The 67808-nt window shown below is 40.5% G+C and overlaps 2 protein-coding genes across 3 annotated transcripts; one reads left to right on the top strand and one right to left on the bottom strand.

Moving 5' to 3' along the window:
• The first annotated feature begins 22567 nt into the window (after positions 1 to 22567).
• On the top strand, positions 22568 to 27204 carry fgf16 (fibroblast growth factor 16). Of its 2 annotated transcripts, none has more exons than XM_023959249.1 (3): positions 22568 to 23811; positions 24636 to 24739; positions 26102 to 27204. In XM_023959249.1, exons 1-3 carry the CDS (start codon positions 23508 to 23510, stop codon positions 26342 to 26344), a joined length of 651 nt encoding a protein of 216 aa, XP_023815017.1. In that variant the 5' UTR covers positions 22568 to 23507; the 3' UTR covers positions 26345 to 27204. The 2 variants fall into 2 exon arrangements, with proteins under 2 accessions (XP_023815017.1, XP_023815016.1); XM_023959248.1 differs by having other exon boundaries at positions 22757 to 23811; positions 26099 to 27204.
• Positions 27205 to 28187: 983 nt separating this feature from the next.
• atrx (ATRX, chromatin remodeler) lies at positions 28188 to 64887 on the bottom strand. The gene is made up of 34 exons (XM_011480285.3): positions 64685 to 64887; positions 63462 to 63523; positions 63320 to 63369; positions 60861 to 60982; positions 60699 to 60779; positions 60509 to 60618; positions 60339 to 60406; positions 57727 to 59909; positions 56872 to 56944; positions 55673 to 55815; positions 55406 to 55579; positions 55209 to 55323; positions 55007 to 55109; positions 54557 to 54739; positions 53657 to 53798; positions 53096 to 53205; positions 50910 to 51056; positions 50660 to 50837; positions 49995 to 50132; positions 47564 to 47739; positions 47360 to 47477; positions 45338 to 45468; positions 45017 to 45111; positions 44758 to 44897; positions 43596 to 43749; positions 43356 to 43462; positions 41798 to 41906; positions 41524 to 41701; positions 40828 to 41019; positions 34449 to 34598; positions 32456 to 32572; positions 31682 to 31777; positions 31420 to 31548; positions 28188 to 29957 (listed from the first exon to the last, which is right to left on the bottom strand). Exons 2-34 carry the CDS (start codon positions 63516 to 63518, stop codon positions 29739 to 29741), a joined length of 6288 nt encoding a protein of 2095 aa, XP_011478587.2. The 5' UTR covers positions 63519 to 63523; positions 64685 to 64887; the 3' UTR covers positions 28188 to 29738.
• Positions 64888 to 67808: the final 2921 nt, after the last annotated feature.

The raw sequence follows: 67808 nt of genomic DNA, 5'->3' as shown, positions 1-67808 counted from the left end.
TGCTGCCAAATGCAGATTCTGTTAGTTCACACCTTGCAGACCAACACACTTGTGTGAGTTTTACAGGTTTTGGCATGCAGGGTTCTGCATCCACTCTGACTGGTAAAATGCTCGGAGAACACAGTGGAAAGTCAAGGTAGTTGGCCCAAGTGTGCAATCAGACAAAGACAGTCAGGATGGGAGAGATGCAGGCCCTCCCAGTGCACAGAATAATGTCACAGAGTGGAGCAATGAATCCATGGAAAAGACACATAATCCTCATTACAAAGGGCTTGGCGTCTCTTTTTATGAGACTTGTGACTGACGAACAATTATGTATTCTCTAATCCCATCAACTAGCCAGCACTCTGCCTTCTGGAGGCTTAACCTTTGCGGTTCGAAGGCAGTCTGTCGATAAAAACAAGAACATATCAGGTTCCTCTGTCTTCTCACTGTTACATGACAAATTTGCGCTTGCATATCCCAGCATGCTCTGAATTCACTGGAACAGGATATTACTATAGCAGGAAAATGCTTTGCATGTGTCTGTCATTGCAGCTGCTTTTATTTTTAATCTTTTGTTGCCATGGTCACAGATTATTTGAGGCCTTTTTTTATGCCGTCAGGCTTTGTTTTAAAGTGACAACAATAGCTCAAGAGAGTTTCTGCTCTGACAACAGGTAGTTGGCAGCGTCGCACATGCATAGATCCATGTGAACGGATGGGGTTTGCCGTGTGATCTTTCTCAGAGCTCCTGAAAGGGGGGCCGGCGGCTCCCTTTCCCTCAGACCACAGGCTTTCTTATCCAACTTGCAGTCAAGCTTTTTAAAAATAAAGAGCCCCCGAGACCCATTTGCCTGAGCAGGCAAACCCTGCGCTGACAATGCGTCACAACTCCACACCGACACTTTCATGCCTGATTCCTTTTTCTTTGCTTTCCCTTTGTTCCTGTGTTTTTTTTTTCACATGTAATCCTGTGAATTCTTCAACCTATTGGTGGATTTTTGCTGTTTTTTCTTCTTAACTCTCTGTTTTCTCCTGCACATTTTCCCTTGATCTTCTTTTTCCTGTCTGTTGTGGTGTTTTTCTGTTTTTGATTTCTATGGTGACACTGCACTTCCCAGGAATAATGGAGGCTGAGGGATTAGGAGGCGTGAAAGCGGATGGATGGCTTTCTCATAAATAGGTAGGAGACTTCAGGAGCTGGGCGGATGGAATCAGCAGATGTTGGACATGAGCTCAGGGTCTGATTGGAGACTTTGAGGGACCCGGAGACAGTTTGTGCAGTTAAAAGACAAACACAAACTTCATTTAATCTAAACAGAGAGACTTTCTGACTCACAGCTTAATCTCTGTCATAATTAAAGGAATGCAGATCCCTGAAAAACACACTTGCTCGCATACAAAAAAGCAGCACTCTGCTCCTGCTAGACATGACATCATACGATGCACTTGCAGGTTTCATCTCGGCAAGGCTTCACGCTTGACATGACCCCGTCCAGCGCGGCTCTAAATGGCATGAAAACCCACCCACACAAACACACACCACAAAAGCCTCAAGTCAAAACACATCAAACCTCTCCAATACACACGAGGGCAGCAGAACAGGAGGTTAAGCAGAAACAAGCTCAAGTGTGTTTACAGTCTGATGTGAATTGTTTGGAACATGAGTGTGGGCTCTCGGTGAGTTCACAGCCATGTTTTCCCGCAGCGTACAGTCGCTCTCACACTGTGTAATTAGGGAGTTGGATTTCAGCGAGTGGTTTTGTCAAAGGAAAAGCCGTTCTCTGCGGTTCAGCATTCCTGGCCTTAGTGGAGTGAGAGATGGAGAGACTGCAATTCCTGGCTTTGAGTGAGAGCGTGTTTCGCTGAGAGCCTGAAACATCCACCCGCTGCTGCACTCCACACTTGCTTGACCGTGGTAACCACAGGAAAGCCACAGCTAAGCCTCCAAAGCCAATTAAAATGTTATAAAGTGCAGTTTGCTTTATTTATTTATTCCTATTGGCTGGAAACCGCCACTGTGTAACTCTAACTGCATAAACCGGGTGTCAAGCCTCCCCCTGCTGTTGATGATTGTAGAAAAGCCATGTGTTGAGGTCCCTGACAGGCCGGGAAGGAGCTTTTAGGCTTCTAGCAGTCAGTGATAAGTCAAAAGCAAAGAGAAAGCTGGTCACATGGCGCAGACGTCCAACAGGAGGTGCAGGAAAGGCTTCACCCAGTTGGGCATCCAGTCTGCACACTGAGCAGTGACGCATGCAGAACTGACCCCTCCATCACTGACCCCTCCATCATCCCAGCAAAAGCCTGTAAACACCTGCATGTGTTTGGATTGTGCTGGAGGCGATGCCTTCCTTATGAAAACATCCTGCAGCTCCAGCTGAAAAGCAGCTCCCCAGCGTCTCTTAGCTTTGCACGGTCTCAGAGGCAACCACCATCGTCCTTAGCTTTTCCGAGAGAATCACAGCAACGCTTTTTCCCAGGTGGCGTTCACCCTGTGAAGGTGTTAAAGTACAGAAACAGCAGCAAGGCTTCGGATATAGTCCTGCTGAACACTCGGTCACAGGCATGACAAAACATGCTTCACATCGCCGTGGAAACATGTTTATTTATTTGCTGTTTTTCCTTTTATACCAAGAAATTCTTGTGCAGTTCACTGGTGTGTTTAGTGCCTGTCACAGGGCCTCACCTTAGCTAATACCCAACACTTGATGTAATCTACCTGGCCGGGTTTTCCAGCACAAGAACGCCTCTGCTGTTTGCGTGCATCCATGTGAAAGAAAGAGTGATCGTACTGATGTTTTTGTTGCGCGCATGTTACACTGTGTCCTGCCTTTTGACAGGAAGGAAAACCTTCTCAGTCCACTTTGTACTTTTGGGACAGCTGCAGTGAATCATTTACTTTCTCCAGCTCACAAACATGAGCGCAAACTCAGTCAGGATACCTCCACCATGTGCTTGAAGAACGTTTTTTCCTTTCCCTATCAACATGAGGTCAAACTGTTTACGCATAAGTATTTGTCCATGCGCAAAAAGGAGGCTTTATGAAGTGGAAAAGCATTAAAAACCAAATCTAAAAGATTTTATTCATTTATTGTGCTGCAATTTTATTTTGACACCAGAAATGATTTTGTTCTTTATTGTCTTTTGATTCAGTTTTGCTCAGCGTTTATTCATCTTCAGAAAGTCAAATGTGAAGTTTTTTCCATAAAATAATCAATCATAATACGTTTTAATAGTCAAATAGTTAATTGTCAATAACATTTTAAAAATTCTGTTAAGGTAGTAGAATCACTTGCTGTTTTTACAGATGAATTTGTCCAGAACAGCCTCAGTAACTGAACCCTCCATCTAAGGTGTGTGGGATTCTGCAAATCTTTTCAAGTGCCATGTGTCTCTTAAGACTTTTAAAATCTGTAGCTGTGCTGTATATGTATATATTTTCGATTTTTGCACCCAAACTTTTCATTTTGTACCAACATTTATAGTTAACTCATTTGTTTTGTTTTTTTAACCTCATTATAACTACTTTATATCATTTCACACATGTATTTTATGTTGTTTCTATCTTACTTTGTATGGTCATTTTTGTAGAGTTTTGTGTCTATACAAAGTTTTTTCAAATTGTAATTTAATATTACAATTATGCAAGTTGTTAGTTTTACATTATTGCAAAAATATTGAAAATTTTACATTTTCTGTTATTAGCATTACATTGAATATTTTACACTTTTTTTCTATATTTTTAAACTTTTTCACCATTGTTTTAATCTATTCTCCTTCTTTTACACTTTAAAAAGTTTGCCTTTGTTGTACAATAAAGGCCTTAGATCTTCTTCAGTTCATCTATTATAATTTATCTTATTCCATAAAGTATAAAGGGAAATTACACTTTCTGTTTGCAAAAAGGAAAGTACCGTAATCCGTTTATGTAAAATGTTCTGTCCACTGATGGATGAGATATACAAATGTAAATAATTTTGCTTTGTTTGATGTTTAAACAGTCATGTTTATACAGGCTTTAAAAAAGAGTGTGCAGGACCTGCCTTGGTCCTGTCCTCCACTTTTGTTTCATCACCATCACTTCAGAGATTGGAACTCATTAGATGATAGAATTATGTTTTACACACGTTTTACATATTCATTCATTCATTCATTTTTTTGGGGTCTGAAAACTTTTTTCTTCAGAAACAAGTGCCCACCCAGATTGTGGTTCTGCTGAATGCAAAAATCTTTTGCTAATTTCACACACTCCTTGTATTTATTGCTTCTTTCCTCATTTTGACTCATTGGGCTCTCTTGATTTCGCTTTAGGAAATCTAATAATACCATCAGTCTGCAGCACTGCAGCTTCCAGACTTTGATTTTCCCGTGCAAAAGGAACAAAAAGACAGATATCCATGCAAAGTACACTGAACAGATGGTATTTCTTTGGCCATCAAAGGTTACACATTGTAACAGTGAAAAACAAGAGGTAATTTATTTTAAAGTGATGCATGCATACCATCCTATACTCCATAACCTCTTTGATGTTCTTCCGGAAGAAGGGAAGAATCTTTCTGCCTTTGCTAGAAAAAACAAATAGTTGCATTCTTTTTAATCATGTCTACTCTATGTTGCATATTTGTTCAGCCTCTTTTCTCCCTTTCTCCATCACAATCAGTTCATGATGCAGAATTATTCCACAGAAAGTGTCTAATGCAAGCAGGTGTTTCAGACTCTCCGACTGACAGAGCATGCTGGGCTGCAGCTGACTGAGTGTTGATGGGAAGCAGCGGGTTCTCTGCAGAGCAAAGGGGAAGAGGAGTCTTCTGCATTCCTGCAATCATCTAGTTAGTTAACCAAATCTGAAGAAAACCCTCAGATCCATCTTAAGTTGTTTTAAATTATTAACAGTAAAGTCTGAGTTGATTAAAACATGTCAATATTAGGGACTTTGATTAGGCATCCATCCTAGCAGGTGTTTAGAAAGCAGCCACATGCCATAAATCCAATTAAGACCATGTTCGCAGGCAAACAAAATGTCATCAATCCCACCAACTACCAGGTTTTTGATCGAAAACAGAAACCAGCAGGAATCTTGCTCACATCTGTTTCTTGTGATGCTGCCTGACAAAAGTCATGAAATCACTCACTGCAGTGAGGTGGGGAGGGCAACACAGAGGGAGGGAGTCGAAAGTCAATGTGGTTCCAATAAGAGAGCTATAGATAAACTTTCATTTATCTAAGCTTTGGCCTCATAGACCCAATGTTAAATTCACACCGCCGGTGAATATAGTCATCTTTAATGAAAGCAGATACTCTATCAACCCTGGACATCATCAGCTGCTGGCTGTTTTTAGCCACAATCCAGCCATGCTGACAGTATGAAGAGTAAACACCAGAGGAGGACGCACGCAAGGCCAGAACCTGTACTCCCAGGGCTGAACCTCTGACAGAAAAACTGAACAACTGCCATAGCAATCTGGACAGGGAACAGAGAGAAGGCCACATCTGTTAGGCTCATGACTGGACCGATCCACACGGAGTCTGAGCCGCGGCGCTGGAGCACAAAAGCAGAAGCCACCTTCAGACTCTATCCACACCTCACCCCCTCATCCCAGCTCACCCAGTTCAAATAAACCCACACTGGTTCCCAAAAACATGATACCCCCCAATAAAGAACATGCTGTATTTGAATATCATTTCCCACACAACAGTACCACATAATCTGCCACAGAGCAGTCTGCTGAAGGATGACAGCATTGCTCTATTTAACTTATTGTCTGGGTTTCAATATTGCAAGCTGCAGGACACAGGAGTGAAACCTTATGGGCCAGGTGCATCCGCAGAACAGACTCTGATTGAGACACAAAGAGCAGGGAGACAGAAGACTGGCTTTGTGAGAAGAATGATAAAACCATGTGTCTGAAGGAAGCTGCAGAGATGTACAGTTTGCCAAAAACCTGAACAAGTTCGTTGTTTCACTTTCTCTGCTCTCCACATTTCTCTAGAAATGTCTGAAATGCGCCTCTAGACCGTTGTTTACGTCAAATAGCCAGATCCTCCAACCCCTGTGACATCTTCCCTTCATGACTCACATCCTCCAAAAAAAACTGCCATTTTGGTTGTGTTCTGCTCATTATTCCAATATTAAATTCAACAGAAAGAAAAGCACTTACACCCACAAACTGAAACCACAAAGTCTTTAACCTCTGTTTCCTATGGCATGGTGAAATCACCCACTCACACTGAGTGCTTCAAGCACTGCAATCTGACTTTTCCATTAGCAACGATGGGTAAAACTTTGCTTCTTTTCCTGCCACTCTGTACTATAAAATAATCTAAAATCATCTAATAAAAAATTATTTTACAGCCTACAATTCAATCTAATTACCAGATAAAAATAAAAACTTGTAATTTGAAATATTTTGAGAAGTCTTGGAGAAGGTTTGCCAAAGATCTCTACAGCTTTCTGTTTTTTAGTCAAGCTGAACAAAACTGTCAGAAACTGTCCGAAAACGTTGAATAGAACTTCAGTCAGCAGTGGTATTGTCTTTTCCTTTGATTTGGACCAGAATAAAACAGAATGTCTGCAGGGCGGACAGAGTCTCTTACATCTGTGTCCTTCACTTACTTCCACCCGCTTTCTTTCTTCATGACCTGTTTCTAAGGCAAAATTTTCTTACAAAAAGATAGATATTAAAGGTCACTGTTTTTTTTAATTAAATAATTCACAGTGAGTGCAGGTCACGAGGTCCCATTAGGTCCCCAGTTTTTAACCAGCATATAAAGACTGCCTGCCTAGATGCACCACAGGCTGAAAATACCCATATGATTTATTTTACTTGATGTATTTAATTCACTAAAAATCTACTTCCTGTTTTATTTTTTTAAAAATCTGTTTTTTGCATTTTAAAGGCCCATTTTAATAAAAATGTTGTTTTTTGTGGTTTTAACATGTTATTGTAGCATTTTCTCATGATAGAGAGCCTTTATAAAGAAAATTGTGGGCATAAATTTACCTTTCTGAGTATTTCTTTGTTCAAATTGTTGTGAATCAGGAGCAGATGAAAAAATGCTGTTGGATAAAGCTTGTAGGAGTGTAATAAAAGCTACAATTGATGGGCCACAAGCTCCCTGCTCTGCTCCATTCTTGCAGACAAACAGATCAAAAACCTTTGTTTTCCCTGCCAAACTGGCACCTGGCTCAAAACTGTACAGCTGGAAAGCTCCAAACCCCAGTAATGTTGGTTTGGGGGGTGTAAGCTAGTGGGACAGCATGTTGAAGAGGCAAAATCAGGCTTTATGAACAACCTTTTCACTATCTTTTTTAATAACCTTGGTTGCCAAATGTTAAATTTAATCTTTATGCAGATGATACCATCGTTTATGTAGTTGCTTCTTCTATCAGTCATGCCATGAATGAGCTTCAGGAAGCCTTCCATCAACTTCAGTATTCTCTCCGTCAGTTGCAGTTAACCCTGAATGAAAAAAATACCAAATTTATGATATTTACATGATTCACTGACGGCTGATGTTCATAGTTTGGAAGAGGTGGAAAAGTATCTACCTATAAATATCTGAGTGTGTTGTTTGATGACGAGCTGTCTTTTACCTCTCATATTGAACACTTCCTGAAAAAGTTTAAAGTATTCCTGGTTTTCCATGACAGAATCAAATCTTTTCTGAACCTGGGTGTGAGCAAAAAACTTGTTCAGTGCATCTTCCTGCCAGTTATGGGCTGTGGTAGGGCTGCACGATATGAGGAAAACTCGCGATATGTGATATTGGTGATTAATATTGCGGTAACGATATAATTTGCGGTATATAAACAAATATCAAACCAACCAAAAACATAATTTCCATTTCAATGCAACAGTATAAAAATTATACTCCAAATGACCCTTGTCGACATAGGAGGCAAACATCAAACATAAAAGGGCTCATCTGATTGATCAACAACGTAAACGGGTCCTTCCAATTGGTTAAATGGATAAAGGGATTTATTTCATTTATTCAATATTTCAAGCTGCCATGAGATTGTTTTAGCACATTTAACCCTTGTGCTATCTTGGATGACCCCACCCTTACATTGACGTGTTCTCCCTATCATGACAAAGGTGGATAAAGGTGGAAAGATTTCATGTAATCCATGGACACCAGTCAAGATCACAAATCATTGAAGAAAAAAGGTTCAGAGCACTGTCTAGTGGGTCTAGATGACCCCACTCCCAATGTTAAAGTGCCTATGATAGCACAAGCGTCAAGGTAACCATTTATTGCGATTTTCGCCGTCTTTTGCGGTATGCATATTGCACAGCTTGATGTCGCGACAACGATAAATTTGCGGTATATTGTGCAGGCCTAGGCTGTGGGGACATTCTTTATATTAATGATGCCTCTTCAAGTCTCTGTTGTCTGCATTTTATCACAAACTCCGCTTACAGAGCCCATCACTGCGAATTGTGTTCTCTGCTCTCTTGGTCTTCACTCAATGTCATTCAACATAAACCTGGCTAATCTTCACATATAGGGCCATTCTTGGTAAATTGCCTCAATACCTGTGCCGTCTTCTGTTTCCTGCTAACAGTATATATATCTTCACTCAGATTGCTCTTCTCTGTTCAGATTCCATGCAGAATTATGAAAAACTGCTTTTTATATTTCTGCCCCGCTTTCCTGAATATCCATAATTCTCTGTGTCTATGTGGCCTAATTCCCTTGGATTTATTTAAAGCAGAGCTTTTTAAGCTTTTAACCCATAAGAACCCATGGTGACATCAGTGTAACAGAAAAATATGGGTTTTGTGCTCCACTTGGTTTGGGGTCAAATACACATAATTTTATTTTTAAGAAAAAATGGGTCTGGGTTCTTATGGGTTAAAAGAAATATGCACATGTCAATCTTGACCTGACTGTATAACTCATGATTTAACCTTTTTATTATTGTTAAATGTAATTTATTTCTAATTTATTGTTTTAACTGTAGGTTTTTATTGTGATGGTGCCTTTCAGCGCAGGTCTCCCTAGAAAAAGAGATTTTTATGTCAATGGCGCTTCCTGGTCAAATAAGGATTCAGTAAAAAAATGTAATGATGGGAAGTGGGGGCAGGCTTACTCTGCACTCACTCTCCACAACTCACAGGCAAATTCCTGATTACCGTAGCTCCTTCTGCTCTGCAGAAACTATATCCTAAAAAAATACCTTTTTTGTTGCCAAAAACAGCATAATCATAATTAAAAGACCACTGGGAACATTTTAAAACAGATCAAAAGATGATCAGAGTGGGTCTCGATTATTTTTTTTTTTATATATATAAAAAAGAACAATCCAACACATTATCTTTCTTACTCAGCTCTACCCTGTAAATGATAAAACAGCTAATGCATTCAGAATAGTGTTTTCAAAAAATGTCTATTTTTTTCAAACAACCAACCTTTAGGTGCTGGTGGTAAAATATGAAAGGATCTGTGCCGCCATCCATAGTCAAGATTAGAATTAAAACCCTATGAAACTTCACAATAATGTTATGTAACAGGTTTTTGCTTCTGTTCAGGCTATTTTATGTTAGGTTTCAAGTGATCACAGTTTTAACCCTTGTGCTATCTTGGATGACCCCACCCTTACATTGACGTGTTCTCCCTACCATGACAAAGGGGGATAAAGGTGGAAAGATTTCATGTAATCCATGGACACCAGTCAAGATCACAAATCATTGAAGAAAAAAGGTTCAGCACACTGTTTAGTGGGTCTAGATGACCCAAATCCCAATGGTAACTGGAGAGTGGAGAAACATTTCTTCTGTCCAATATGATTCTGGAAGTGTACATCTGTCTGTCGACTATGAATCAAACATGGAATTAAAATAAGGAAATGTATTCAAAAAACAAAAACAGAGCAATTCTTGGTGAAAATTTTAAAGGATTCTTAAGACATTCTTTGTGCTGTTCATTGTATATTCTCTTGCTTAATTAGAATCAGTCCGGCAAAATCTCTTTTTAAAATTTCTAATTTGCACTAGAACATTATCTAAACACAATGTAAATTTAGACTAGGCCAAAGCTTAACAAAATGTGCTAAATGTCTCAAAGCTTGCTTGCCAATGTAAATACCCCCCCCCCCCCCCCCCCCCCAAAAAAAAGAAAGAAAATTTGCACTTTGCATGTAAATAAAAAAAAGTATTCTTACAATAAATTACAGACTAAGAGACGTGTAAAAAACAAAACAAAAAAAATACCTTGTTTTGGCTTCTTTATTTACTTTTTATTTTGTATGAATAGTAAAGGGCCCAGTCCTTCTGAGGCACAAAGGCCTGTGTCTCTTCAGCACACAAAGGTACCTGCAGGTCTTTTATAAAACACAGCTGGAACCTTTACAAGAGACTGTGAAAATTAATAATCTTATTTATGTCTCACAAAATGAGATAAAAACAAGTTTAGTATCAGAAACACACAGTACCGTGACAAATTACCATTGAAGCACCTTTTTTTTTGCATGGAGTTCCAGATCAATTATGTTCCTGATGTTGTTTACTTCACCTGCAACATTTTCTCTTTCTTTGGGAACATAAATGTGGTTAATGACATCAGGAAGTATGCTGTCAGGCATTCAGAAACGACAGACCATACCAGATGTGGGTCAGAATGTCTGTTTCAAATGCATTTAAAAAAAAAAGACATATGTTTAAGCAATTTAGCAAGAGCAGAGAACATGCACCCTCTGTTGTTGTGAAGGATAATTTGTCTTTTTTTTTTGCTTTGTTCAATTGCGTGCCATGCTTGTGAGTTAGCGTGATTCCTGTAGTAAACGGCGGAACACGAATAAAATTGTGAAATAAAAGTCAAGCTAACAGCTACTTGTAAAAGTCAGACCTTAAAAATAGTTTACTGCAAAACTTGAATTCTCTAAACCAATGAAATGTCAGCAACTAACCAAATCTGATGCACACCCTAAAGGTGCCACTCAAGATGAAATGGAATATCTAAATGCACCAAAGACCCTTTGTGTCTGATAATTACTCAAATATTTGTTCACATTTTTCCCTCTTCAATCCGCTGTACTTTGGCACAAAAAATAAGAAAAGAAATTAAAACTTCTATTTTGTGTTATTAATCTATTTGGCAAGTAAACAAAGCCTTCTCTCAGCATGTGAGCCAAAAAGAAAAGCAGCAGCTATTCATACAGTATCTGGCTTCGCTGTCCTGAAAAGACTTACCGGTAAGTGAAAACTAATCCCATCTTTGCTCAATAATCTTCACTCTCTCTTTATATTTTCTTTTATTTGATCACTGGATTAAACCAAACTGGACAGTTATCTAACACTGAGAGTGAGTTCAGGCTCTCCTAATATAAACATATTTAATACCAAAATTCAATAACAACTTCAGATTTAAAAGTTTTGCCCACATGTTTATCATTTATTTCAATTAATATCTGTTCAAACATTGTTGACACGGGTAGTTAGCTATGCTTTATTGTTTGACATCAGCCTGAAATAAGTAAAAACAAATACAAAAAAATGAGTCACTAAAAGATTTGGGCATTTAAAAAATCTGAACTCTGGCAATGAAAACCAATCAGGAACTCAGTTTTGGTCACATGGTGTGTTAAGTGAGGCAATCACCAGGTGGAGTCCAAATCCAACATGGAGAGAATCTGATCGTTCCCCTGATCTTTATGATATTTTTTGTATTTTTGTCGAGACAATAATAAAAAGCTCCCCTCGTTTTTTCCCACCTTGGGCCAATGACAGCAAGTCGTCAAACTAGGTCACAGAGAGACAGAATGAGGCTGTCATTCAGGCCCTGTGACAGTCTGCTGACCTGTCCGGGATGTCCCCTGCCTTTGTCCACGAGTGGCCAGGATAGGCTCCAGCAGCCCAGTGACCCCAAAAGGACCAAATTGAATTCCAAAATGGAATAAGAAGATGAATGAATAAATGAATGAATGTACTTTTACAACAATGATAAAACACTGTTATTGTTGTTACACTGGTAGAACATTATGACTGATTCCAAAAAAGTGTTGCTACACTCAATAGTCAAACTTTTCAATACTAAAACATTACATTATTGTTGTCACACTGTTACAACACTGATACAATGCTGTAATTGTTGGTCAACTGTCACAAAACTAATACAATCCCACAGTTGTTCAATTGCTGTCACAACACTGATGTTGTGAGGCTGTTGTTGTTATACTGTTTCAACACTAATAAGATGTCTATGTTGTTGTTATGTTAAAACACCAATACCATTGTGTTTCTGTTGTTACACTGTTACAATTCCGGTATGATATTTACTTTTATTACAGTGTCATAATAGTTGCATAACACTGGGTAACTACCATACAGTTATGACATTGTTGTAACAGATTTATGATGCTCCTGCACTGTTGTAACATTGTTTTACAACCGTTCCAACGCTGCTGTAACACCGGCATTTGCCAAACTTAAGCTCAATTTTGACACAAGCAGAGAACTTTTAGCGTAAACTCATTTAAGGTAGACTAAACTCTAATAAGAGGCTCCTTTCACTTCACCCAACACAGAGTTTTCATTTGATCAAGAAACAAACTAAGTATGAGATGTTTTTTGTGTCTGTTTGGTTACAAACACCTAAATTAAGGTAGCCTTTGTGTGCACATTGAACAACAGGTGTCTTTGTGCATATAAGGCAGCAGAGCACACAGAGCGGCCTGCGCTTTAAGTTTCATTCTTTGAAAGTGATATGGGTGCGCTGCTTTTCTCAGGCCTTACCCCAGATCTGCCGCTGATGGACAGACCACCCAACTCTCCGCTCTTACAGGCACACAGTGGGGCCGCTCTCAGCAAAGGCAGTCCCCCTGTCATTCTTCTTTGGGGATGGAAATGGATGTCAGGGTCTCCTTTAAAAAAATCAAACGGCCCGCATTACACAAATGGATACCTCTGGAAGACATTCATTGCTTTATAAACCTCTTACATTACTCTTTCAATATGTGACAGCAGCAACACCACAAGAAAAACTTAATTATTTCTCTTTGTTGAAGTACAAAAAGGTGTTTTATTGAAGAAACAAGGACAGTGTGATCAAGTCCACTCCCAAAAGATAAATTACATTTTTATGGTGATGTGTCACCTCACCAGAACAGCCCACACTATCTCTTTTACACTTTATTGTGGGACTTTATAGGAGGTTTCTGCTCTGTTTTCTGATTATAATAAAGATTCCCCGTGGACGTCGCCATACCAGAGCAGAACATGCCAGAGCCATTGGTCAGAGGTGGAGAACTGACTCTCAGCCTCTCTCTGCGGCTCAACTGACAGTTTTGGAAAGAGTGGACTCTGACATGAGACTTAAGACTCACACCCATCATCTCCCTCTCCAAAAAGGACCTGCTGCTTTAAATCTGATCAGTCACAGGGCAAAGAAAGCCAGTTCGTGCTTTGTGCTAAAAGGATTTCTGAAGCAGACTGTTTTGAACTAAAGAAATTCACGGACAGAGATGGACATTTGCGCTTTTTTTGCCGAACTGGAGAGGCCCGGAGCGGCCAACGGTTTCGTCAAATCTGCATCTGCCCGATCTCATCAGGCCTGCTGTCTTCTTGGATTCAGTTCCTCTATCTGCCCAATCTTCCTCCAAGATCTTGTTTTTTTGTTAGGAGACATGTTGATAAATACAAAGTCACACTGAGCGCCCCTCTGTGAAAAGATCCAATTTGTGTTTGGCTGGCGAAGGGGGTAACCCTACGAGTCCAAATCCTAAACACATGTTCCTCGCCCTCCACTGGATGAGATCTGAGATACCGATAATTACTTTCATGGCTTTACTCCACAATTAAACTGGGGCCCCACGTGTCTCTTCGAGGACTGGATTGAATGGTCCGGCCAACAAACAACAGCGTGTGAGCCGTGCAAATAAAAACCTCAGGGAACAGAAATGACAGTTGTTCTCTATGTAATGCGGTTTATGTCAAAATGAGCATTTAATCCATTTGCTTGTGAAGGCGTGAAATGTTGACTTGAGCTTTGAGTCGGTGTCTCTCCTCGGAGTAATCCAGCGTTTCACCCTGAAACAAATCAATCTCTTGCCACATAAATCACAGCAGCATGTTAAGCAATGGGGCTGAGAAGAAATTAAGCCTGTGATTAATTTTTCTATGGAGATTTTTGTCAAAACGCTTACTTCATCCTGTGTTTTATTCATTACTCAGACACATCTGGCTGACAGGTGCCCTGTTTGTAAAACGTTGCAAACGGAGCGTCATGGAGAGTAAGGTACTCTATCTTCTATCTGCAATGACATCAGGGCTGCGTTGGAGAGCTTGTTAGAGATGGAGAGTTGCATTAGTGTTGCTCACTTTCCACGGACAGAAACCCCTTTCAAGGCACTGATTACTCCATTTCCAAGGGCCCAACCTCTGTAAACAATCTCTGTTTCCATTATCTTTTAAACTGATTAGCTACATGAATATAACTTTCCAGAGATGGGGCAGAAAAAGAAGTCCTGCTACCATATTGATGCCAGCTGTAACTGCAGAAGAGGAAAATGTTGTAGTACAAGCTAAGAGAAGCTTAAACAGTAACCAATTCAAATCCCAAACTTTCTTGTGGTTTTGCACAATTTGCAGCTGGATGTTGTAATCAATGCATGGAAATAAAAAAATTTAAAAAGTTGCAAGCTTTTTTGCAGACAGCTCAATAAAGCCATTTCATATTATCCAGGTCTATAATTCTTGGACATGCGAGTAGGAATGAAACTTTGACTGATCTCTCCGTCTCTCTCATATTTATAAGTCAGCATCCTTCATGTCGTTTAAAATTAAACGCTGCTTTCCACGCGGACCCGTTCCCTCCCATGCTTCTGAACAAAGTGAGGTAATGTTTTGCCAGCACGTCTCCATCTGTTAACAAACGCGTCCAATATTTTAGGAACAACATCTTGGCCCTCAGTCTGGAGCATCAGGATGTGATGAACGCCGTGCACCTGTCTCAGCCTCCAGCCTTGTTTCTGGCAGCTCCGACCTTTTTTCCACCAAACAACTGTGGGCCTCAAAAACATCAAAGACAGAGATGTTGAGGACTTAAGTTTTCTTTTTCCTTTTGTTTTGAACCTTTGGTTCAAATCAAGGCTTGATCCATTGACTTATGCATTTAATATTTTCTTTTTTGCCAAAAAATGAGGTCATATCTTGTCAAATAACATGCAAAGCAAAATCTTTCCTCTGTTCTTTTCTTTTTGTAAGCACATATTTATCCAGACACAGGTCTGCAAAACTCCACACTGAGACTTTGACTTCAAATTACCCCCGCTAAAACACCCAAGCTGAGAGTTTAGTTAAAACAAAAACCAACCAAACAGCAAAAGGGAGAAAAACGGCAAAATTACGTCAGAGGCCGAACCGACCTTGATCACAGAAACTAAGAAGGAACTCGACCAATCACGCCAGGATATTCAGACTTGGACTCAGCTCTGTTTTTGTATCGTGACAGGCAGGAATGTTAAAGAATTAGGAATAAAATAAAAGAAAAAAATTTCAACCTGCGTCACCCCCTGAACACCCTCCCCCCTTTAATAATCTGATGTATCTCTATTTGTCATTGCGTGACATTGCATGATTCTGAGGCAATATGAGATGTTGTCTGAGCTCTGAAAGGAGAAAACATCAGCACCCTCTACTGACGAGCTGGCCAACTTCAGGGTCTCTGCAGACCTTCCTTCACTTTCAGTTGGAGGAAGGGTGCTCAGTAAATTGAGTTTCGTGCAGACGAGGACCAGCTTTTAGTCACAATAAGTCAAATTATCCTAATGTGAACGCAATCTTTTCCTTTTTTTTCAGTGCTTTGAAGTAGCTCTTAGCTCAAATGCACAGAATTTACGATTTGACTTTTTATTTTAGTTGAGAATTCTTTAATATAGAAAGTATTAGATGCAAAAAAACAGAGAGCATGTTTGTAGTTGTGCTCATAAAGGATTTTCTGACTTTTTTGCACCAGAAAATTCTAAATTTATTCTTTTTTTGTTACATTAACCTTGAAATTTCTTCTCTGTTGGCCTTAGCTTTTGCTTTTTTGCAGAATTCGACTAGCTTTTTGATTCCTGCTGGATAACTGCTAATATGTCACCAAGCTATTGTAGTTTCTTGAAGTTCTGATGGGCTGACACATTCCTCACTTCTTTATTTTTTAAGTTATTAATCAATATGGCCTGATTGCTTGTTTTCAGGAGTCGTTTCTCTTGCAACCAGGTTGTAAATTACGTGAAAACTTGTTTCCCACATAAGGTTTATATCCCACTCGTGCAAAACCTGGTAATTGAATAAATAACTTCAATCAAAGTATGAAAAACGTATCTCACAAATACTCTTACTCCTGTTTTGCACTCTCTAAATAACTGCAACCAAACCAGACTTCATGACAGTGGTGCAAAAGCAAATATAAACTCTAATTCCTGGAATAATTATGATTATAAATCTTTTTCTTCCACATCTGCTCAGACTTGAAGGGGTGATAATTCAGTGTACCAGGTAGAGGGTTTTTTTAGGGGGATATATTTGGCCTTTTTTCGAAAGGAAATAACTAAATATAAAGAGCAGTGTGAAAGCTGGCGTCATCCTTGAGATATTCTGAGATGGACGATGTCTGGCCATTTTCATCTTTGTGTAACTGAACCTGCGTCAGTCTGTCACTGTCTAACCCGGCTAAACAAATTAGTATGTTTGATTGATCAAAGTTTACATAAGGCCAGGTATTTTATTTCAAACGCTTCGAGGGAAGAAGAAAAAAAACAAAGCATTTGGATTGCCATGTAAATAGCTGTGCAGATAGGTAGAGGTGGGCTATGTGCCAAGAGCTCAACAAAGGGCTCCTAACATCTGTTTGAGGGTAGATTCCTGCTCTGTGTTGTAGTAAGAATAATAGTCATGCTCAGAGGGCCTGTTCCCTGATCATGATCACACATATTCACTCTCAAACGTTAAACTGCAAGGAGCTCACGCTGTTGCTGCTGCACTGTTCTGTCAGCAGGGAGGACACACAGGTGGAGCATCGCATGCCAATGCAAACTAACTAGCATGTCTTGTAAACTTGTAAACTTTATGCATAATCTGTGATGCGAAAGAGTTAAAAATAAACTTTTTAAGTCCCACTCCGATCATCTTTTGATCTATTTTAAAAGCGTTCCCTGTGTTTTTTTTATCTAATTATGATTAGCCAAAATCAAAAACTTGTTGTTTTCTAGGACATAGTTTCTGCAGAGCAGCAATAGATATTTTGAATTTCATCTCTGAGTTGTTTGCAGGACTGTTGGCGCAAAGTATGCCTTCCCCCACTTCCCATCATCCATCTGCTGAAATGTTCTCCCACGAGCTTACAGCCCCCCTCACACCCCCAAACTAACATTACCCGTGCAACAAAGATGGCTAACAATATCTGAGCTATGCAGCCGTACAGTTTTGATCCAGATGCCAGCTCAGACGAGGAAAACAAAGACGAACATAGATTTTGCCATCTACAAGTAAATGCATTGTAGCACCTACGCCATTAGTCGTTTACCAACAGCATTTTTTTGTCTGCACCTGATTCACAAAGATTTGAATAAAGAAATAGTCAGAAATGCAATTTTAAGCTTAATTTTCTTAATATGTTATTCTACAAAAACATATTAAAAACACCAAAAACATGATTTTCATCTGAGTGGATCTTTATAAAATTCCACAAAACAATCTTAAAACTCGTGAAAAAATATATTTCATGAATAAACTTAGGTTTTGCTTCTTTAGTTTAAGTCTGACAAAAGGGTTTGGAAGAATCACCTATAAAAGAAAAAACCTGAAATTCCAACATTTTTCTTTAAATAAAAAAAGTAAACAAGCTAGACATCTTTGGTGTTTTTAGGAGTTTTTTTTTGTTTTGTTCTCCTCTCCCAAGAACACATGCAAGCAATTTGTACAACAAATGTTGGTTTTAGACTGTGTTGCTTGCATTCTAGTGGCTCCTCAAAGCCGGAGGGCTCCTTTCGTTTGAGCTTGAAAGCAAAGCAAACAAATTAATTAACACTATCTTCACACGGGGCGGCCAAGGAAAGCAGGCGCTGAAATGTTACACCATTACCTAAATTCGTATGCATCTGTCTGTGTCCCCCCCCCCAAACCCTGAACCAACGCACACGGCGCCCTTGAACAAGGCTGAAGGACCACCTGCGTGAAAGAGGAGACCCTCTCTGTTATGTCTCTGCTAGAGAATGAAATAACATGGAATCCAGCTCTGCAAATAACTTACAGTGAAGATCATTTTCCATATGCTGCTTGACAAAAGGTAAAATAAGAACAGATGATATGCTTTCTCTGGGAGTTTGCAGTTCCACTCTGCAGAAAACAGCCTCTACATGAGAAACTGCTAGAAAGCGCACATTAAGTAAGGGGTATTGGGTGGGGGGTCTGACCCCTTCTTGTGGCCTTGTTAACCGGGTGTTAGCCGCTGACTCTGAGTCAGCCTTTTTTTCTTCTTCATGCCCTCTCTGGGATGAGGTTAAGAGGGCTTCGAGGAACCTGATCCAAGATCTGATGATTACATGCGGGGCATCAGGAGTAGCAGGAGGTCTTCTTCTAAACTAGACATTCATCACAGGGCGGAGAGGTCACCAGTGATTCAGTTATGGTGGAAAAAAATGAAAAACAACTTAACCTACAGACAAAGTGTGTCACTTGCATCTCTGGCAAAAGCTGTATGAAAGAACAATTTCAATTCAGTTCAATTCAATTTTATTTGTACAACCCACAATCACAACAACAGTCGTCCAATGGGCTTAGTACTGGTAATTGTAAAGTAAACATAAAATTAAAAAAGGATCATGAATACATAAAATTGAATAGAAAAATACTAAACTGAACAACTAAACAGACTAAACTAAATTGGGCATCCCTGCCTCCTTCGCAGTAAGGAAAAACTCTGGACTCCGGAAAAAACAAAGAAACCTCAGGGGTGTCCACATGAAGGAGGGATCCTCCCCCAGGATGGATGGGCGATGTACCAGAACTCTAAGAGAAGAATGAACTTATCTAACTATCTAGGCAGGATCTGCAGCCAAGTGTAGGAGCAGTAGTAGAGACAAGCCAGAGAAGAGGTACTTGGTCAGGTACAGGAGCACGGACCAGTCAACTGGAATCTGGAGGCACTCCAACAAATGCAAAAATAAAAGTGAAATCATCCATTTCGCCTGTATGATCTGGCTCCAAAAAATGTTTTTTTGATTATACAAGGTAACAAGTTTATTTCAAATCAAATCAACATTTACCTGAAAAAAAAAATAAGTCTACACATGACTTGGAAAATGGTATTTGAAAGCGGAATGGAAGAAGCTTATGCTAACAAAAATCCAAACTCCCACTTAACAACACTCATAACAACAAAACAACAAAATGAAACATTTGACGTAATAACGCCAACATCCGAGAAACACCTGACGACGACAGACAGACACGACCAAACACCAAACCCCCTATAAAAAAAGAGGGAGGAAATAAGACGCCTCAGCTGAAAAAAGAAAGAGCAAACAAAACAACAACTTTGGTAATGATCATTCCATGGTCCAGGAGAATACACATACTCCTCAGTGATTCTTTGCTTCTTGGCACGCTTTCATTGTGTATCTTTTAAACATTACTTGTGGAAATGAAAAAAATGTCAACATAAAAGCACAGGGTTTTCTTTTTTTTAAATTCCAACTGGAACCAGTTTAGTTCACCAGTTAGCCAGTAGGTGGCTTACCAACAAAGCCACCCTTGTTCTTGCAAACATAAACAAGTTTATTTTCCAGTGTCTCTTGTTCAGCAATCAATAACAACTTATAGGAAGGGTCCATGTTTGCCTCATTATCTTGTTTTTTTGTTTTTTATAATCCAATGCAGTGGGAGACGGTTTAGCTCGTGCTGGTTTGCGGCGCCTTCCATCCGTGAAACCAGGGTTCGACTCCAGGCTGCTCCCTGTTCCCTTCTCTACCTCTGTGCTGGTCCCAAGCCCAGTTTGAGAAGGTTGCATCAGGAAGGTCATCCGGCGTAAAACATTGCCAAGTTTACCATGCGACTTGTTCACTGTGGCGACCCCTGATGGGAGAAGCCGAAAGAGGAAGAAGATAATCCGACGCAGTACTTTAAGGGAGTGTGGCCTTTTGATGGACATGTTATCCCTGAACCCCAGTTGTCTCATTTTGGAGGTCACTTTGTTTTTTTTTGAGACAAAAATATTGAGGCTTAACAGCAACAATGATCGAACCTGAAAGCAAATTCAAATCAGATCAGAACACCTTCTGTCCAAATTATAATAGTTCCACTCTAATCATCTTTTGTAAAACCATTCCCAGTGGTCTTTTAATTATGATCATATTGTTTTTAGCCAAAATCCAGAAAACTGCATCGTTTTCTAGAAAATAGTTTCTGCAGAGTGGCAGTACACATTTCACTTCTGAGTTGTGGGCAGGACTTTTCTTGCAGAGTACGCTCGCTCTTACTTTCCATCATCCCTTTGTTTACACTCTGTCCTGCTAGCTTACAGCCCCTCACAACCCCAGCGTGACATTACTGGAGTAACAAGAATGGCAAGCAATATTGGAGCTATCCAGCTGTACAGTTTTGAGACAGATCCCATCTCAGACGAGGAAAACAAAGACGTACATGGATCTGTTTGTCTGCAAGTGGATGCATCAGAATGAAGCAGAGCAGGGAACTTGTTGCCCACTTTAGTAGCTTATACGTCACAGGTAAAAGCATTTTCCGAAGGTGTGTTTTTGTCGGCTCCTGATTCATAAAGATTTGTATAAAGAAAACTCAGAAATGCAACGTTAATCTTAGTTTACTTTATGTATGTCCTCTATCATTAGAAAAATGCCACAAGAACATGTTAAATCACCCAAAAAAAACAAGAACCTCATTAAACAGTGGATTTACTTTAAAAACACAAACTTGTTTGCAAAGTTTAAGAAATCAAAGTTACACCATGTTCTTTTTAACATGTCTTTTTTTTTTAAATGCCTTTAAATTCATTGAAAGTCTTTTCCAAAAAGGGTTTCATTTCATTCTTTTGCTTATTTACTCTTCAAATGAAGATGTGTAAATTCTCATTCCTTACATTAAATTAACCTCTGTTTGTTCAGGCTTTGTTTGTTCTAGCAGACCTTTGCTTTAAAGAGGACATGTGATGCTTGTCCAAGGCGGACACACAGGTGAGATGCCTTTCAGCTCCCAGCACTGCAAGTGTAACTTCGTGTTCAATTTGAACTCACTCACAGAGCATCATGGGGAAAAAAACTTCAAAGCTGTAGGTCATTATCTTCATTTCTATATCCTCTGCAGGTTCTCAGCATATGGGAACATTTTAACTCCTTTTTTTAATCTGCAGCCATAAATCTGCTGTGTCACCTAAAAGGTTTGAGTGACCAGCAAACAGATGTTGCTAAATAACAAAGAGATCAAAATTCAGCACAGTCAGAGTTTAGCTTTTTAGTTTGGTGTCAAATGGATGGACAGCAGAAAAAGAAAAGAGGATTGGTTGTTTCTTCTCATTTTTTGTTAGTTTTGATCTCTTCCCCCCCCCCCCCCTTTTTTTAATCCTTCCACCCTATAACTGCAACGAATGCTCCTTTCATCCTGCCCAGCGGCGAGGCCCTAGTGCCTTTTCGCACAAAGCCTGACCATCAGTGACTCCTCGTCAACCCCTTCGCCCAATTCATCAAGGGGAGGCCCATGGGCATTCATCACCCCCACCACCTTTCATATCCCACACCAGCTGAAAGCCACCGTCCCTCCTCTGACTTCAATGCAGCCGTGACACACCCATAAGATTTATAGTGGCATAATTAGTAGCAGTGAAAGAGGCCTGCACGCTTTGGGAAGGTCCATCATAGTGAATCCCACTCAGAGGGACTCCAAAGCCACCAACATCCACTTTCAAATAGATTGCACCACAAATGTTGATAGATTAGCCCTAAAACAAGAAGTCAAGAAATGTCTCTAAAGCTTGACAGTGACATGAGGACAATCACATACGCTCAAACACTGGATTTGTCACCATTTGCTGTGTCATAAATCCCAGTTCTCTGCAGGGAAGCTGTGGAGTTCCACCATGAGCAGTTTGGAAGTGAGAAAGCCCCCTCCCCTGAGGAAGGGGGTTTCAGGGAGCAGCTTGGAGATGTCTAAAATAACATGCCTACTAGCTAAGTGGTGTTATTCGTGTTATCACGCCTTCCTCCTCCTCCTTCCAAACCAACCTGCTGTCACAGATACCTGCAGGAGCAGTTAACTAATTAAAACACTCCAGTTTGTTTTCATTTCTATCCTCACAGAGAAATAAAGTCCTCACCAAAACAGCTGCGTTTTTCTTGCCTTTTTTTTTTTACTTTCCTGCAAGTCAGGACCTGTGCTACAATTGTGCACAAGAGAAGCACAAAAATCCCCAATCTGTCATAAATGATTATGCATTAGTCTTGCTCTATGTTCCTGTGTTCTCTTCAAAGTTGCAGGGTGACACACATCAAACAGTTTTTTTTCTCTCCAAAGGATTCATTTTAGCGTGTTCTTCAGGCTTTTATGAGTTTCAGTATTTAAATAGTCATTTTTTTTTACATTTTGAGCACGCAACCTTTCAACAATTTTTTTTCTAAATCAAAGTGCCTCTGATGATTCACAAATCCCTTCATCAGTCAGATTAAATCCTTCACATCTTTGGTATTTGGATTTCCCCCCTTCCATGTCTGCCAGTTACAAGTTTGGCTGGAGCTTCTTGCAAACGTCCTGCAGAGGGTGAGGAGGCACCTGCTTCCAGAAAGGAGGTGGAGAAATGTGCCCATGAAAACGTCCCACGGCGACAGTTGGGCTTGAAACTTGCGCAGGAGGCTGGATTACTCTGAGAGGGCACGGGTTACTTCGATTTTCTTTGGGGTTAAACCTTATATTGTGCTTTTTTTCCCCCTTTTTGTTGCTTACAGTGTGAACCAGAAGCAAGACAGTTGTTACTTTTCAAAGTCAGCGTAATGCTAATATTTGCTTTTAACTGCCGTTCTTTCACTTGTGGACCTTTTTTGGAACTTTACGCAGCGTAAAATCTGTTCCCAAAGATCCCTGTAATTGGATAAGCGGTTAACAGCCAGGGAAGAATCAACAGGAGCAAAGATTCTTAAGGGTTGAAGTGATCGGATGACAAATGCGATGACAAATTGGTGGTGGAGCAGTGCTCTGATATCAGTCGCAGCGGCACCATCAGATGTAAAAAGTTGGAGAGAAAAGCGCAAATTAAGGAAGGCAAACTGATGCGCTCAAGAAGAAGGGATGCCAGCCAGGCGTGGCTTCTATCTGAATATCCAATGTGAGAATGCGTGGGGAGTTTGTATATAATAGCCTCTTTCCCTTTGATAACCACAGATATCAAACTCATGATTGCACCAGAGGACTATCAATAAACTGAGAGGACGTTTTGTGGAGGGGCACGGCGCGCACCTGGACGTGTTTGGCGTGCATGGACCGGACTTGTGTAAACTTTTGTCCTTCCGCAGCTCTCTCCGTGTACATGTGAAAATGCCCGTGCTGAATCTGACAGCTGTGCATACGATGGCAGAGGTCGGGACGTTTGTGGGGACGCTCGACTTGGATTTACAAAGCCTTCCTGCGCTGGGGAACGTGCCCCTGGCGGAGGCTCCGGCGGGGCTGGACGAGCGGCTGGGGCAGATTGAAGGCAGACTGCAGCGGGGGTCGCCAACAGATTTTGGGCACCTCAAGGGGATCCTGAGGCGGCGGCAGCTCTACTGCAGAACGGGCTTCCAGCTGGAAATATTACCCAACGGCACCGTGTACGGGACCAGGCAGGACCACAGCAGATTTGGTAAGCAGCTTATAAATGATGGCGTAAAAACAATCAAATTTGCATTTCTCGGCCATATTTAACACGTTTTTTTTCTGTACTTAACTTTTATTTAAAAAGTTAAATGAAGACAGCAGTCATAGTTTGTGCGTAAAGTTCCAATTTGGAGTCGGATAGATGTGCGCATATCCCAGCTGTTGAAAAAAAAAGGGGCATATCTGCTAATTTAATACTTTTGACGCATGGATTTATTACACTCATGGGGGGGGGGGGGGGGGGGGGTCCTGACAGAGGCAGCTTTGACATGGAACAAACTCCCACACCAAATAAAACGGATCTTCTCTGTCATCCTCTGGCGCCTATGGAGTTGGGGAGATAGGGACCAGGTGTCAGTAAGCTGCCCTCTGCCAGTCATCCAGACCAGCTGGATCCTTTCTGACTAACTTCAGCATCACAACAGCCAGTGGCTTTTACATTTACCACTTTTCTTCCCCCCCGCCCTGTCTTTGAAGTGGAAGCTCCCTTTACTGTAACTCCCCCTAAGTCAGAAAACAAGTTGCTCACATCTCAGCCTCATTAAAGTGTCTTTCAAGCTGTTTTAGTGGCCAGTGGGGAGCTTGCAAAGACTTTATAGACAACCTCAAATCATTACAATGTGGAATGATAAGTCACTCGTGTACAGGAAATGTAGATAAGGTAACCTGTAATCAGGTTTATCTATCGCAAAGTGGCTTCGCACAAAAAGGATGACTCAATCGGAATCGGAAACCACCTGCAGCTTTGCTGCAGGCGCTTTTCACATCTTTTCGGAGCTTCTGTGACCATGCTTATGTGTTTGACCTCAGGTATCTTAGAGTTCATCAGCCTGGCAGTGGGCCTGGTCAGCATCAGAGGGGTGGATGCTGGACTTTACCTCTGCATGAATGAGAAAGGAGAGCTCTATGGGTCGGTGAGTAAAAAAAATAAAAATAAATAAAAACGTCTTTCTTTTTTTGGAGTCCCGTCCCCACAGTGAAGGTCAGAGTCTCCTTCAGAACTTTTAAAGTTTATTTTATTGTCCTGACTGATCATCCAGCAAGACATGGCAAATGAGAAGAGTGTCTTATCTGGGTTTTTACATGCGGCAGCTAGTCCGAAAAGACAAAACAATGTTTTTATGTTTTTGTCTTGCCCTCAAGGAAAAGCTGTTTTAAGAAGTTTGTACAGGTTAACGACATAGAAATGTTTTTTTCAAAGAGTTTTATAAAGTCTTCAATCTGTGAGTGCTCTTGAAGGCTGAATACCTGGAGACAGAGATACAGGAAAGAGCAGAGGTAAAAACAATGAAAGGGGGAAATATGTGAGGGCCAGCCTGGATCAGGTTTCCCAGGACATTACCTGAGGGCCTCTCAGGGGTTCAGGCTCCAAACGTTTCGAACAGAGGCTACCTTTTAAGCGAGTCATTGTGTGGAAAATGCAGATATTGTTACTCAGCACCATCAAGAGTCTGGCAAACCCTGAAAAGACGAAAGGAGGTGGGGGGAGCTGATTTGGGAGGCAGTGATTTGGGATTGTTGGGGTGTTTGGGGGGTAGAGGGGGGGGTTGCACACCTGACTGAGTCACCTTACTGACAGAGGGAGCAATGCAGACAAGACTGTCTGAATTTGAGAGGCCAGGGGGTTGGATTTGGGGAGGATAACAGGTATAGAGGGGCTCTTCCGTCCTTCAACCAGCAGACCTTGACGAGCTTTTGATCCGATGGGGTTTCCGCTTTGTTTTAGGATGGAGCTGGCCCAGTCATGCACCCTCTGGGCTGTGTTTACAGACAACAGCTTCTCCACGCAGAGCAGCTCCTGGGAGCCAATCTTCAAAGTTGCTCCTGGAATCAAACACAGCATTTGATTGAACTGCGAAGAGCTTTTTAAACAGGAGACTGAGACATGCAAACATTTATCTTGTTGTGTGCATCGGTCACGAAGAATAACAGGAGGAAGGACGAAAGATGGATGGGATGCGAGCTAAGATTTGGGGTGAAACCTTTGCACTTCCCTAAAGGGGAGGTAGACTGTGGTGTAGCTGCGTTACTCCCTTTTAGTCTTCACTTTGGATGAAAGAGCAAAACGACCGCAGATCTGTTTACTGTTCTTGATGCATCACAAGGAGACTGAAAGGTCAGGAGGAGTGTAAAGGGAAAAGGCCACTCATAATGAGCACCTGCCTCAACTCTGCTTCATCTCATCCTCCTCTGCTTGTGTCGACATCATTTGTTTTTTTGTTTTTTTTGGTCACGTTCTCCTTCGTTGACATGTTGCTTCCATTTCCCCACAGAAGAAGCTGACCACAGAATGTGTGTTCCGGGAGCAGTTTGAGGAGAACTGGTACAACACCTACGCTTCCACCCTTTACAAGCACACGGACCCGGAGCGCCTCTATTATGTGGCTCTTAACAAAGACGGCTCCCCCAGAGAGGGGAACCGGACTAAAAAACACCAAAAACTAACCCACTTCTTACCCAGGGCGGTAGAGATTGAAAGGATTCCACAGGCGTACCGGGACGTGTTCCAGTACAGGTGACCCAGTGCTTTCCTAACTGGATCCATTAAGGAGTAAAGAGCAGAAGGAGTAGCTCTGGATATTCTGGACTTCATGGGTACTCTTTTCTCTACTGGAGGTCGTGTGCATCAACGCCTGCTCCCGGAAGTGTCGTGTTGTTGCTTTTTTTGGCGGTGGACTTCCGGCGCTCACTTCTGAAAGGCACTTTTGCAGAAAGAGTTTTGTGGGCTCAATTAGGAAGTCATTAACCCATAATTTGATCTTTTTTAATGTAGATACTGAGGTGACATTTATCTGCTCATGGAGGAGCACAAAAAAAATGAAATACTGAGACTTTTGTGGTCTTAGAAAATGAACCCCAGAAGGTCAAAGTCAGAAAAGGGTGCCAGTACGATCCCAAACTTCCCATTCGTCGCATTTAAATGAGGAATCAAGGAGAGTTCTAAAACAAGAGTTCGCTTGGGATGAAAGCACTTCCCTGACAGAATAACTGATACGTTCTGCTAAAAGATGGTGACTTGTAATGTTCGTAGTGTCAGGAACATTATAAAAAAGAACAACCTGCAGGCATCTGATGTGTACATTTGGGTGTTCCTATTTATGAGATGTACCATATATTTATTTTCTACATATAAAGTATAAATGTAAATCTATATATTTATTTATTGCAAAGACTTTATTTTGTAATGAACTTGAAGTTCTCTGGACTGCAGATTCTACTGAAATGAGGCCAAAAAACAGTAAAAAACAAAACGAAAGGGGGAACAAAAATAACAAGAACTGCATAAAACATGACAATAAAATTGTCTTACTATTGATAACTCATTGTGAGAGACTATTTTTGCTTGTGTGATGTAAAAATTAAAACCAGATGTATGCTATTTATGTGAATGGTTGCACATTTTTCCTTTAGTTTGGATTAATTTCTACTGGTATGGGGAATTTTATCCCCAAAATCTGGTGCTGGCAGTTGAGGCAATCGAAAGGAGAGCATCCGTAAGTATTAAAACGAATCAAACTCAAAAGCTTTTAGGACATTTGTCCGTTCAGTCCTAAATTGATTAAGTAACTGTGAAGAATTGATTATTTTTGAGTTAGGGGAAATATGGAGGAGACAGTTTTTCCCAGGGAACACATTTACAATCCTCCCATTTGCAATTATAAAGCCCTTAGCAAGCAGGGATCACATTATGAAGTGATGTGCACAGGCGGCTTTTGTCTCCATGAGGTCTTAGGCAGCTTACATCCACCGTGCAAAATCAGATTCCTGCTGCAACTAGACCCCAACTTCTAATTGGCTTTACACATCAGCGTGGATTACGAGCGGTGCTTGGTTGTTCGCTGCGGGGGCCTCATGCTGCAGCGGGGGCCTCCTCAATGGACAGAGACAGCTGGCCCCTGCTGCACCACCGGACCAGCGGGGATGTGCCACAGAGCTGGGTGGCGGTAATCTGGAGCTAAGATGGGACGGGATCAACATTTCAACATCTGCAGGCGTTGCAATGTTCCTCGGGCTTGCAGATATCTGTGCACTGTGAGAGCCAACGCCGTGTGGGGGTGGGATGGAAAAGTCAAAGACACGCAGGGGGAAAACCCTGGCAGACTCTGAACCGAAAACAATACCAGAGAGAGGGGAGACTAGATGAAAGATGGGGAGAGGAGAGTGGGACGACTACTCTAAGCTCTGCAAGTGTGAAATAGATGAACACTGTCAGCTTAAAGAGCACAAACTGTGCTATGAGTTTGATTCCCGTCATGTTAGACATGTTAAGAGAGCTAATTTCACCATTAAAAAGGTATTCATTCTCACTTAAATGATACCTAAAACGTTTTTTCTTAGTATATTTGAAGACATGAACAAGTATGAAGGTATTTTTTGTGTTTATTTTGGCAAACAAAAAGTATTGTAACACCGGTAAAGACAGAAATTGCATATACAAGCTGTTTTTTTTTATTTGTTTACCAATTGAGCATAACTTAAAATCTACAAAGTGATGTAGTGGTTAAATACAGGAAGGTGCACGAAAAAAACAAAAAAGGTTACTGCATTTAACCATTCACTCCCATCTAACCCGCCCTACTTAAAAATGGTTTAATTTGTTAATTGATTTCCTTTCATAAACCCAATTATTACAGAGCAAGAAATTATAAACAATTTCAAATGTTGCAACTGAAACAGATGCTTTATTCTTTTGGTCACTTTATTAAATGTTATATTAAATACTTATCAAGATAATAGCAGGTAATAGTCATGGCAAAAATGTATTTACTAACATAAGAACATTCTTAGAAGAGGCCAAATAAACTTTGCCGACATTTATGAAACACACCTTGGGCAAACACAGGAATCAGCAGACGTCTGTGTGAAAAATGTCCATGTTCCTCCTGTTTAACAGCTGCACCGGTTGAAGCGGTTAGAAGCCAAAATGTGCCAAAGGTAACTGCAAGTGAAATGTGGAAAGTGGCTGGTGAGAGAACAGGGGAGTGTTGCTCCAAACCCACCAGGAAATTAAAAAAGAAATAATAATATTGCAGTTTTTATTTTATTTTTTAAAACCCCCAGTCATCTTCAAATTTAAAAACGGAGGGTTTGGGCTCTGCATGGACCGCCACTCTTGCAGACTTTGGATCAACACGAGTGGAATATGAACAGAAACGCACCGCTATGCTAGAAGACACGTGACAATGAGAAAGATTTTACAAAACCAAAAAAAACTTGAAAACAGAATCCGGCAGGCAACTTTTGAACAATACTAGCATAACATTATGTTCAGCAACAGTTAATGTAAACACTTAAAAGTGTAATAGAAAACAGTCTTAACAAATCTTAAATTATACAGATTTTTTTTTAGGTATTATTATAAGGCCATTCTTTTTTTTTCTTCTTTTTTTTTTCCTTCCACTGACTTCTCTTCTTCTTGAACAGGACTTTGCAGCACCAACAGCTGCCTGCTTAGCTAAACACTCATTGAGGAATCTAATGAGGCTAGAAGTTTGATTGACAGAGTCCTGACACCATAGATTCTGGTCCCACTCTGATGCGCCGAGGCGTCTAAAAGAGTATAAAAAATTTGATTTTTAAATAACCAGGAAAACCCTTTCTGAAGGGGGAGGGGGGGCAATGCTTACAAGTATTGGAGGGGTAAAACGTCATCTGTAATGACATGAAAAATGAAGGTATAGAACTTCAATAACATTAAGACGGTATATACATTTTTTTCTGCTGAAATCCCAAACAGACATTTCACAAAGTCATCTATACATCATATTTCTCCGTCTCCAAATAGTACAGCCATGACAGCCGACCCGAAGTGGACAGGATCATTGGAAAACCTTGATCCTCTGCTTAGCAAGCTAGTTCGCTCTTTGGGAACCACCGGCTCCTGGAGTCAAGATAAGACCAAGTCCGCCTGACCTACAGGCCCTTGGAAGGGCCTGGGTTCTTCCCCATACCATGTGCTCCCATGCCGTGCAGCTGCTGGTAAAGCCCCAGCAGGTCCATCTGGCTGAGCCCGGCGCCCATCATGCCGTTCTGCATGGCCAACTGATTTAGGTAGGTGGCCTGGTTAGCCATTGCTAGCTGCTGCTCCTGGACCTTCCTGTTGGTTATGAGCTTCTGGACGTACATCATCAGCTGCAAAAGATCCACAGATTTGACATGTTCATTTCTTGTCTGAGGATCGCAGACAGACTTCAGGCAAAGCTACAAAATAAAAGTCAGTGAAAGCTGCATGACATGATCTAGACGTATCTAAAAATGTTCACATGCAAATCAAACATTTTGTTTTCGTGTTTTATGAATAAAATATACTTTTTTCATAATTTGTTGGGAATTTTCCTGGTCCTGCTTTGAGTAGAATAAATCATTTTTAATGTGTTTTAGGGATTTGAGTCCCTGTTTAGATCAAGTTCAGCAACAGGACTTCACAGCTGCAGAGGCAGAGCAAAGTTTGCACCTTGTTGTACATTTTCATCCACATGTTCGTACACGTGGTCAGTTTATGTTTGTATTTTTATGAAGAACTACATCTGGGCTTCAGCTAAGCCAAAACAAAAAGAGCAACAGTGGAGCAAAACAAGTATTTATCAGTCATCGATTCAGCAATTTATCGCACCTAAAACTGTGTTTTTGGTCTGTATTGTTCCTCAAAGATCAAATTCAACTTTGAAAGGTAGAATGTAAAAAAGGAATCCAGGATAATATTACAGAAAAAAGTATATTGGTCAAAAAAAAATTCCCTTTGATACTTTGTAATGTAACTCTGGTTTAGCAGCGACAGAGGTCAATGGTTTCCTGGGAAACTGCTTATATAGCTGCTCCTTTGTCACCATGGTGATGTATTTGGGATCATTAGTGTGCTGGAAGTTCCAGACGCACTTTATGCTTTATGCTCTCACTGACGGAAAGAGTTTTTTTTTCAAAATCTCAACCTTTCCTTAACAAAGATCAGTCCTCCCCTCCCACTTTGTAGTAAAGACGTTCAAAGCATGATGCTTCCACCCCCGTGCTTCAAACACAGCGAGTGGGGTTTATCCCAAAGAGTTCCACTTTGGTCTCATCTGACAGTTTCTGGAGAACTTCAGACGGGCCTGGACATGTGCTGGCTCAAACAGAAGGACCTTTAGAGAACTTCAGCACGATCTTGTTCCTGGTGTCTTTTGACAGCTCTTTGGTCTTGGTCAGAGGTAGGAGTCTGACTGTTTAAATGTATGAACAGGTGTCTTTATACAGATAACCAGTTCAAACAGAAGCCAATTATTAAAGGTAACAAGTAGATAGAAGAACGTCTTGAAAAAGAAGAAACAGGTCTGTGAGGAACAAAACTCCTGCTTGTTTGAAAAGAAAACTTATTTGTTTGATTACTTATTTCCTCTGGCACTATCCAAAGTAATTCTTTAAAAATCAAAAAACACTGTGACGGACAAACACTGGATTCCTTTTTTCCTTCCGTTTCTCCCAGTTAAAGTGTATTTATTGTAATCATCACAGACCAAACTAATCTTTTTAAGTGGGAGAACTTGCAGAAATGCATTCGGTAGTCAAGTTGGCTTCTCTGGTTTGTGTTCATTTGGTTGGCACACCGAGCCCTTCTTACCGTTTGCTGCTTGGTGAGAACGTCTCTGTAGACGGCTTCCCTGCGCTTCAGCTCCATCTCCACGGTGGCTTGACGCCCCAAAGCTATTGACTGGACCTGAACTTCAGTGAGAGCCGGGTTTTCCTTCCACTGTTGAAGAGAGGTCACCGTTCAGCAGTTACAAAACAGGTTGCACTTTATAAATACCATTTAGTAGAGTTCAAATCTATAAAAAAAAATTAAATTTGCTGTAAAGTGGAACTGGATAACTATTAACACCCACCACTTCAGCAATGACGTCCTCCAGCGACTCCCGGGGCAGAGTTTTCAAAGCATTTGTTGCCTCAATGACTTTCTGTCGTCCCTGGTTGATGAGGTCCTAAATAACAGGTGAAGGAGACGTGTAACATTAGGCCGGATCCCTTTAGGTTCTCGCTGCTTATATTCATCGAGAATAGACGAGAAAGATCCTAAACCCATTTTTAAACAAACGTCTAAGAAAAGGAGTGAAAACTAAAAAGATCAGTGACAAACCAGAAGTTTTTGCTCTCCTAATGCAGCTTATCGTTTTTGTTTTATTGCCTGCATTTGAACTACTTTGTTGTGTCTAACTAACTTTTACCATTACCAGCAAAAAGAAACTATGTTGGATAACCTCGGAGAAAAAAACCCATCTTAATATTTATTTCACATGTGAGCTGATCAAGTGGCAAGAATTCTGAATAAATACATAAACAAACATGTCAGAGCAAAGATTAGAGGAAATCAGGAGCTTCCTCAGTATTTTTACACTCTTCCTCTCATTAGAAAACCCAAACTGACTCTTGAACCATCTGTCGTCTCCCTGGGCTCGGCGTAATAATAGCTGCTGCCCCAGACATGGAGCATTATGAACTGTAAGGTGGAGGAGAGGGCAGAGCCGGGCCCGTCCGCCGCTAAGCTGTTGTCACAATTAGAAGTAGGGTCTGAGGAATGCGGGGCGCCATGCCGTGGGGTAAAGGGAGGGAGGGAGGGGTGCGAGGCAGAAAAAAAGGGGCATGTGGAGCTCATTACTTACCTCCAGCTGCTGGTTGGTCATGGAGGCCAAAGCTGCCATGTTGTACGAGACATAGCTGGAGGAGCCCATGTCCATTTGAGCGTAGGGTAGTTGATAGTTGGTCCGCATGGACAGACCCTGAGATGAAAGACGGTGGGAGAGGCGGGGTGGGGGAGGAAAGGAGCCAATTTAGCAGGTGTTAAGAACCGCAGAGACACCATGAGAGAAACTGGGCTTGACCTGGGAGGTGGGAGCTTCATTCTGAGAGCGTTTCTTAGCTTCTAAGCAACACAGACTGCTGTTTTGTCTCCTATATTAAACCTTGGTTTTAGTGCCACTTTAGCTGCACAGATGCTATAGTTTTACCCTGTTAAACTCTGCAAAGTCTGCTCTGTACCAAACCTCCTCACTTGCAGAAGCAATCATTGATGCACTTGCTAAAACCCATCTTTGGGCAAATGATCTGACTTACATTTCACACCCTCCACATCAAATAAATCCAACTCAAAAAGTTTATATATATATTTGATTTCATGAGAAAGTTAAATCCATCCTGATGCAAACGATGTGAAGATTGCCCTTTGGCAGAGGCTCTCTTCTCTTTCCACATTTAGTTTGTTTCCCTCTGCAGGAGCAGCACGGCACACAGTATCAGCCAGCTCCTGCTGAATCCAGTGTGTGTGTGTGTGCGCGTGTGTGTGTGCGTGTGAGAGAGTCGTGACCTGAAGTAAACAGTCTTGGCCCAGTAAAGGCCAGTAGAATGCCGATGTTTGTATGTAATTCAGTCTCAGCTGCAGATGGTTTCTCCATGCCCTGTAATTTGGCCATCCGGTATGTAGTAGTGGGTGGAAGAGTGTGTGTTGGGGGCCAAGAGGGGTCTTTGGACCTGGTCAGAGACAGGTGTGCAAGCCTGAACGCTAAAAAAAAACAACAACCTCAGAACGACCACAACAAACGTCTTTCTGGACATCCACCCTCCTCGCTTTCATCAAGCTGCCATTGTTCAGCTGCATCCTCCAATGGTCTGTAGCTCCACAAGAACACCAAGAAACCGGAAAACGTCATTAACAAACTTTAGAACTGCTGAAGTCCAAAAAGCGCCAAATTGAAGTTTCTACTTAATCAAATTATATTGATTTTTCAGATTCAGAATCCAGCTCAGACGAGAAAACAAAAGACGTGCACGGAACTAGTCGTCTATAAGTGGATGCATCAGAATGGAGCAGAGCAGGGAACTGGTTGCCTGCTAATTGTAGTTTCTATATCACAGTGTTTTGTCAAACAGCATTCATTTATCTGCTCTTTATTCACAATGAAATACAATTTTCTTAATACATGTCCTCCGTCATGGGAGAAATGCCACAAGAACACGATAAAAACACCCAAACTCAATTTTCATCTGAGTGGGTTTTTAAAATGTTTTAAAATGTATTAAAATGTGTGCATTTTGATTTTTTTCTCCCAGCAATGTCCAGACACAACAACCAATTTAAATACTCCAATTTAAATGCTTTAAATTGTGAAACTTCTGTTTAACAATTCACAGTTCAACTTGAAGCAAAAAAGAGAGAATATGTTGAAAATCAAATTCATTAGGATGAATTAGGATCTAGGATTACACGAATGGAAAGAAACTTTGCTCTCCTGCAACAACCCCCCTCCTTCTCTACCATATACACTTCTCAAAATAAACCCCACTAATTGCCCCACAAGAAAGGAGAGCTCAGAACTAGGGGAAGGTGGGTGTTTGTGGGTGCAGGAGCCCTGGACCCTCTGCGATTCCCACACACTTACAGTAAGTAACCCTGACAGTGCTTTGAGAGCCTCAGTGATTTGTGTGGTAGATCACATCTGTGTTTGGTCAGAGGGACGATCGCTGAAAGTAAAGGAAGTCCTGTCATCTGCTTATTCCAGGTGAGAGTTCCTGTTCTTTAATGTCAGGGTTTTGGAGAATGGATGACATGTGTTTCCTTCACATCACCAGCTATCTAAATGTGTTGGGGTTGCGGCCTACCTTTTTCTCTGCCTCGTACTCGGCCCAGGCGGCCTTGCGGTCCTCCTCGCTGAGAGCTTCCTCCTCTTTGTGGTCCAGCAGGGAGTCGTGCTCATGGTAACAAACTAGCTGGTCCTTATTGTTCTGCAGCATCTCAGCCAGGATGGGATCCTACCGAAACAAGAGATTAGGTTGAAACAAATACTGAATCACAAAAGGTAAATGTCAGGGATCCAAATAAACATTTCTTTCTACCCTGAAGTCAAATTCAAAGTATCCTCACTTTTACTTTAAGATTTTTAACCAAATCTGTTGAAGAAGGAAAATCTAATCTAAAAACAACTCAATGTGGCAAAAAAAGGGTCCCAGCTTGAGTAAAAGCCCTTCTTTCTAGGGGCTCCTTTGGCTTTTGTGTGTACACAGTGGGAAAAGCAGAGCAGCACTTTGCAGGTGTTTGTTTTATAAATGATTCAAGGAGGGAAAAAGAAGTGGTAAAAAACAAATGTTGTTGTTTCCAATAAATGCATAAACAGAATATACCTCCCTGAAACTCTGGTTTCCATGAATCCATTGTTATTGAAAACAATACCTGAGTAAAATTAAGAGTTGGACCAGGCTTCAGTCACAAACATGGTTTAAATTACTCTCCCTCTCGTCCTCTGTCTCTGCTGCTTGTTTGCTTTTCTTTGTCTCAACTTAGTGTTACTTAAAACTGGAACTCTTTAACCTGAAAATGACATCATAAAGCAGTTGTCTTATTGACCTTCTAATGGTCCAGTTGGCCCCTTAATTTCACTATGAAGGATGATTGTGTGGAAAAGTGGATAAAAACTCCTAATAAACACCATTTGTATGAAGGTGGGGCGATCGGGGGGAATCAAACCATCAAATGAAGCCGTGATTGCGCCGAGTTAGCATGACACAAGTAACGAGATCCATCACAGAAGGCGGAGGATGATATCGGCCCCGAAACGTCAACAACAAAAGAATATCCTGAGGGGGTCCCCAACTGCAAACAGTTACAGAAAGACGGGCTGGGACGTGGAGGAGAAAAAACATGCAGCTTCTCGCCACAGCCTCCATCCAAGACCTGGATCCTGGACCAATTTGTGCTCCTCATTGACATGTGTTTATGTTTCTCTGCCATCACTCTCAATCAGGACCAAGCCAGGCCACCCCTGGAGACCCAAACATTTTGACGCAAAAGCCCAGCCAGTGATTCAAACTGCTGCTTTACCCTCCAATTAGCACATAAAAGCGGAGCAGAGGAGTCCGTTGGCCTGATTTGATTAGAAAGGCACCTATGCTGGTTTGATGTTCCAAAACAGAACGGCTAAAGGTCAAATAAAAGCTGCCATCAATATCAGCCCGTGCACTGGTAAAGTTGTAACATGACGTAGGGATTTGGCTGCATGTAACCGATTTGAACATCAAATTTTAACCATATGACTTGTTGTTGGCCTGGTGCCGTTTCCTAAGAGAAAGATAACAGCTTTAATAAACTGTATAATAAAAAAAAAGTTGAGACACACCCTTAGATGATTTGCAGTCACTGTTTAAAAATCTGAAAAAGTCAAACATTAACCATCATCTTCGATCAGTTCGTCAGCTTGTCTTGCAGGATTTCCAGCAGTTGCAATCCGTTCCTCGTAAACATAAAGTATTTCATTCAGAGGCGTAAAATGAGCATTCATGACCACTTAAGAGGAGCAACAGGTCGAATGACGGTACGAACGCTTTCACCGGGCAAAAAAAAAGAGCATTCTGGGAAGTAATTGACACAATCAACAGCTCCGGGGTGGTCTGGTCCATCTTCTACCTCTGGGATCTGCATGCACCCTGAGGCAGCTCCAATGATTGAAGGTAACCCGATCTACCCCATTGTCATCCTTATGGACACGCTTGGTGAAGCCTATCAATTTACTGCAAAGCAAAAGACACTGGGCGGGCAGATGCTCTGATGGGGGAACCCCGTGCCTTTGGTTTGAAAACACAGCATTTGGCATCGCAGAGTCTGAGTTTGGGCATATCTGCAGACCGCCAAACTAAGAGAGAAAAATTATCAGTCTCTAGAGCCGTCACAAGAAGCGTTATTGACGATTCTGTGATTTTCATTCTGTAGAAGACAAAAAAAAAAAAAAAAACTTTTTATTTCATTTATACACTTTCTGGTCGTTTGCAGCACTTTTTTTTTAAATCAAATTTCTGATAAATTTGTGTAAAAGCTACAGAAAGATCTGAGCTGAAAAGGCTTTGGAATTTGAAAACTTAAAAGAAAACAGAAGCAGGGTTTTTGTTTTAAACTTCATAGCTAAAAGAAATAATGTAGCAAAACTGCAAAGCAGAATGCATTTTGCTGTCTGAGCCACATTCATAAGTATTTCTTCAACTCAACCCAATCCCAACATAAATAACTTTATATTAGCTTCCTGTTTAAGAACAAACATTTAAACGCTTGAAAATGTAAACTAAAAACGGATTTCTCCAAAATAATAGACTGTTAACATTCAGGAAAGCTTTGAGCAAAGCTGATGCAAAAAGGCTTTTTTTGATATGTGCGTCTTTGTTACATTGAGTTTAATACAGTACTTGAACCTGCCAGACGCTGCTCGACACACAGGTGTGTTAGTCATAGCAACCAGGGGGGCCAAGAGGGATCCAAGTGCAGGAATGCGACCGTCTCAGATATTTATAATAACTAAAACATAGCCAGTCAAAACTCCCACCAGCTGCACACCAATGATACACATTACTCCACTCGCCTACCATTTACAATTTATCTGCAGAATCGCACTCAAATATGAGCAGAGGTTCCTTCAGATCCTGGTTTTTTGCCCCACCACACCCGAAAGAAAGGTTAAAGTAGCCATCAGCCCTATATAAAAAAAACTAAATTTGTCACAAAAGGATCTAAAAAAAAAAAGACAAACATGCCGTAAACATAGCACATTACTATAAGAACAAGCCTGAGCCAGCAGCAGAACAAGGGTCTATTCCTGCAAGAGCCTGCCAGCTGGAGCTATTCGTAACGCAGGAGGATTTTGGAGGGATTAAACGGGACATTGTGGAGAGAAAGTTTTAAAAAAAAAGAAGAAGAAAAAAAAGGATTTGCTTAGAAAATGTCAGTAAATCAATTTTTGATAAAAAATTGTCCCAGCTGTACCCAGTTCAAATTTTAAATTCAGTCCATCAGCAGCCCAGTTTTTTATGGTATCAGTCAATCCTAGGAGGAAGGCGGTGGTAAATGAGCAAAACTGGTAAAAGAGGAATTGAACTTTGATGAATGGGCGACAGCTTTTCTACATTGAATCACAAAAAAATATTTTTTTATCAGGAAATCATATGGACATCATTTTTTTATACAACTGTGTAACATTTGAGATTTATTTATTTATATTAAAAAATCTCTTATTGATTCATCTTTTTTTCTTATGAATAAGAAAAAGGGTATCGCTGGTAATATCTTTATTTTACTTTTTCCAAAATCCCACAAGAGCTGACATGTTTTTTTGGAGTGAGACACCACTTTCCCAAATCAAAATTGACAGGCTTGATGGAGGGAACAGAAATAGTTGACCAAAATACCTCCCAGTCCTCCAATCACTGATATATAGCTTAAATAGTACTTAAGGGAGAATTTCTCTTTAAGGTCAGAGGGACTTCCTATCTATAATGAGACAGGCATGGTGTGCTTTATTGCTCCAGTCTGCTCTTTGGAGTTCTGCCGTTTGAGTGCAGCCTGCCCAAAGCGTTTAAGCATTCCTGTCAGAAACTAATGACCACTGCAGCCGTCACCTGCTGGGAACAAGAACACACTGGCATGCTCCCACCATGCCGCTTTGACTGACAGCGTGCAATGCAGCAACATTTGCAAGGAGCAACACCAACGTTGTATAAATATTTTCCCAAAGCCTACCACTGGAACTTTTTCCTGCACATGTAGCAGCACGTCTGATGAAAAAGACAAGTATGATGAACAGGGAGCAGGCTAAAATATCTCAGAGCGGGTGGGTGAGGTGGTGAGGTGGGGACTGTCAAAATCTCAAGTCTGGGCTACAAAGACCTTCTTTGTCATTAAAGGGAAGTGCGCCTGCTTCCTTTGTCTCCAATTAGATTTTCTGAAGAGCAAAGAGACAGGTTTAAGAGGGTTTTTAAAATAATGACCCTTCATCATGCAGGGAAGAGGCCAGAGGGAGAAAAGCGGGAAGAGAGAAAAAAAAACCTTACAGAGCTTTCTTTGAACATTTGGAGGACAAGTGCAGAGTCATAACAACAGATGCTCGGAGGGATTGCTGGAGAAAAGATGACGTGGGTTATACTGGGACAGAGGAGAGGAAACTCATTTACAAGAGTGTCCAACACAAGTAAATCCAATTTACACACTTCAGTGTGTCTGTTCAGTTCTTCTGTGGTTCGTCGTTACAAAACCGGCAGCAAAAAACATAAAAGAAAAAAAATAGATAAAGTCAAAGTTGAGGTTTCTTAAAGAGTTCTGGATTTAGGTTCAGCAAGTCAAAGTGCAAGGCTGAAGACGTTTTACGGGAACAGCTTCACGGTAGTTCTGCTTCATTAATCATTAACAAATAGAATAAATAGAAATAAAACTTCAAGTTAAAGCAGTTGTTCAACTAACACTGCATTAAAGCAAAAAGAGAAAAAAATATATACCGGTAACTGAGAAAAATAAGCAAAATATAAACATGACTACATGGAATATCTTTTGTATTCAGTCCTATGTGAAAAAAAATACTTTTAACTAAATCTGTCAGCTTTTTGTCCTTAATGAATTTACTATTGACTCTATATGAGAGCTGACCCCTCCCCCTGGCAACCAAACAAGAAGTACCTGCTGGCCTCAGAAGAAGCCAAAATCAAGGATTTACCCTCAACCAAATATTACCTAACACAAGAGGATATTTGATTTCATTAAATTTAGTTCATCAAAAAAAAAAGTATACTCAGCCACACACACAAAAAAAAAATCAATGAATAAATAAAAAATAAACTTTTGGTTATTCGGTCCATTAAACAACATTTGGAGTCTGGTAGAAGGTAAAAGCCTAGCATGCTGAAAGGAAGATAAGGTAATTAACCCAGAGTGGAGATGGTCAGGTTGAAGGGTTTTTTAAACAGAGATATGTAAGGGAGAATGTCCGACGAAGAGTCCCTCATCAGAAATGAATGGCCGACGCGAAAGCCTGAACTGTCCAGTGCAAAGTGAAGGTTGGTTTGCAAAGTCCATTAAATTCGGATAATGGACACTTTGAAGGACAGCATCCTGCTTTTAATCCACCCCCAGCAGCCAATCAGCATCGAGTAGACTAGCAGACTTATTCTTTTTTTTTCAGTGAGGTCCGATGCTCCTGGGTTGCTACTGTTTTTTGTGATAGCTGTTCACTCCACATTTAATGTGCAGTTATACGAGGATGAATGTTAATAATTTCAAGATGATATGAGTTTGATACAAAAGGACAGGTTAACTGAAAGGCTGTCACAACATGCTCAACATAGTGAAGACCCCCCCAGAGGTCCAACGCCGTTATCTTATTATTGAAGGTTATATGTGTCATCCTAGCTCAGCTGTGGTCAAAGCAGGTATAAACCAGCAAGATTTTTTGGGAATGTGCATATCAGCCAATAACAAAATTGGGCAGATATTATCTTGCATCCCAAAACAAGTTTTATGAAACGACTGAGCTGTGCTTGTTGCTCTAAAACAGAACTTGTTAGCTTCTCAGGCACTCAGAGAAGAAAAGTTCAATTGAAAAAGTATTTTCACTATTAAGTGTTTGAAGCGGAGATTATAAAAGAGAATAACGTGCATCGAGATGAAATGGAAAGCGTCTAACAAGAAGAAAAATCCTCCTCCTGAACAAACTCAGGCTGCTAAAGTTGATGGGAGTCAAAAAAGATCAACAAAGAAATGAAAGAGAACATAATAACAAATGAATTAAAAAAAAGAAAAGTCAGGTTTATAGCTGGGCAGCAGCAATGTTGCAATGAGAAGACTATTTAGTAAATAGCAGTAAACAGATCTCTGCAGCTGTGCTGAGTCTGATGGACCATATAAGGGCCTTGGATTCTTTTGAAACCCCCAGAGGGGCGAATGGTGACACAGCACCTGCATTAAAATGAGAAGAGTCCAGTGAGGGATCAAAGAGGAAAGAAATAATCGATCCCAGAAAGGCTGCGCATGCTGGCATCGAGTCTAAACCCAGCTTTGTGTTAAATGTCTTAAACTTTAAAAGAAAGAACACAGCATTCATTTCAGATTTTGTACAAATAAACTTCCCAAACAGCCTTTAAATCCATAGTCATGTTGTTGGGGCAATTTCATGCCTGATTTACAATAAATGTAATATTTTAGAAGAAGCTGAGCTCTCGTGGTGAGCGTGTCTACCTTGGGAAGCACAGGCGTGGCTTTCTTGCTTTTCTTTTCGGACGGATCATCCAGCATGTCCGGCTCAAAGGCGTAAAGTTCCGTCAGCTCGTTCATCGTAAAGTGCCTCTCGATCTGCTGCTGGTCCACGACTCGGAATGAAAGGGACTGCTTGGTTACCTGCCTCTCGTAAATCTTCTCCTCCATTGTACCCTGAAAGACAAAAAAAAAAGGCAAAAGAAAAATGACATCTGCCTTCTAAACACGAACAGTTTGTTCTGATCTCAGGAAAGGCGGCGAATTAAGAGTTAAAACGTCAAGACAAAACCCGCCACCTGTGAGTGGAGTAGTTGCCGCCTACTTCTTAACGAACAAAAGTTTAATTTAGTACCTCGCAGCAAATAATCCGTGTATGATGGGTCCAAAATTAACACTCACAAGCATTTTTTTTCTGTTTGGCGAATAAAAGTTAAGAGGGGTACTCGCCATTACTGTTTGTGCTAAATTAGCCCCATCTATTCCCCTCCTTTTGGCTCCCCCTCTCTCAAAACCTTCAGCATATGGGCGATAGCCTCCTACTTTTTGCTCAGTAACCTCCTACTCTGAAAACATCTGAGGCCCCTGCAAGCATGTTGTTGGTAATAATTATTAATACTAAAAATGTTTCCCCTGAAATAGCAGAAAACAGAACAATGAAAAGTGTAAAAAGAAAGTTACCTGGGCTAGGAACCTGTAGACGTACACAGGTTTGATCTGGCCAAAGCGGTACACCCTGAAAATACTCTGGACGTCATACGAAGGGTTCCAGGAGGCGTCGAAAATAACAACCCTGTTGGCCGCCACCAGGTTGATGCCAAGAGAACCAGCTCTTGTGGAAATGAGGAACAAGCGCCCTCTGAAGACAGAAGCAGCAGAAGAAAATCCACCATTATACGCTGTGATTTTGAGAAAGCAAACACAGTTGTTGGGTATGTGAATCAAAGCTCAGCACCTTGTGTTACTGGTGTCATTGAAGTCTTCAGCCCACTTCTTCCTTGTTACGGCGTTGGTGGAACCGTCCAGGCGATAATAGTCAATGTTCCTGTACCACTTGCCTTCACCTTTAAAAAGACATTGGATTATTACATTTCTGATTTTATATAAGGTCCATCAAAATAAATAAAAAAAAAAGGTTGTCGTAGTCTTTCCTGGATAAAAAGTCACAGCCTAGGTATTAGCAGACAACAGATAGATGTGTGTGCTGGTTAGAGGCCAGCAGTGTTTAGCCTTAGAGATCGGCACCCCCGCACCCCCACCGCAACGGCTTTCATCAACATTGGAGTGTGTTTCCAATTACGGCACTGTGATCTTTTCATTACAAATTACAAACCCTTGAGCAAACATTTTTGTGGAATAAAAGTCAAGGTCTAATCATTTTTAAAATGAAAGCAAAAACAGCTGCTGAAGTTTAATTAGGAACATGACATTACACCAGCGGCAGTGTGTGTGTGTGTGTGTGTGTGTGTGTGTGTGTGTGTGCGTGCGTGCCCCGTGTTGGAGGGTAAAACATATACTGGTGCATATGACTGCATGTCCAAACACCCGTGAGGTTTGGCTCCACCCCCCGTTTTATTGACAACAAGCTTCTAATTGATCGAAGCTTCACCTGAAGACGCCAAAAACCTGCAATCAGATCATTTACTTTTATACACAAAGGAGGAATTTTGATGTGCCGCTTCATTTATGGTCTGTCTTCACACATTTTTCGGTAAAAAGACCGTTACAATTAGTTGTCCCTACATTTTTGGAATTACTAAAACAAATGGCTTTTGAGCATGGCTACAACTACTTGATTCCCACTATAAACTATTTTTCTTCAATAAAAAGAACACTTTTTATACATAGGTTTATCCTAATCAGCCGCCGTCACACTTGAGTTTAACAATTTTTCAGGGATTCAGGAACCAAAACATTGAGCTGCTAAACGGGAATACTTTAGGAAACGAAAAGAGTGATAGAACCTTCGATTAATTAGGACTAAATGTTTTTTTGTATTTACATATAATTAGTCTGGCTTTACAGTAGGGGTGTGTATTTTTACCTCTCACGTGATTAGATGCATGTTCCATAAAACAATACATAAAAAGGTCAAACTAAAGGAAGTGTCTCTCATTTAGGGTTCTGCAACAGTAAAGCTCTTCTTTAGAGACAAGGAACCAGTTTTAAATGTTAAAAGTTTGTAGTTTTTTCAAATTTAAACTAGTTTAATGCAAGTCTTTAAATAACCTTCAAACAGCTACTTATTAATAAAAACATACAAATTGACAGTGTAAAATCCAAATCTAAAGAATTGGACGGGCAGCAGCTGTTGAGTTAATGCACAGACATTGGGGATAATTACATTTACATAATTACATACGTAATTATCTTTGAATGGATTATTCCCCCAACTTACTTCAAATTCTGAACTCTAAATTTAAAAGAAGATCCAGGAGTCCTCATAATCCTCAAGGGTTGTTTAAGAAACGTTGTGCTCAATCAATCAATAAATACATAAATAAATAAACTACCTTTGTACGGAGAGGGTTTAGCATCTTCATCTTGCTCATCTTTGCAAGAGAGCTCAAGGAAGTCTTCAATCAGATCCAAAGAGATGAGGGACTGACTGAACACCAACCTGGTGACAAACAACAAGAAGAACTCATTTCACATCAAACGCGCTCTGAGTAAGTAGTCAAAAAACATTTAATTAATACCATCAAACCCCTAAGAGTTTATCAAATGTTTTTTTTAATTTATTTTTCCCTTACACTTTATCTTCTACTTCCTCAGCCATGCGCAGGATCTCAAACAGAAGCGTCAGCTTGCCGGAGTGTGCCAGGATCTCAGCGTCGGCCTCTGTGACAAACTCCCTGTGCCAGTCAGCAGAGCGGGGACTCCCTGGCTCGGCTCCAGAGGGCTGAGCTGTACGCCAGAGAAGGTTACAGATCAGTTTTCTGAAACCTGGGACTGCTTTCCTTACTCAACGCTAACTGTGTGATATTTGAATCAAAGAATCCAACAGGAGTTCAACGCTTTTCTAAAACTAAAGCACACACTTCCATTCAATTCAACTCAACTCAGGTGTATTTATATTCAAATCAATTCAAAAAGCAAATAATAAATCACCCAAAGGGGAACAAAAAAGGTCTGTCAAAGATCTGACAAGAAAATGTAAGACATCCAATTTAGGAAACAGTAACATTACTTTTTTGGATGCTAGAATGTAAAATAACAGGACAGACTGCAGCTCCAGATAGTAAGTCTAAACACTATTCTACATTTTACGAATGAAGCTATAGGAAAAAACAGGAAAGGTAGTATCACACTGCAACAAACTCTGATCATTACACCTGTAGGAGTGTCTTTAAATTATGATAATAACAGATTTCTTTTTAATTGACTTATTACAACCAATTAAAGAGCAAAGTTCACACATTTTGCTGCTTTATCCCAGAGATCTAAGTACATAGCAAATCTATCAGCTGGAAAGAAATTTGTCTAAAAATAAGATTGACCTTTGTTATGCAGCTGGAAAAAAATAAGTTACAAATCTAAAAAGAATGAGTGAGTTTATTGGGTTGCAACCATTCACTTTCCCTATGATTCAATTTAAACTTTGATATTTTAGGTTAAGTTACTGTATAACAAAACAAAAAACTAAAAATGAAGAAAAATACATTTTAAAGTTGCTAATAAGGTAGTAACATTAAAGAAAACCTCTCAGTTAGCTTATAATAAGCCAGATGTAATGTAGTAAAACAATAAATGAATTCCTCTTAAACATGTTTGACACTTTCAACATCAATAGTATGCAGTACTCACGAGTATAGTACTCACGATTCAGTTCAATGGAGTGACATATCTTTAAATTGAGGATTATGGCATTCAGAGTGTGTTAAATATGATTATTGTACTGGCCAGTGAACTTACGTTCCTCTACAATCTCTGGCCTGTTTCGACCTTCTCCGTTCCTGCCTCGGGAGCTACTGTTCCACTCCTTGATGACCTCCACGTCATCGCTGTCCGAGTCCTCAGAATCCTTCTTTTTTCCTTTTCCCTGTTTCTTTTTCCTAACAAGAATGAGAACCGTGAGAAGCCAGGGGGTAACAGCTGTAACATCTTTGCAGAGCTACAGACAAATCTCAGCATAAATGCAGAAAGAAGAAAAAGGATTTTAGGCTGAATTTACTTTTTTGTCTTTTCAGTGTCGGAGGAAAGACTCATGGAGGACTCGTCGGTTTCTGACACAATGAAGTCATCCATACTGTCTTCATCAAAGAAACCCTGGAGGAAAAAAAAAGTTCAGAAATGAGGTAGATCAATTGAAAACAAAGATATATTATTGGGTGGCACCAGTAGAAGTTGGGGTGCAGCCTCAGTATGTGTGGTCTGCTCCTCTGATGCATCGGTTTGTCAGAACAGCATTTGTAGGAATATTCCCCACAGTGTGCGATATGCGGACGCACACAGTTTCAATTATCAAGTTTAGTCTGTTTCTCTCCGGCCATACCCTGTTTTCTTTGCTGATGTAGTCGAGGTGAAGGCACCAGGGATGGGTCCAGATTCTGCTGAGCATCTGGAAATCCTGGAAAAGTTTGGTCCCCGCCCGGCCGCGGCCCCCTTCCAAAGCGTTCCCCACACCTGCACATTGGGGAGAAAGTATAAGCAGGAAGATAGATGTGTGTTTGCACAATGTGCAGCATGCTCTCAATCTCCTCAAACAGATGTGTCAGTTTTTGGCCTGCAGATTTATATAAAAAAAAAAAAAGTGGAGGATAAGGATCAAGAAATGAATCTTTCAAAGCACACAATGAGATCAAGTCTTTTTTTTTTTAGAAATTAAAAGGAAGCTCCTTCAAAGACAATCATTACAACCACAAAGAGCAATGAGCAACTATTACAATAGAAAAGTCCCAGTTGAAGGAACTAGACCTAAATATATTTATAAATATGGTTAAAATAAATTCAACTGCATAAAAGGTTTGCTTATATTAAGTAGTTCTCCCATGAAAATGCTCCACACAATTCAAAGATTGGGTACAGGACACACATTGAGGCATAAAGGTCAGCCTTCCTTTTTACACGCTTTATAATGGAAGAAAAAAGCGGAAAATGATTTTGTTTTACAGTTTAAAATGTTTAAAATGTTATGCAAACTGCAAAAAAATACCCAAATCAAAAATCAAAAGTTACTTCATAACTTCAAATTCAAGATTGTGTATTCTCATGAACATGTGTTTCTTGAAATGTCAGTGACGTCCATATGGTGGTACTGTATTCATCCGACTCTGGACACCTAAATTTGGACAATCTCTACAAACAAACAAAAACCAATTTATCCAATATGATTTGCTAAAAGTGGATTATAAAAAAAAAGGTTACAGATAGAGTAAAGAACTAAAACCGTTGCATTGGAACATCACAAAAGTCTGAAAGAACATAATTTTTCTGCCCATTTATTGTAAAATATGGTTCTTAGTATATAAAGGACATTTTATTTTTTCTAACAACCACACTTTTTTTTGTATGCACACTGTTGCCCATCTCTCCCAAACATTCAAAACGTGGGAAAAGTCTTAAAACTTGCTTGTGGCACACAGCCAACTGCCACTCTTTCAATGCAGATGTGTACATGCACACACACACAGAGCTAAGGTCACATTCCAACAAAAAAGGCCACTAAATGGCATAAAGAGCCACTATAAAAGGCTTTTCATTCATCTTTAAGCTTTGAATGGTTGACATCCAGTAAAAAAATTAAATAAAAGAGAGACATTTTAATCGAAACAATTCAATAGTTTTGCTCTGGTCTTTGATCATATTTTTGAACCTTTATTTTACTTTAGCATGAGACTTAAGTAAACTTAAATACAATGGTCCCTCAATGTAACACCATTTACCTTTCGCAGTGTTGCAGATTGTTTTTAGTGAAATTTTGCCCTTTTTTAACGCTGCATAGTGTTCTGCCTTCTGATTGGCTGTAGACCTTGCCAATCAATCTCTTCTGTCACATTCAACTTGCTTGAGCTACATAAATCCTTGATTGCAGGCAGTCTGTGTTTACTCTTTAATACTGAACTTATTTTTCTATGACGGTTTGAACTTTGAGAGTATAAACAAGACAGAAAAGTGTTAAAATGTTAATGCCTGTCTGAGAGAAAGTGTGTGTTGTGAGGGGATTTACTGCCTTAAAACATCTGTAATCCTACTTTGCGGATTTAATCTACTACGGGTTATTTTAAGAACTAAATTTGACATAGGCCAACGAAGCTGCAATTAGAACTACTATAGCCACAAAAACAGGACAAGTAAACATTTACAGTCTATTGAATACTTGGTAAGATTTGGGCTTGTGCATGGATTACATGATTAGATCTGAATGAAATTCATTTGTTTGATATTTTCTGAGTATTCATGGTTCCAAGTCTATTGAAGTGTTTGTCCATGAGTGCAGAGTATCAAAGGTAGCTAGAAAGACATGCTTGTACCTGTGAATTTTAAATGTTGGAAAAAGCGACAGAAGCAGCTTCACCTGTGAAATGCTCCAGGTAGTGTCTGTAGAGTTTGCACTGAAGTGGAGTCATTCTGATCGACAGCACATACTCGTGTTTAGGGGGTAAAAACTTGGTGAGGGCTGTGTAATCTTTCCTCTGTTGGAAAACACAAGAAATTATTTTGGTTGGTAAAAAAAAAAACTATCAAAACTAAATGCTTACTTTTTGAAAGCTATTTTTACCTGAACACATCCAGCCAGCATCTCGTAGAGAATGTGAGCCCTCTTTTTCATAATCCGGACATCGTGTAGGGTGGAGTCAGCACACTGGCCATTCTGGATTGGGTTAATAAATCGATTCCTGAACTCTTTGACTGACCCCAGCAGGTTCTCCTTGATGAAATTCACCATGCAGTGGTCTATAATAGAAATCAAGAATAACCATTTAGTTCATTTCTGTGTCATTTTTTAATTCGGTTGTGCACCAACCAGAGGAGCTGTTTCATGCTCTACTGTCATGGTTTGTGGTGTAATTTCACAGAATTGAGCAAGTTTAGTCAGAAAATGAAAAATCGATTTACAAGAAACAAACCTAGATGAGTTGCTGTCTGTTTAACCTGAACTGAAAATTTCCCTTTCAACCTTTTAGGAGAAGGCCGTTTAGTTGCACATACCATTTCTACTTTAGTGGTAGGTTTGTAGTTAGGGAATGTAGCTCCCAAGAAAGCATTCAAAGGTTTCAAGGTCGGCTGTGGTTTTAAACTGTTCTATATTGCTTCCAACTTGACTGAGGGGAATCCTGCACATGTTCTGTAATGAGGCCACAGCAGTGCAGGTGCTTTCTGATAGCTTCAGACTGTTACCTTCACATCATTAGGTAAGATACAGTGTGAGTTAGGCCTGCACAATATACCGCAAATTTATCGTTATCGCAATATCCAGCTCTGCAATATGCATATCGCAAAAGATTGCGAATATCGCAATAAATCTTAAACCCAAAATGTGTTAAAACATTCTTATGGCATCTTGACGCTATTAACGAATCAAATAAATCCCTTTATGCTTTGACCAATCAGATGGACGCCTTCCCATTGTTTAGCAATCAGATGGAGGCCTATTATGTTAGATGTTTGTCACCCATGTCGATGAGGGTCATTTGGAGTATAATTTTAAACACTTGCAATGAAATGGGATAGATGTTTTTGGCATTTTTCTATTTTTTTATATACCGCAAATTATATCGTTATCGCAATATTAATCTCTAATATCGCATATCGCAAGTTTTCCTCATATCGTGCAGCCCTAGTGTGAGTAATGTTCAAGCAAACACTGACTTTGCTTACATGGCCATCAAATTTAAAAATAAAAATATTCTAAGTCAGCTAATAACCTAAATTCAAATCTTTACATGTAAAGAATGAAAGAATGTCATAACAGAGCACATCATTTGTGGGCAACAACTCCCATTCCAGTTTGAGAAAACATTCCGTTTGCATTGTACATCTTTTAGACGCTTCGTACTGCCATGAGACCTGTGCCAATACTAAAGCTGCAGTTCACAGATGCATGCTGGGAGACAAGGCTCATGTGTCAATCTTAGGCTGTGTACAAATTCCGTCAGTATTCATTACTTAAAAGTACTATATAGAGCGTTCACCACTTTGTAGGGCTGTCTGAATCAACAATTACAAAAATTCAGAGCCCTAGAAATTTCCCCGAAATCTCTGAAAAAAACTAGTGTGGATTGATGGTCATTAGATTAGCAAATATAGACTACAATATATTGCGTTTGAGGGAGTGATAGGGGGCAGCGGAAGTGTGTTCGGTGCGCGCATTCATGTTGTGTGTTACGGAGGAAGGAGAACAGTAATAAAAGAAGGCTTCCCTCAGCCGAACTGCTATTGACTCTTTATTAACCCACCCTGGAAAATCTGAGGGTCCGAACGGGGAAGTGAACCCCGAAGGAGGATCCGCCTTCGGCCCTGGAGAAGGTCTCCTCCTCACTTCTGACCACGGTCGGAAAGGAAAAAAAGTCATCGTGGGGAAGGTTCAACACCACGCTCGGCCATTTCGCTGGAAATATTTTCAAAAACCGCCCGGTTGTGATAAGAGCCCTGGAGTTTGGCCTGAATAGAGCTGTCACCCCAAATATTAATCCAATCGGTGACCTCGCTTCCCTTCGACTGACTGGTCTCAGCAGCATCGTCTGCCATGGTTGATGTTTATGTTCTCGTTCCCGCCTACTTCAACGCAGAATGATGACGTTTGTAGCGTCTCAATGACGTACGGGTCGGATACATGTGGCCTGGCCATTCAGACGGAGGTCGCGTTTCAAAAGATCGGATACGTATCGGATTTAGGACCACATACCCAGGTGGCCTGGGTCCCATTTGAAAAGATCGGATCTGTGTCGTTCAGACTGTCATGAAAAGATCAGATACAGGTCGCACAGGGGCAAAAAAAATCGGAATTGGGTCGTTTCAGCCTGCAGTTTGTGAACGAAGCCTTAGTCTCTTGTATGCGAGTGTAATCACAGATGAACACATTAACCTAAATGTTGAAGAAAACAAAAAATCCTAAAGACATCGCCCAAACTTTGCTGATATGTTAATCTTGAGTGGTAGATGGCAAACCCCAAAATACAAGATGTTTAGCCAAAACCATGAAATCTCACATTCAATGAGGTTGTTCTGTAGAGGCGTTCCAGTCAGAACAATCCTCCTCTTTGTCCTGATGGCATTCATTGCTTTGGAAACTGCAGAGGCCTCGTTCTTTAGGATATGACCTTCATCACAAATCACCAAATCTGGACCTAGAGAAGACCAGCACATTGACATCTTATAAGAAGGCAGGGACTGCTGAGATTAGCTACAAAATAAACACATCCTCACACATTACAGGAGGTTTGAAAAACATGCACAGAAAAAGTATTTTCTAAAAATACTAAGGAATTATGACATTTTTTTTCTAATAAGTTTCTTCACTAAAATAGAATTTAAAGCCTACAATGACCATTTTACCCTACTGTTTTTAAGAGTAACCACATGAAGTCATAAAGAAGTGAATCTGAATGCTAAACTGCAGAAAAATAAGTTGAAAAACTGTGTGGGATTTTCTAGGCCAACATGTAGGTAGAAGGTTTTGATAGTTGCACACTGAATGCTGGTGATTCATTTGCCAGCTGAAAAAAAAACCTAAAACAGTGAAAAAGGTGAAATACTTCAAAAGAAGTTAGACTAAATGAAATTCCCATCATCCCTCAGCAGCACAAGTTTATCGTGAGAAAAACAGAAGTAAAGGTGGCCTTCACATATTTGACCCACTATTCAAAAACAATACCTGGATCTACGAGGGTTTTCCTGAGCGTCTCTTTGAGCTTTTTGCTCTTGATGTTCCGCCCCTGCGTCAGGTTTCGGTACATCTCGTATCCCATGATCATAACACCACCTGATTCGTGCCATGTCTGAAGGGCGTACGCTCGCTCCTGTGGCCTCTTTACTGTGGCGAGCTCAGTCACCTGACAAAGCATAAGGAAAGGTGAGTTTTCTGAGAAGGAAACGCTGCAAACAGCTTACAGCAGACTTCTGACCTCTAAACTCTCCTCATCTTTCAATCCATGTTGCCACTTTTCAAACTCGTTGAGCCAGTTGAGGACAGTGTTCAGGGGACACACCACCAGCGCTGTGGCAAAATCCAGCCTTTCGCAAAGCAGCAAAGTATGAAGGAATGTCACCACCTACAGGGCAGAAGAAGACCTACAGTCAAACCTGACCACACATTTCAAAGCTTCAAACAAACTGAAATATTTAACTCTTTGCAGCTCAGCATGAAATCTCCAGAGCACATTTAGGATTTTTATAAAAGCTGCGTTGAAAACCTACAATAACTAAATGTGATTCAGATCGAAGAGCTTATTTAGAGTTACTCTGGCAACTAAGATGTCATTTTTTTGGCATTACAATATTCAACAGCTAAAAGGGAAACACATACTGGGCTCCAGACTGCGACCAAATGGTGGCAGTTTGGGACCAAAATTTGAGAGTGTGCGACTGAATTTTACATCCAGTCGCACATGTGGGACCAGTAAATTAGCCTCCCCCACCCTCTGTATTTTTTATACATTAAACGTGGAAGGGGCAAGTCAATGATCAAGGAAATGAGCAATGAAGTAATCAATGAGACGCGAGCGCACACGCACGCAAACACACACACACGTACTCATGAGACGCGAGCACACACTCGCGTTTCATTGAGTGATGCCTGTCTGTGAGGCGGCCACTGCGTGTGAGAAGAATGGGGATGGCCACTGTAAGTGGCTAAAATGCGTGGGGGGGGAGGGGCCTAGAGATAATCGAGCGCGCGTAAACATCTGTGGGAAGGAAACGGAGATAAATATCATCACAACCTGATATGTGCGCTCGTCATAGCTATGAGCAAGCGAACTATTCAGGTCTTCCGACCTGCTGCTAGTGTACCAGTGCCAGAGTCTACAGCAGGGGTCTCAAACTCGCGGCCTGCAGGCTATTTGCGGCCCCCGCCTTAGTATGAAAGTTTAATGTTAATGCGGCCCGCCAGTTTGAATGAATGACACTTTTTCATTGTCATGTGCGGAGCTGACAAAGCAACCAATCATAGTGGGGTAAATGACTCTTGGGGGCGGGACAATGACCGGGCTTGAAAGCAGGGGAACATTTAAGGCAGGACACCTGACAGCCCTCTCCCCGGACCACATTAAGGAGGTCCTTACTTTCCTTTTTAGAATATATTTATTCCCTCGTAATTTTCTAAATACGTGCAGTCTGTGCTGAACTTGTTTCTGGGCCGCACAGACCCGGAGGAGGGTTAAGGTTATGGTTAGGCGCCGCTGGCGGCGGCGTATCAACCACGACCAAACTGTTCTCATGCACGGCTGTAACGGCAGCACACCGCTCCCGCGGGAGACGGTCAGCTGAGGAGAATAAATGTCCCACACCTACATGCGTGACAGCTAACGCGGAATGTTTTGTAATGTATGTAGCCTTTTTTTTTGATCAATTGGTATTTTAAATTATTTTAATTGATCACTCAACTACAAAAACCCAACAGGACACATGTCCCATAATGCATTGCTTTGCAGTCATAAGAGCAGCTTTCAGTCAGTGCAGTGCTAAATTTCCAACTGCATTGGGTAGGTTGGCGCCTTGCTCCCACCCCTTTCTCCTGATATTTTTGTGATGATTGACAGGTGATGTTGGAGCAAAAACAAAAACATATGACACACACAAGGTGATCTACGCAGCGTTGAGTTCACCTGGGTGATCTCAAAAACGCTTGTTGTGCATCTTGGCTGCACTTAATTGGTGTCACCAACATAAATTTCAATCAGTTTTTAAGCTTTTCTCTGATCTCAGGTATCTGTATCGATTGTTCTGATCTCCAGTGAACAGCGCCCGTTCTTTTACAGTTTACCTTCTTCTGTCAGTTTACCTTGTTGCATCTTCAAAAGTGCAGAGTAAAATGTCACACTGAATTTGAAACAGCGCATTGTAATTTCTGCATCTATTATTAAAGTATTTATTAGTAATACAGTGGAAATTAGTAGATTTGGTTTGCATGTTGATTTACGGTAAGCCCCCCTAAATTTTCTGGTTGTGCCCCTAAAATTTTCAGTTGGGGGCCAAGGTGCACCTAGTGAAAAAAGTTAGTCTGGAGCCCTGTGGCATATACATACAAGAGTAGAAATTATAATGCAGAGCTTAAGAAAAAAAAAGCTTTACCCTAATACTTTCTTTTTACCTGCAAAGTTTTTCCAAGGCCCATACAGTGGGCCAAAATGCAGCCAGAGCCAGGGGACTTCCGAATCTTTTTCACTGATTCACAGCAGCAGTCCCACATAAACTGAACCCCTGAAAAGAAAAAACACCAATAATCAGTCTCTGCGTAGATGTGTTGGCTTTTAATGCTGCATTCAGATCAAACTGCAATTAAGTCGTCAGTTTTACCTCTGCCGCCCATCCATTTTATACTTCTTAAACCACAATTGTGAGGCACCTAGGAGAAGGTACCGCTAACCTTTATTTTACAGGTCTAATGCAATATTAAAAAAGATATGTGTGTTTTGGACTTAACCCCCTGATCACACCATCAACACGTTAGTTTAGGACACATCAAATATTCGCTCAAGTTCAAACTTGTTGGCGATCGCAAATAACGCAGAACCTTCCACTTGTTTGCATGACGTCTTCCAAACATCAATACATTGACTTATCATTAAACTGTACACCAATTGCATTTGGTGTAAACGTTCCATAAAACCGGTTTTCCACAAAACAGAGTATAGAATCTGCATTTACTTACCATCAACCTGGTGAGGTTTGAGCTTTGTGACCAGGTTCCGGTGCACCTGCACCAGCGGCTCCTTGGTTTCTTCATCCTCATCCAGCACCAGCTTGGTGGTGATGGGACACGTCACCTTAGAAGCTTCTTCTACAACAATCACCTATGGGCAATGGAAATATATGCATGTATGTTCTCTATACACACTGACAAAACTAAATCTTATCTCAAGGCATAAATAAGCAGCTGTCTTCATAAGCCTTCCCATAAGTCAAAACTTTTACAGCTGCAGATCTCTTCAGATCACACGTCCCATTCTTTTCAGTATCGCAGCTTTCTTGCACAGCGTTATCCCTGCATGCATCCAGTGTGCGTTGTGTTACCTTATTATTATTGCAACACAGCTTATTGATATTCACAAGAAAATGCAGCCAATACAACATCTGCACTTTACATCCTCCTGCTGAAAGAGGTCAGACACAGGCCTGAATGGAGCCAAACCAGTGATAATAAAACGCTGGTTAGAGACCAAAGCAAACGTTCTATGACAAAATTCTGTTTAATCTGGGATAGAGATGACGGAATCCATGGGATTAAAATATGTCTAATAATTATAGTACTTTGATGTTATAATCAAATTTACTGCAAACTATTTAATTAAGGTTAAACAGTATTAACTACATTTAAATAATAGACCATATAAGTGATAAAAAGAATAAATTGAAGAGTTTTCAGCGTAATTCTTTGCACTGAACAAGCAATTAGGCAACTGTAATGAAGTCTCCCATTTCCTCTGACAACCCATTTCCCAAGAAAGAAAGAAATGGATGAGAGTAAAAATGTAATAAATATGTCATTGAGAAATAAACTCTAGAACAGGTTTAACAACGAGGATTGTTGCTATTTTCAGAACATGCTTACCTCTCTAAGTTTCTCCCGGAGTGCTTCTCTTTCAGCAATACGTTTCCTCCTCTCCTCTTCTTCCTTCAGAGCATCCCTGGTTTCTGTTCGCAGGTTGTCGTCCTTCAGGATTTTGCGGATCTTTTTACGTCCTTTGCGCCCCTCTCCATCTGGGTCATCATCATCATCATCTTCCTCTCCGCTCTGTGGAAATGAGCATCAAGTTCAGCTCTCTGATCTTACCGCCCAAAGGGGAAAGAAGTCACTTCCTCTAATCAGCAGCTGAGGGATCTCATGATTCATTTGTGCCCCAACCCCCCAACACACAGTGGAGGAAACGTTCAAACGTTGCAGGTGTCGCGTGTGACATGAATCCCAAAACTGCACGTTTGCTTTTTATGTGTGCCCAAAACTGATTACTAAAAGTTGATGATGAAATGAAAGTATGACCAAAGTCTGTGTTTGAGACACCTTCTCGTTGCTGGAGGAAGAGTCCTGAACTTTAATCCTACGCCGCTTCTTTTTCTGCTGCTTGTAACTCCTCTGCTTCTCGCCATCTTTCTTTTTAGACGATCTAAACCAAATAAGGAAAAAACAACAGTAAGTTCAAATAAATTCGGCTCGTTCTGGGGTAAACGTTTGATGCCGGTTGGACGGCTGTCTTTCTTCATACCTCGTCTTTCGACGCTTTCCATCGTCCTCGGAGCCACTAACCTCCTCGCTTAAGTCTGACCCTGAGCTGGAGTTGGACTTCATAAAGTCTGAGTCTGAGGAATCGTCACTGCCAGCTGGAAAAAGCAAGACAAGAACATCAGGAAAGATGTTTCACAGATGGAAAAACATAAATATATATAAAATATTTTGTTTTACATTTGCGTCCTGATTTTTTCTTGCCCTCGTTGCTTTTCTTTTTTTTTTTGCCCCCGTCTTTCTCCTCCCCTGACTCGCCCTCGCTCATGGAGAGTTTATGCCGAAGCAGTTTGTGGCGCTTGACACTCTTCTTCACTTCCACATCCGAATCGGAGTCTTCAGAATCTTCCTCATCTTGAACAGATAAAAAAATAAAACATAAAAGTCATTACTTATATGAAAATGTAATTATGGTAAAGAGATAGATTTATAGAGGCTATATATTACCTTCCTCTTCTTCGTCTTCTTGTTTGCCTTTTTTAACTTTTTTGAAAGACTTCTCTTCTTTTTCTTCTTCATTTTCAGAAGAACTTTCTGCTCCCGAAGAATAGTGGGATTTTATTTGAGCCAGAAGCATTTTCTTAGCAATCCTTTAGCGTAAGGAAAAAAACAAAAAGTTCACCATAAATCACACACAAAAAATATCCCTGTTCTAAAAACTACAGAAAGACATAAAGCAACAAACTTATAATAAAACTAAAAAAAAGAAATAAAGAGAAATAACAGTAAGAACGTGGGGTTTCAATAGTAATTATACATCCAATATCATTCAGCCATTAAATTAGTCACATTTCTATGGAGTTTTATTGTAGCAGTAATGTTTGGCATCACTAAAAAAAAAGACTTCTATTGACATGCCAGAGCAGTTTTATAGAATACCATATATGGAAAACAGTGTACTGGAAATGGAATGAGTAATTTACTTCGGTACGGCCTGGTTTGGCCACACTGATGCAGAAGAGCTTGAATCGGTAAATGTGTGTCAATTAAAAAAGGAATGCCTATTGACTGACGCCTATTGATGCAAATATGCATCAAACCACTTCAGCACCAAAATGACTTCAGTTTAGAATCTACATGAAAGCAAAAACAAGCTTTTTTCACAGCTGGAAACAAATTTCACTGTCAAAAGATTAACCTACCACTTTTAGGTAACAATTCATCAGTGAGGTTATGCTAAAAATTGTTTTGTATGCTTTAAAAGCATGTAATATTTAAGTTCATTTGACCATGTTGTCATTAAACAGAAGGATTTAATGAAGCTCAAGTGTTTTTAAAAAATGGAGCAAACTAATCGTAGAATCAAACTAAAGAAATACTATTTTTTTCTAAAAACAAACTTCTAGCGTCGCCTTAAAGTCCCCCTAAAGATGAAGGAAATATGAGGAGCAGCCAGAAGGTGCAATCATGCCAGCCTAAAGATTGAGTACTGAGACTGAAAGTCTGAGGTTTTTCTACCCTTAGCTGTTTGTGACACCATATTGAAAGAAAAAAAAATCAATTTTTGCAGAAATCTGGTGCATCATAGAAAGAATGGCCATGTAAAGCCAACGCTCAGCACTTGTACCTCCAACACAATACAAGCACCTTTCTCAAGAGGAAGTCTGTCGTGATTTTAAACACCTTTTTTTTTTTTTACCAAATACCTGTTTTCTGGATCATCATCATCATCTTCTTCACAGGCTTGATTGACAGAGTCCTTATTGTCAATTTCATCTCCTGTCATGCAACAGGGTCAAATAGACATTTTAATAGTATTGTGAGAAGAACTAAAGCAGACACAACACAGGCTTTCTTTTATCACCAACCAGACCAGCTACTGTCTGGACGTTTTCTACAAGTTACCATTGACTGTATACATGAACTGGACTGAGTGAGTGTGACGCTACCCATTAAAAACGACTTGCTTATGGTTTCAACAAAACCAAGGCAATTCAGTTGCCAATTTTTCGCAATATGGACGCCACCATGTTGGAGGAAGATGACGCCAGTCTGACTGGGTCTGAGTCAACATTTATATAGCGGCCAATTAAGAGTGAACTTGTTGGAAGTCTACACCCCTACCGCTCTGAAGCGGGCTTCGTTGAATCTGTCAATCAAATGTTCCACATGAGGGCCAGCGGGCACCACCTATTTGACTGAGGCATCTGATTGGTCAGTTTATAACTTGAATAACTTTCACTACAAAAAAATCTGGGGGGAAAATTGGTTTACCAAGAAAATGTGAAAAACAATTGACCAATAATGATTATTCTAACTTTTTATAATGATGGGGGGGGGGGGGGGGTCAATCAGTCCAGTCCTCTGAAAGTCAATAGCTGTTACTTAAATTAACCTTTTGTTTTTATTGTAAAACTTTATTTAACGATGACAATACAACTGCCTACAAAGAAAGGATCTATGCAAACGAGTTAAAACGTTTAAAAACAGAAAAGGTACAATAAAACCTTATGCTTCCAGTTGATTCATGAATATGTAACCAAAGAAGAGAGTCCTATTACCTGAAGACTGATGAAACATCCCAATGGAACCAATGACATTATCATCCACAATGGGTTTAATCTTTTGTGCATCGCTGTCTTCTCCAGAGTCACCCTCAGCCTGTTCCTCCTCCTCATCCTCCTCACTGGAGGAAGACTGGAGCTGAGAAGCTCCTTTAGGACTCTTTCCCTTTCGCTTCTTTTCATAAGATCGCTTCCGACTAGCTGCTTTGCTTTCCAACGCGTCTTGCTTCTTTTCCTCTTTTGCTTCTTGTTTCTTTGAGCGGCTAGATCTCCTCTTTGATACTTTGCTCGTCTCCTTTTTCTGGTCGGAGTCAGAGTCTGAGTAGTCCGAGTCTTTCTGTTTCTTCTTCTTGGATGCCTTCTGGCTTTTATTCTCCGTATCTGAATCTGAGGTGGCAGTCTTTCGTTTGCGTTTTGACAGGTTTTCAGTGTTCTGAGAAGAATCCTCTGATTTAATTAAACCTTTTTTGGCCGTTGTGCTTTCCTGCTCCTCATCTGTGCTATTGCCCTCTGCGGCTTTCTCCAACAATATGTGCGGAATTTCATCTGAGTCAGAGTCCTCTATCGTTTGAGCTGAGGCACTGTTGTTCTTGTCAAGCTTTTTTGCACGGTCACCAGATTTGCTGGATCGCTTAGACTTGCTTTTAACGTCTTCCTCAGACTCCGATGAATCCCCCTTGATCTTTTTCTCGGTCTGTTTCCTCAAAGGAGTGGTCTTTAATCTGCTGGAACGGCGGCTTGGTGGTGGGCTGTCGCTTTCATTTCTCATTTCAGAAACCGACCGATTATCATCTTCGCTTTTATTTTTAGACTTTGTCGGCAGCTCCTCACTCTTTTCTTTGTTTTTGGATCTGGAGGACCGTGACCCACAGGTCGTCACGACTGGCACAGGGGTCAGCTTGACAATTAGATTCTTCACTTTGGGCTGGGGCAGCTGAAGCTCTGCTGGGTTTGTGTTAGATTCTGTCTCAGCAGCTGGGACTGAATTAGTATCTGGTTTAGAAAGTGTTGACGAGTCTGCCAGACTCTCCACCATTTGAAAAAGCTCTTCAGGAACGGATGTAGGCACAGACATAATGTCTTGATCTAAGGACGTCTCACCAGTCGACACAGGTTCCTCGCAAGCTTCTGTTTTTATCATTTTTTCATGTATATCTGTTTCTGTTTGGTGGTCTTTCATCTCAGCCTTACTTGACTCTTCTTTATAGTCTTCTGCCTGGCTCATAGGGTCCTTGGTTTGCTCCTTAACTTCTTGAGCGACCACAGAGTCCTTAACAGAGCCCGCTTCTTCCTCCTTCTCCTTTTCCTCGTCATCACAAATCTCTGGCTGAAGAACTGCATCCCAATCCCGATTTTCCTCTGCTTTTAGACTCACTCCAGCATCGCAAGCTGAACCCGTTTCATCCGCCGGCTCCTCGTTCGCATCTTCAACCGTTTCACGAACCGCATCAGCTTCACTGTGTGGCTCCATGTCTGATTCTGGAGCTGCGTCCATCTCATCCCCTGAATCCGCATTAGCGTCTGCATCCATTCGATCGATTCCTGTTGGTTCTGCAGTGTAACTACTTTTTTTCACGTGTTGCACATCATTACCGTTCTGTAACTCCATGCTTTTGAATTCAGGCTCCAAAGCTGCTTCCAGCGCATTATGGGCTTTTCTCAAATCAGAGAGCACAGCCTTGAAGGCTTTCAAATGCCGATACCTGATAGACTTGTCTCCTTGATCTTCAGCTGCCTGCTGGATAAACTGGATGAATGTATTATTCAAACCAGTGGTAGTTTCCACTAGTTTTTTTGTTTTCTTTATAAGTTCTTTGGGTATCTCTATTTTTTTGTATGAGAAAGTCATGACACCAGAGCCTTCAACGTGTTCCTTTCCGTTGGCGAGAGCTTTGTGCTCTTTGGTCGTTCTGCTCTTTCTTTTCTTGCTGTCTCGCTCCTCCCCTTTTTCGGTCTTTTGTTGTTTAAGTTGATCGTGCTCTAGTTTTTCCATAATTCGCCAACACTTGAAGACTAAATCGTGGAGCGGTTCTGACCGACATACGTAGCAGTGCCACTTTGAGTTCTCGTCGGTGATGTTTGACAGCTCCTTCCTGCCCAGGTTACGCAGAATGCACTTCTTGCAGAAAGCGTTGTTGCAGTAGTCACAACATATGAGCTTTCCACCTTCAGCACACCACCTGGGAAGAAGCATTATAAAATTATTCTCAACTTAAACAGCCTTTTTAGTTTTTATATCTGGTCACTCTGACTCTGGGAAAAGCGGCTTTTCATATCGGCTCGGCAGATATGCAACATATTGCTAACGTTAAATGCTGCATAACGGCACAAGAACGCTTTACTACACATTTATAAATCTACGATTTATGTTGATTGCAAAAGCACTTTGCTGTTGTACAGTTTTGCATAACAGCTCTTCTCCGCTCCGGAATCAACTGGAATTACATTCATTGCGTAAACGGTTGAAGAGTTAGAATGGAGTTAGAAGGGAGCTAATTGCAGAGTTAAAATGCTTAATTTGCTTGAATTAATACTAAAAGGCACAATCAAATCCTTAACCAAAATCTGCTTTTAAGACTAACAAATTGCCTGATTAAAAAAAAAACTACCTGCATTGCTCATCCATCCCATCAGAATCTTTGCTGATGTCATCACTTGTGTAGTAGTTGTAGCATGACTAGAAGAGAAGAATAAATATGATCATTAAAGAATAATAAATGCAAACTGCACAGTAAATTTTCAATAACAGAGGTACCTAAATGCGTCTGGATTTCCCTACCTTGCAAATTAAGACTTTAAGCGCAGGATGCTCACACACAGAGTTGCGCTGGAACTGGTTTACCTGCTTTCCACAGGCAGTGCAGCTGACCTTCTTTTGGAGGGTGTCGTCTGCAGTAGTAAAAATGTCTCGCTTATTTTTCTGAGGGTTGCTGACTCTTGAAACTGAACTCTTGATCAATTGAAATTACCTGGAAGTTTTTGTTTGAAATCCACTCGAAGCTTCATGGCACCTTTATTTTCATTTCCACTGGGCCTCATGACCAGAGTACCTGAGAATTGGAACTGGTATGATCAATGCTCTGGTCACTATGAACTTGTTTAAAAGAGCATCATTTCTGTTCGATGTGTACCTTTAGATCTGCTGCTGGTGTTACCTTCAGATGGATTGTCAGAAGTGGCACCTTCATTGTAACTGTCAACTGAGGGGTCAGATTCATTCTCTCCAGTGTGCTTCACTACGGTGGTGGGCTTCCTAAGATGTAAACACAAAACTTCACTTTTAAAATGTTAATATCTGCACATTTACTAGACTGCTATAACAATGCTTGAAATCTCACTCAAATCCTCTTTTAAAAGCGTTTCCAGTGGTCTTTTTTGTTATACTTTTGTCATTTCTAGCCAATTTTTTTTTTAAATATGTCATTTTGTGGGAAATAGTTTTTGCAGTGGCAATAGGTCATCAGCAATTTGCCTTAGAGTTGTGGATGGGACCATTGGTGCGGAGTAAGCCTGCCTCCACTTCCCATCATCCATCTGTTTACACTCTCTCCTGCTAGCTTACAGCCTCTTATAACCCCAACTTAACATTGCAGGTACAATAAACCTGTAAATTTAAAATGGTACGACCCCATCCTATTTTAAAGACCTCATAATGCCTTACCAACCAAACAGAACACTTCACTTACAAAATGATATACATATTTATATATGATTCTCCACAGTTCTAAGCAAAGGGAAGATGGTTTCATAAACCGGGCAATATAATATAATATATAATATAATATATAATATAATGTGCTAAAAATGTAGATTTTCTATCATTATTATTTTTACCATCAGCTATATGTACCATAGTGCATGCAACTTACTATTAACATGTTTGAATTAAATTTCAATAATAATTAGTTGTTAGTAGGCCGCTTGTAGTTTGAAGCTGGGAAAGAATGGTTCTGTTCTCTCCTCTCTTCCTTATTATTTATTTATCATTTAGTTCTCCATGCCTCTGTTTGGTACGGTGTGATTCATGTTATCTCTCTTTCCAACTCCCCTCTGGGGGAGCGGGAGTGATTCCAGATTCCAGTTGGCTCGTCTGTGTCTATGCTGTGCTCCTGTCCTTGGCCGTAGACCTTGGCTCTGACTCGTCTCACACTCCCAGTTCCATTTGGATGAAGCCCATCAGCTAAACTTTTACATTTGTAGTTGTAGTGTTGGATAAGCAAATTCTTCTTTAACAGTCATATCGCCTGTCTGTCCTAGGAGAAGATCCCTCCTTCTTGTGGACATCCCTGAGATTTCTTCTTTGTTTTCCCTAGAATCTTGAATATGAAGCAATATTGGAGCTATCCAGACGAGGAAAACGAAGACGTACGTGGAACTAGTCGTCTACAAGTGCATCAGAATGAAGCAGAGATGGGAGCTTGTGGCCCGCCAACTGTGGCTTCTGCATCACTGCTACGAGCTTTTTCAGATGGCATTTTTTCCGCCGTCTCCTGTTTCATATAGAAGCGATTGTGTAGCATAATTAAAAATAAAAGTCAATACCAGAAATGCTTTTTCATTTTCAAAATGAAGCTGAATTTTTTGACTGAAAATTAAAAAGAAAAAGCAATCCGCCAAAATGCTTTTTCATTTTTCTTCCTCAACACTGCTTATTCTGTCACTTAATCAAAATGATAATGAAAATAGTATTTGACATTTCATTGTCAAAAAGTTCTCTGGTAAATGTGTAGCAACATTCATTTAGAAATGTCTAATTTGACAATTAAATGGATTAACAGGAGTGCTTTTTAATTTTCAAAATGTAACTGCATCAAATGACTCAAAATTAAAATGAAAAATCAATACTTTAAAATGCTTTTTCATTTTCTACTTAAAAACCGCTTATTCTGTGTCATAATTAAAACGAAAATGCAAAGAGAGGATTGCATTTTCATGTTCACATCCACCCTGCAAACACTGTCGCATAATTCAAATCGACTTAGCATTTCCAGAGGGGAGGCGGGGCGATCACATCAGTGTTATCTCCGTCTGTCCGGCTGCTAGGAGACACATGCTAGGAGCAGTGCGGCCAGGCTTGTAGCTTTGCGTTAGCGGCAGAGGAGAGGGCTTTGTGATGGTTGTGCACTCCTGAGGATTGTACACAGCTTCTCAGCACTACCTAGGAGTATTTCCACCACCACGGTTCGTCGAAACTTTCCCCCGGACTACCTTTGTCTTCAGACCGGCAGCCGGATCGCAGAAGGCGGAAGTGCTGCTACGCAGATCTGAGAAACTCTAAACCATCATATGAATTTGTGTTTCCAGTGGTGTCCAGACAAAATAAAGGCTGACGTTATTCCCACATATTTACATCCAAGATAGTAATACAGTAAAAAAAGGACATTTAGAAAATACGTGTTGGTGCAACCAGCAAACGTTTAGCATGGCGAAATCTGCTATAGCTGTTGATGAGGCTCCAGCTGTCCTCGAACAGCAAAATCAGCACGAAGCTGCAGGAGACTATCTTCTAAATTGCCACAAAACATGTTAAAAACACAATTTTCATCCCAATGGGGCTTAAAGAGCCACACTGATAAAATCTGCTCCTCACCTCTTGTTGCGTGAAGAGGAAGGCTTTGTACTGTCCGCCGAGCTTCCAGGCTATGAGAGAACCAGGAGTTAATTTATGACCTCAGCAGAACAAATTTCAAATTAAAGGTGTACACAATCCATCAACCAGGTTGGAACCTTACCTCTTCCTCTTTCCCAGCCATTTGCTCTTGGAGTGATTCAGTGGACTCTAAACTCATTTTACCTAGAAAGATACTTATATTAGATACTGTGCTATTGAATCATAAACTGGGCTAAAAATGTCAGAATTACCAGGTAATTTATTATGAAGAGTAAATTTAAATCAATTTAGCCTGGGAAATTTGCAAGATTACATTTAATTATCAGGATTTTCTCATAATATTTATTGCTCTTAACAGCAATAATATTTAGTTTTTGTTTAGCCTTTAGGTTGTCTAGTATATGTTTTTTATTCCTGTTTCTACATATACTGAATATAAAAACACAAGCAGAATGACAAAGACATAACATTTTCCTCCAAAATAGCACAAGGATTATTTTTCCTTGAACAGAAATAGTAAGCAGATCTGTAGATTAGTTAACATTCATGGGATGTAAACAGATTTTTTTTTTAAATAAACAGTAACAAATTAAATCCTCCGAGTAGATCTTGTTTTGGTGAACTTGAATACACGCCAGAATAAATAGAAACCGTGTAATAACTAATTCTAATTCATTCAAAGCGTCAACTAACCCAATTACAGATGTGTGTGTTGAGTTATCACACTGTGTGTTTATCATCGAGATGGCTAGGAGCTGTGCTGAAACATCAGTCCAGACCATTGTGGTCTAGACTTCATCTGCTTGCTACAATCACTCCGCGTGGACCCTGTTTGACCACTAACACACGGCTAACCGGATTTTGACAGCTTGTAATTTCAAAACAACCGCGGATGGCGTGCTTGGAAACGGCCATTCCCGGCTGGAAGATGAGACAAAACTAACTGACCTGATGTTGGCTTGGTGATCGGTGCATGCATAGGCCTTTCACCCCGCCTCTGTTTATACAATGCGATGAACTCGCGCGTTTTCCGCAGCCTGGAGCTACATCTGAGCATCGAAACGAGCCTTTCACGCAATCTTTTGGAGACTATGCAAAATCCATATGTGCATTGGCCGAATTTTCTGATTTCTATTGTGATGACAATCTACTCCAGAGTCGCACAGAAATGTCTGCCTCCATTTCTCCGCGAACTTGAACATTGCCGGCTACGCAGTGCATAGCAACTGCTCGGCTAGTTTAGCTAGCTGCGCTCCGACGGCCCGGCTTGCCGCTAGCAACAGTAGCACAGTAATCAATGCAAACTGACCTGTCTAAACAAACACTATAAACAGTGATACCTACCTGCTTCCCACCGTCGTCATTTCCTGACGGACAAAGATGAGTTTTGTTCTAACTATACCCGGCCTAGTTCTAACAGAAATGGAAATTTTCTGTGTTGCGGAGCAAGATTTTGGGCTTAAAACCGAAAAAACTCCGGCCAAGAGAGACAAAGCAAAGGGACCATCTTGCCGGATGACTGTGGACGCAGCAAAATGGCGCATCCAGTTTTGGTCTTCTGCGCTTTCCTATTGGCTGACAGACTAAGATGCCATGTGATTGGTCCAGATTTTTAGAAGGAAGTTGATTGGCTGCGCCGATGGCTGCAACAACACAAGACGGTGGGCATTTTAACTTTCACAGCAATAATAAAATAAATTAAAATGAAGGGCTTGGACAGCTCCATGCATCGGTTCTTTTACAGACTTATATTGACTCATATATCGACGCTTGTAGTTTGAGAAGTTGGTTGTAATGCTCATTGTCCTAAGAGTGGCTGCCTAGTCCTTTAAAAATAATTAAAAACATATTGCCAATATCTGTCAGTACTGCTAATGTAGGGTAGATGGAGTCCTTTCAACTTATTTTTGTCAATGAGCAATTTTATTGTTTTAGGTTTAAAGTCGAACAGGCCCCCATTTTTTTATTTGATCCTTTTCAGTTGTTATACTTTTGTTTTCACTTTTATTGGACCAAACTGACTTAGCCTGTGAGTTGTGTTTAAAGACCATGCTTTTAACATGTTCCTGTGGCATTCTTCTCATGATGAAGGACATACAAAACAAAAATTAAGATTAAAATTTGAATTTCTGAGTATTTCCTTATGCAACTCATTGTGAATCAGGAGAAGATGCAAAAATGCCATTTGAAAAAGCTCGTAGCAGTGAGAGAAAAGCGACAACCAGCAGGTCACAAGCTCCCTGCTCCGCTCCATTCTTATTTATCCACTTGCAGACAGATAGATCCATAAATATCTATGTTTTTCCCCGTCTGAGCTGGCATCTGACTGAAAACTGTACAGCGAGATTGCAGTTTTTTTTCACCGTTAAGTTTAGGATGGGGGTGTGGGGGGCTGTAAGCTAGCGGGAGACAGTGTAAACAAAAAGATGATGGGAAGTTATGGTGGGCCTAATCTATGGCAACAGTTCTGTCCGCAACTCAGAGGCAAATTTTTGAACAACTCCTGTCGCTCTGCAGAAAGTATGTCCTAGAAAATAACAGGTTTTTTGCTTTTGGCTAAAATATTCATAATTGAAAACCCATTGGTAACGTTTTTACAATAGATCAAAAGATGACTGGAGTGGAACTTTAATTCTTTCTGTGCTTTCACTTTACCAATAACAATCTATAATAAATTATTAATAATAAAAATTTGATACCACAAATCCACAAGGGTTGCACGTCTTGCAAAAAGGAAAAAAAACTCTGGCCTTTGTGAGTAACAGCATGCTTTCACGTCAAGGTAGGGTACCACAGATGCAAGCTTTGAAAAACCTCATGGTAAAGTACAAAAAAGGCCAGACTGAGCTGCATTGTGTCAACGGGCATAAAAATGTAGGCGGTATCCTGTTTGTGGTCTATAGTAGTCAAGATAGTTATTGACTTACTCTTTCTTGCTCAAACTCTCATGTTTGCAGGAGTTTTTTATCATACTTCTCAAATTGTTGTTGCGCAAGAAGGCCTGGCCTGCCATCTCACTCAAACTCATTCTCCGGGTTTGGGTTAAAACTGTGCAGGTCAGACAAAGCCCCACTCCAATCTTTTGATCTATTGTAAAAGTGTTCCCAGTGGTCTTTTAAAGATGATAATGCTACAAGAACATGTTCATTTTAATCGAAGTGGGTCTTTAAATACTCCCACTCCAAACTGGCCTTCGTTCTATGTTCATCTATGTTTTGCCTAGAACAGAAAACGACCATCCCCAAACTGTTCTCAAAAAGATAAAGAATTGTCCAAAATCTCTTGGCATGCTGAAGCATAAAGAGTTCAATTCAGTGGAAATAAGGTGGCCAAGTGAAAACCAACCCCAAAATTCTCTCCTATCCTCAAATCCCACACTGTCACCACAAAGATGTAGAAGCATGATTTGTCACATCCAAGAATGTGTCTCCTCTGCTGCAGGTTAGCTTAGTACACTTTTTAAATTAAGTTTTACAACTTCTAGGCTCTTCTTTTATAGCAAAGTGGGCAGGCAGATGACTTATGTAGGTGTCAGAGGTCAAAGTGAGGTAAATGTTCCACTCACGCAGGATATTTTAGTATTTGGAGGCCTAACTTTTTTTTTTTTTTAATATTTCCCACTCGCCTACACATTACTTTCATGTTGACATCTCAGCACTGTCATCCCAACATGGGTATTACTATAGTAACACTTTTAAACAACTTTAATATAACAAACTCTTTATGTGTCGATCAGTCACAGATTCATCTAAAAGTCCAACAACTTTCTAAACTAACTCATCTTAAAAAATGACACCTCTAAGACAACAACTGTGTTAGAGAATTAGAACATTGCGAGTAGATAAGACACCATCCTGTGAAGCGGTGATTCCCCCTGTGACGTGCTTGTGGCCATAAGTAGCAGCCCTGCCAGTAGCTTGTCGAACATTCAGGTTTTTCACTCGACCTGACAGCACAGACTCAATATCACTTTCATTATAACTTACTGAGACATGGCTGCATTTGGAGTTCAGCAAAGTCTACTGATGATGACGATGGCTTTGTTGGTGTGTGCAGCAGCAGCAGCCCATATTAATAAGACAACCCTGCTCAAGCATATTGCAAACGCAATGTCGCAATTAGACAATCAGGTAAGAAAACTACACGTTTTTTTGGTTTGTTCCTTTAGTTTTAAAATTGACATGTCTGTTTTGCAACGTTCTCACATTTGTGTCATTTCAGTCAGAAATCAAAACCAAATATCTGCCAAAGATAAGCGATTCATGCCAAGTATGTTTAAGCCTCGAAAGTTCTCTGTTTTATCCATTTATATCTAGTATAATATGTGCACAGTACCATTAAAACCCTTCTCTGTTCACAGCCTAAAGTCTTCTGCCTGGCCGAGAAGGCGCTAAATAAGCTAAAGGCAAACTTACCACGGGATTGGAAGGAAAGAAAGCTGGAGGAACTGATACATCTCTTTCACCAA

This window comes from Oryzias latipes, chromosome 10, assembly GCF_002234675.1.
Source record: "Oryzias latipes chromosome 10, ASM223467v1".
In the NCBI taxonomy this organism is placed as follows: Eukaryota; Metazoa; Chordata; class Actinopteri; order Beloniformes; family Adrianichthyidae; genus Oryzias; species Oryzias latipes.
Note: the sequence above shows the minus strand (reverse complement) of the source record. Positions and strands in the feature narration are given on the sequence as shown.

Bases quoted from the DNA above. Each gene is read 5' to 3' on its own strand.
- fgf16 (XM_023959248.1), top strand. From the start codon at position 23,508: ATGCCCGTGCTGAATCTGACAGCTGTGCATACGATGGCAGAGGTCGGG. The intron at 23,812-24,635 runs GTAAGCAGCTTA...GTTTGACCTCAG, and splicing joins GCAGGACCACAGCAGATTTG to GTATCTTAGAGTTCATCAGC. The intron at 24,740-26,098 runs GTGAGTAAAAAA...ATTTCCCCACAG, and splicing joins AAGGAGAGCTCTATGGGTCG to AAGAAGCTGACCACAGAATG.
- atrx (XM_011480285.3), bottom strand. From the start codon at position 63,518: ATGAGTTTAGAGTCCACTGAATCACTCCAAGAGCAAATGGCTGGGAAA. The intron at 50,133-50,659 runs GTATTGTTTTTG...GGTCTTCTCTAG, and splicing joins GAAAACCCTCGTAGATCCAG to GTCCAGATTTGGTGATTTGT. The intron at 31,549-31,681 runs GTGGGTGTTAAT...TCTCTTCAACAG, and splicing joins AGGACGTCATTGCTGAAGTG to TGGAAGGAAAACCCGGCTCT.